At 33.8% G+C, this 72089-nt stretch overlaps 3 protein-coding genes across 4 annotated transcripts in view; 2 read left to right on the plus strand and 1 right to left on the minus strand.

Moving 5' to 3' along the window:
* Positions 1 to 2291: 2291 nt before the first annotated feature.
* Positions 2292 to 36892, plus strand: LOC144965894 (kinesin-like protein KIF28). Of its 2 annotated transcripts, XR_013644120.1 has the most exons (27): positions 2292 to 2400; positions 6226 to 6289; positions 6893 to 7087; positions 7367 to 7582; positions 7885 to 7999; positions 8366 to 8477; positions 10005 to 10112; positions 10331 to 10464; positions 14201 to 14271; positions 14708 to 14768; positions 15712 to 15882; positions 18255 to 18370; positions 19190 to 19304; positions 20175 to 20238; positions 20701 to 20829; positions 22059 to 22207; positions 22903 to 23051; positions 23977 to 24114; positions 24338 to 24473; positions 25001 to 25092; positions 26136 to 26204; positions 27924 to 28046; positions 29261 to 29416; positions 29846 to 29893; positions 30719 to 30775; positions 32128 to 32894; positions 33961 to 36892. XR_013644120.1 is itself a non-coding variant. In XM_078901721.1 (26 exons), exons 2-26 carry the CDS (start codon positions 6248 to 6250, stop codon positions 32236 to 32238), a joined length of 2877 nt encoding a protein of 958 aa, XP_078757847.1. In that variant the 5' UTR covers positions 2292 to 2400; positions 6226 to 6247; the 3' UTR covers positions 32239 to 33017. The 2 variants fall into 2 exon arrangements, 1 of the variants encoding a protein (XP_078757847.1); XM_078901721.1 differs by lacking the exon at positions 33961 to 36892 and having other exon boundaries at positions 32128 to 33017.
* Positions 36893 to 47210: 10318 nt separating this feature from the next.
* LOC144965895 (triacylglycerol hydrolase DDHD2-like) lies at positions 47211 to 67994 on the minus strand. The gene is made up of 20 exons (XM_078901722.1): positions 67741 to 67994; positions 64596 to 64886; positions 63106 to 63438; positions 61399 to 61595; positions 60853 to 60996; positions 60098 to 60161; positions 59685 to 59774; positions 58810 to 58951; positions 57523 to 57625; positions 55828 to 55933; positions 54335 to 54447; positions 53759 to 53920; positions 53224 to 53319; positions 52532 to 52665; positions 51626 to 51830; positions 51142 to 51153; positions 50506 to 50599; positions 49720 to 49923; positions 48740 to 48878; positions 47211 to 47821 (listed from the first exon to the last, which is right to left on the minus strand). The coding sequence occupies exons 1-20, from the start codon at positions 67880 to 67882 to the stop codon at positions 47365 to 47367; spliced, it is 3228 nt and encodes a 1075-aa protein (XP_078757848.1). The 5' UTR covers positions 67883 to 67994; the 3' UTR covers positions 47211 to 47364.
* A 256-nt stretch (positions 67995 to 68250) lies between these two features.
* Positions 68251 to 72089, plus strand: part of LOC144965896 (cytosolic iron-sulfur assembly component 2A-like) — a 7395-nt gene continuing 3556 nt past the window's right edge. The window contains exons 1-4 of the mRNA XM_078901723.1: positions 68251 to 68527; positions 70038 to 70174; positions 70866 to 71030; positions 71354 to 71403. Of these exons, the coding sequence (XP_078757849.1) occupies positions 70090 to 70174; positions 70866 to 71030; positions 71354 to 71403 (300 nt within the window). The 5' untranslated portion in view covers positions 68251 to 68527; positions 70038 to 70089. The remainder of the gene's footprint in view (positions 68528 to 70037; positions 70175 to 70865; positions 71031 to 71353; positions 71404 to 72089) is intronic.

Genomic DNA, 72089 nt, shown 5'->3' on the forward strand with positions numbered 1-72089 from the left:
CAACGCAATTTAAGTCCACAGATATAAGATTGATATAAGTAATCCGTATCCTCATTCACACAGTATTTTCAGCTAAATATGATTTCGAGTGTTAATCACCATAGCAAGCCTAGTTCTGAGTGATTAACTGAGAGAAAGAATGAGTTTTGGCTGAGCACTTGCTTTTATCTCAAATAGATGCTCGCCGACGACAGGTAATAATTATGCAGGCATGTGGCATCATTCTCGTCTCTTGGCTGGTCGGTAATTAATTCAATTTATAAACCGGCGTCCTTGTAATGTAGGCAGTGTTGTAAAATTATGTAGATGACGCTGGGTTATAAAATTATGTAGGCGACGCTGTGAGCAAAATATGTATGAGTGATTTGAAATCCCGAGAAAGTTAGGAGGGATTTGAAATAAATCACTACAGTTCTGACACTAAATTTTTGTGAGTTCAATTGTAAAATTATTTTCTATCAGATCTTGGGAGTTGACATCAGCACTGGGTATCAAACAGAGTCCATAGAACATGTTCAAGGGCTACCTCGAGATATAGTTTTCCTACAACTAAAAGGCAACCACCCCTTGTTCAAAACCACATTGCCTATTTTACAGACCGTACCAGTATGCTTTTGTTGCCTGATGTCCGATCTCAAGTAATTCCGGTCAGCTTTCCCAGAAAGACTGTTGTTGCGTTTCTCAATCTTCCGGACAACAAACTCGAGATGGATGCGGACTTCTAAGCCCACTATCGCCACGACGCGGTTTCATAGGTGAGGCTGCAGTCAAGCGTTGTCTTCATGCAATGCTATGCATTTACAGTATTTTTCAGACTATATAATAGGCTGAGAATTTTTCCTCCTGATCTCGATCCTGTGGCTTATAGTCCGAGCGGCAAATACTAGTATTTTTCTTTGTCCGTGTCACCCAGGTGTTTTGGCTTCAGAGTTATTATTTTGGTATTATAACGTATAAACATAGATAATGTCACTATTTGACTTATTCCACGTTTGTCAAGTGTAGTCTTCATGGCTGTTGTTATGATGTTATGAGAGAGAGCAAATTACGACTAAAATCACACTTAGCTAATGCTCGTATTTTCCCCTGTCCGTGTCTGCTAAGTGTGTAGGTTTCATGCCATTGTTACGAACAAATAATGATTGAATTTCACATCGGTTCCTATCGGCCTATCGAACTGCCATAAAGATGACAGAAATCATACTAGGTTCATATCGGCCAATCGAACTACCGTATTGTATTTAGGCACTGGGTGCGGCTTATATACACCCTGGAGCGGCTTGTGGTAGGATTCATCTTATTTTATTATTATATAAAAATAAAAAAAACAACTTTGGGTGGCGAGGCTTATAGTCCGGAAAATACAGTAGGCTCATGATTTGGGCCATACAATGCTCGCTCTCATTATGTGAAGTAGATGCAACCGTTTTTCATATAATAATGTTAATCTTTAAATGCCATTGTCAAAGGATTTTGTCAACTACCTGAGCTGAGCTCTTGTCCATGATGTGGGCTGCGCCGCCTCAGTATGGTATTATCTCGAGATGAACCAAAGTACGAAAATTTAAATTAAAGTGAAGACTTTGATTTTCATACAATTTGAGATTTAGGCTTCAGAGACCACATCATTTATCAGTCTCAATGAGGCATATCAATTTAAATAAAATGTAATTTAGACGTGTAAGTCAATTTTCCTTGTCTCTTGGGCTTTTGAGCTTCTATTAAAAAAAAAAAAAATACAGCGCAACAGCCACTAAAGTGCCCGAAGCACTTTACAAACGGTCCCTAGCCCACAGCAACACTGTGGATGAGACATGACGCCTGCTAGGCGATACTATTACAATTTTTCATCGGACAGAGACAACGCTGTTTTGCACCTGGGTACGATGAGAGAATGTGAGTAAAGAGATTTTTCCAAGGACTTAACTATGCGCGGCTCGGGACGCGAACCCAGGGTCCTCCGATCCTAAGGTGAATGTCATCTGATACAACTAGACCACATAGCCGCATCCAATGCATTCAAATGCCAAATGTAATCCCAGACCGAGACGGTGGGTTACATACTAGGTGCACGTCGGTCACATAATATAATCAAAGTGTGTTGTTTTACCTACGATCTCTTTGGTATTTATGATTTGTGTTCCGAGTCCTTATCTGCTGATGGGATCGGTCTCTCTCTCTCTCTCTCTCTCTCTCTCTCTCTCTCTCTCTCTCTCTCTCTCTCTCTCTCTCTCTCTCCCCCCCCCCCCCCCCCCCCCCGCACCCTCCGTTCTTCTGTCCCCAATCATTTACCGGAAATGATTGTTGCTGTCAATTATCTCCCATTTGTTTATAAAATTGTCAAGGGTTGGTCCCGTTAATTTTTGATTAGGAATTTCCTCCAATTTTACAAGTGACAAGGTAAATCAAATGAATAATTAAATATTGATAACGGCAACAAACAGAGACGTTGAATAATTGAAAGTTTAACAAATATTTTGTATTCGGAGGGAAGAACTGACAACGATGCGCACGATGACGATCATGATGATGAACTGCGTGCTGCTGCGTGGCGTGTAGAATTCACTTCACTTGTCATTTGTTGATAAACAACAGTAACATTCTTATCATCGTTCTCTCAATTAGGATTTAAAGCTATTTTGCCGCCGATATGTAATACCGATAATTAATTCTGAAAGCAAAAATTAAACCTGACTCCAGTTTCCCATAAATTGTCGATTTTAATTTTGTTGTTGGATTAGTCCTGTGCCTGTGTTTTTGGATGTTGTGTAATCATCCACTGTCGTCAACCGTGGTTCATAGTGAGTGTCGATGACAACATACCTTTAATCACCATAATTCATATTACAATATATTTATTTATTTAAAAATTATGTTTTGTTTTTTGTTTTGATTTGATTCTATCAAAATGCAGAAATCAAAACCATGGTATTTTTCGGATTTTTAAAAACCCTAAATTCTGATGCCCGCGCCGCATCTCACTTTTATTCTTGGATGTTGAACACGTACTGAATGAATGAGTTTATTTTCAAATGATTATGATGATAACGCTGCCGAAGAGAGACTTGCAGCGAAGAATAACTTAAGTGTCAACATTTTAACCTGACCTACTGAGTCATTATTACTTCATTCCATTCCATTTAGCTTATTAATAAAGTTTTGGTTTTCATTTTCATAAAGTCATTCAGAGTCAGATGGTCTATGGACCCTTGTAAAATCTAGTTTCTGTCACGTTGAACGGACAATTATAATTTGTTTAAGTTTAATTCAAAGTAGGTTCTGATCCAACCCATCAGACCCAGACACCTGATCACTGATCTTTGGACCGAGGACCGAAGAAAAGAAAAGATTTGAAAGTGGTCAATTTGCTCATACAAGTTGAATGTTCTAACAATTTCTATATTCGAAAATCAAGTCTAGGCTAAAGACTTTTATAAAATAACAGAGTGATTTTGTCAATAAAAAATCAGACACATATTCTAGTAACTTTTATAGTACGACTCATGTAGTGTAGAAAGCTAGCCACAAACTAAAACAATAGATTTAATGTCACAAATCGATGGGATTAAGATGACCATTTGACAGATGAAACAACAGGAGTTATGAGTTATAGGGCAGTGTGGTTCATAATAGAGCGATTTTTGTTTAATTTTTTTTATTAAGGGTAGTTGATACATGCAAAACTTTTTTTCTGATAGGGGTATTATGTATTATGCTTTTTAAAAAAACAACCTTTTAATCGCAATTTTCGCTTAATCCCAACATTTCCCAAGGAAATGGAATTAATTTGATTTAAAAGTCACTGGTTAATTGCAACAAACTTTGGTTAATCGCAACAAATTTTTGCCCTCAATAGGCAAATTCAAGAAATCAATCAAACAAAATATCATGATTAAATTTCATCATGGATGAAATCGTGACAGGTTGAAGAACGAGAGTGAGTGGGATTTAATGCTACAGTAGTGTGTCACCACTCTATTAGAGACAAGAGAGGGCAAGGCTTTGCAGTATGGGTTTGTGATGTTATCTGTGGCCACTAAATAGGTTGCGAGGTAGCTGGGTACAGTCTTGACAACAGGTAGACAATGACAGGTAAAGAGAGACTGAGCGATTGACAACTTACATTGTGACAGAGTTTGGTGAGAGCTTAATGCCTCTTATCACAACTAATCTCGTTGACTCTTAAAACTGTTGAGAACAAGAGAGTAAAAGTTAATCCAATCTGAATAAGATGTCGGCTTGCATCAAAGCTGCTTTTGCTTGACAAAAGATATACAGGGCTGCCATATGTTTTTTTCCCCCATCAAATTGCTCAGTCTGCGGTGGACTAAGAACAATGTTTACAACAACTGATTTGAGTTTACCATATATGTGTAAAATGTTGCAATAGTGGACAGGAAACTCAACTTCGGTTAATTGCAGCTTTGGTTAATCGCAACATTTTCGCTGGTCCCAAGGTATCTATCTATCTATCTATCTATCTATCTATCTATCTATCTATATATATATATATATATATATATATATATATATATATATATATATATATATATATATATATATATATATATATACTAGTAAAAAGCCCGCAATTTCGGGGGGAAAGAACTATTTTCATTTGATACTGTACTCACCATTATTTAATGAGGGCAGATTGGTAAACAACGTTATCTGTGTAATTTGGTATATCTTCGGTTGATTTTTCTGTGTGGCCCAATAATATATTCCCTCAACAAACCCCAAGAAAAAATTAAACCTAGTACCTTTAATTAACCCCAATAGGAAAAACAAACACCCTTGCACTTTAATAATACTTATGACTAACCCTAATAGGAAAAAAAAATCGTCCGATCTCGAGCTAACCCTAATAGAAAAAATCATGACAAATTTAATAAATAAACGCCTGACAAAAGATCAAAGGTGAAAATACTAATTTAAAGAATACTGGCGATGTAGGAGCTTTCGGAATGTCTCCCCTTTACTTAACTTATGGAAAAACAAACTTCCTAGCACCTTTAATAAGACTTATGACTAACCTCTCGAGCTAACCCTAATAGAAAAAAAAACAACTCTCGGACTGCTTTGCACTACCTTTCAATATTTAACAAATCAAAATGGCGGCTGAAATTCAAAACAATGGTCAAATTAAGAAATTTTAAACTTTCACAAATCTATCAAGGTTTGTTCTAGAGTTTTTAAAATACTTCTAGATATAATGACAAATTGAATAAATAAATGCCTGACAAAATATCAACGGTGAAAATACAAATTTAAAGAATACTGGGGATGTAGAAGCTTTCGGAATGTCTCCCCTTGACTTAACTTATGGAAAAACAAACATCCTAGCACCTTTACTAAGACTTATGACTAACCTTAATAGAAAAAGAAATATCCTCGATCTCGAGCTAACCCTAATAGTAAAAAAAGAATCAAAATGGCCACTGAAATACCTTCATGTGATCAAGTGAATAATATCACTATGAATGCCACGATTTGCTGAAAAATGCCAACACCCACACACACATGTATACACCACACACACACATACATAACAACACTGATCACCGCTAAATCAACAACACAACGGAAATAATAATAATACTTGATGTCATAAATAGATGACGCAAATTGACAACTTTTTACAGTGTCAAAATTAGTTGATTTTGGGAGTCAAGTGTCGTCGTTGGTACATATTTTATGATATCTGTTTGACTCAACGAACTTTCAAACTGACTTTAAATTATAAAAGGAAATCAAGTTATCTGTTTATCTATCTGTAAAAAATACATTTCTAATTTTCAAATCTTTCAGTAGAGTTGTGCGCCGTATCAATTTTTTTATTGACTCAAATAAGCACAATGTTCTCCACAATGCTATATTTTTTTAAAGAAAGGATATATATATATATATATAGTCCATCCGGATAATCGATATATATATATATATATATTTCTTTATTATCTCACCATTAAAAAAAAGAGATTATCGTCAACAAATCTCTCTGTGTGTGTGTGTGTGTGTGTGTGTGTGTGTGTGTGTGTGTGTGTGTGTGTGTGTGAATGTGTGTGTGTATTCATAGTTAATCTTAATAGATTTATTGTTTTATTGGCAACTAGTAACATTTAGCATTTGTGCATGCTAATGCCAACTTTTTAGAAAGTTCATTACTCACTTAAATGAATCAAATCATATTTGAAACCCATGCATAAATTAATTTTGTTTCAGATTATTATCAAGAGAATTCACCATGACTGAGAATGTAAGAGTTGCTGTTCGTGTCCGGCCTTTTGTATCCTTGAAAATATTTGTTGGTTTTTGTTGTTTTATCTCTAAATGTTGCACAATAATAGTAAAATATCTGATTGTTATTTTATATTGAAATTCAATGAGTGATTTGTTTTCTTGAACAATGTAGAATAAGCAATAGAAAAAATACAAAGACATTTTTGACTGGGCATAAATAAGGGTAAAAAGTATATATCAGCCAATCTATAAAGTCAAAAATAACTATACATATTTTTCTTACTGAAATACCCTCTGACTTTTAAACACATTGACTGGCATTTATGGCATCAAAGAAGGCATATTACAAAAGCGCAGATATAAAACAAACTAATAGTCATTGATCCTTAAGAGAGGAGAGCAGGAGAGATAGATAGATAGATAGATAGATAGATAGATAGATAGATAGATAGATAGATAGAGAGAGAGAGAGAGAGAGAGAGGGGGGGGGGGGGGAAACATAGTGGGTATTCTGTTTATCCCACCCAATTTTGATAATTGTTCTATGGGCGTTTTCTTCATACATAATACTGGTAATAACCTTTGTTTTTCCATCTAGTATTTTTTTTTTTTAATAACACAATGTTCAAAGAACCTTAACACATAAAAGAATTCCAGAGAACAATTTCGGAATGCAACTGTCATCATTAAAATGTCTGGAAAACAGACAGAAATCAAAGATCCAGAAAATATGAGTGCGGAAGGAAAGAAATTTGCATTTGATTATTCTTATTGGTCACATGATGGATATGTGGAAAATAGTGATGGGTACCTGGCACCCAAGGATTCAAAGTATGCCGACCAGGTTAGTATGTATCTTGTTTTTGAATTCAGTAGAATGGATTCCAGTAATTTATGATATAAAGCCCAACAATTTCTTTTATTTATTAAAAAAAAATACCAGCCATTTATTTCCATGTTGAATTATTTGTTTCGATTTAGGGGAAACTTGAAATGTCAACAAATGCCTGTCTCATGTAATTTGTTAAAGATTTACATTTCTTTACATCATTTTTCACAAAACAGGAATAACTTTTCATTCTCCCCCCCCCCCCCTCCCCATTGCAACTTCCAATCTCCACAGAAAAAAGTTTTTGACGACCTTGGCAAGGATGTGTTGACAAATGCATGGGAAGGCTACAATTGCTCTCTGTTTGCCTACGGCCAAACTGGCAGTGGTAAATCATACAGTATGGTTGGTTATGGAAACAACAAAGGAATTGTTCCCCTGGTTTGTGAGGATCTTTTCAAAGGAATTGAAGAGAAAAGGAAAACTTTACAAAAAGATGAGGATTATCAGGTATTAAATACTTTATTTGATCATGCTTTAGTAACATTTTATCAATTCTATAATGAAACATGTACCATTTTATCCATATGTAAAAACATTAAGAAAGAGGTGCACATGGACACAAATGCCTACTGTCAAGAGTGTGAATAGTACATGTTTGTTATTCACCTTAGTAACACGATCCTCTTGTCTTTAGTGTTTCATTCATCTTGTTTTGTTGACAAAGGAGAAACCCAAGATGTCTATACCATTTATCTTCATTTATTAAATCGAAGCTTCCATTCCATTTGACTATTATTATTATTTTTAAGGTTACACTAAGTATGCTGGAGATATACAATGAACAAGTGAGAGATCTGCTGAGTTCAAAAACACCTGGCAAGGGTGGTCTGAAAGTAAGACAGCATCCATCTAAAGGCTTTTACGGTAACAATTTTTTTGCCAATTCTAAAATTGTCATTTTTATTCTTGCTTGCAGTGCACTTTTGTCATTATCATCACCATCATCATCATCATCATCATCATCATCATCATCATCATCATCATCATCATCATCATCATTATCATCATCGTCATCAACGTCGTCGTGGTCGCCATTATCATCATCATCATCATCATCATCATCATCATCATCATCATCATCATCATCATCATCATCATCATCATCATCATCAGCACCGTCATCATCACTATTACCATTACCACCATCATCATCATAATCATCAATGCCACTAACATGTGTAATGTTTTACTTTGAGCATGATATCCATATTTATTGGAAATATTCCACAGTGGAAACCTTAACATCAGCACCAGTGAGCAGCTACCAACAGATTGAGAACAAAGTCAATGAAGGAACTCGTAATCGTACTGTAGCATCAACCAACATGAATGCCACAAGCAGGTAATTTATCAGATTGAAGCCTCATTTTCACATAAGTAACCCATCTTCTCCAACTGGTATTATTTCAGGGCAAACCAGATACCAAAAATGAATTTAAAGTTAAAACAATTTAAAATGTGTGACCCGTCATCTCAAAACGGTGTTATGTTGGGATGCATCAGACCTCAAAAATTGAATTTTGGAATATAATGATAAGAAATGCAAACTTGGAGTTTTGTACAATGCCTGCCGTAGTATTTATTACACACTGTACAAAAGATGAATTAACCCCACAATTTTATATTTGTGGCTATAGATTAAATTTCTATTATTTATTTCATTTTTGGGGCAGCGGGACTCAGCAGTACGGTCTTTGCTTTGTACCAGAAAGGTACTGAGTTCTAACACCCGCTGCACTGTGGGGCCTTGAGCAAGTTACCTCACCCTAGCTCAATTTGCCGCGCTGCACTTCAGCTAATGCCCAGTTCATTCCAGTCTTCCCTTGAGACCCTAAAGACAAATTTCTTCAATGGGATGAATAAAGGGAATTTAAAAAAATATTTTATTTTTATTTTTATTTCATCCTGACATAATACTGCTTTTATATGTTGGGTCACATATAACGTTTTTGACATTTAAAGAAATAGAATCCATTGTACTCAGTAAATCATTTTTAAAAATTGACCCAAGTCTTATATAAATTCAATTTTCTGCTTTTTAATCACCCTGACATAATCACAATTTGGGGTCATGGTTCACATGATTTTTACTGTTATATTTTTTTACTACATCAAATGATATTTTTACACCCTTCTATTCTTCCTCTTAGTAAATAAACCTTAAAAAAAATGCATATTGACCGCTAACCTTCACCTCGTACCAAACTGAACTTGTATTGAGTTGGGTCACAATAACTTGTTACTTCACTTAAATAATAAAATCAAAAGTGTGATATTTTATTACTTAAAATTAAACTAAAATCTACTTCTTATTCTTACTTACTTAAAAATTGTATATACTCTTCTGATATTTTCATATTTACTGACTTTAACAATGATTTTATAGGATTCTATTTATAGGAAACTGGGGAGTTATAATACAGTTTGATCAATATAACCTCGGAGATAGCCCTCCCAATATTATAGTTCTCTATATTATGGTTTCAGACTTATTTGTATTTAAATGATTTGTGATTCCACTTGTGCAGCTTTGTGGTCTTGGAGTATGACACTTGCCCTCAGATGAGTATGTCTCTGGTTCAAGTCCCACTCTGGGCGGTACACAGTTGAGTCCTTGGAAAATGCTCTTTTCTCACTTTCTTTCACAACAATCAGGTGTAAAATCAGTATCCTGGGTAATAACAGCATTACCTCTGTTGAAAATATTGGAATAGCACAGCACAGAATTAACGTTATGTATTGCCTTACACGAAAAGTGTTACTGTTTACCTGGGGTTCCTTTTAAAGTGATTTGAAAACTTTTAATAAATGTTGGGCTACTCAAACGCTCAATGTTTTTTCTTTTTGATTTTTCAATTTTTACTTTCAGTCGTGCTCATACTATCATAGCCATCAGTTTTGCTCAAAAACAAAAAAATGATGCTGGACAAAACATGACGAAAACCTCCGTCATCAACCTGGTTGACTTGGCAGGGAGGTATGTGATTGATCTCTCTCTCTCTCTCCCCCCCCCCCTCTCTCTCTCTCTCTCTCTCTCTCTCTCTCTCTCTCTCTGTGATATATTTACAGAATTAATAAAATCTTTTTCTTATTTGATTGTGTTTTATGTCATAAAAGCTATCTGATTAAACTTCATATTAATGGTTAATACTGTGACTAATCTTGAATTATACTTTGTTATTTGAAACCTTTCAGTGAGCGTGCTGAGAGCACAGGAGCCACTGGAGACAGGTTGAAGGAAGGTTCAGCCATTAACCAATCGTTGAGCACATTGGGAAACTGTATTAAGGCCCTTGCCGATCAGTCCTCTGGAAAGAAAAAAGTCATGGGTAAATAAATGGAGTTTATTTGCTTTTCAGCCATTTTAATGACTGCAATTACCATAATTTATTGCAATTTAACATACTTTATTACCTTACAACTTTCATTTTTTTTATTTTACTATAATATAGTAGTAAAAATATTATGAGGTGTCCTAATTATTCTTTGCAATAAAACAAACAATCCCTGTAGCAGTTCAAAAATTCTTTTCTCTGGCATTCATCCAGTTTTACAACAACAAAAAAAAAGATTTTGTTGCGTAATGATATCCTGACCACAATGATAATGATTAATGTCAAATTGTTGAATTTGAGAACACATCATCGTAGAAAAAAATACATTTTATTAAGAAATATTATAGAAGAGGTCATTGGAGGATTATGATAATACGATTCTTGAACCTATGCATTTGAAATTTAGTGTTCATTCCCAATACGTACTTTCAAGGTTGTGCAGCAGCATTGGGAACTTGTTTGAAATTCCCTTTTATTTGTGCAATATCCACTCTATGTGCTGAAAATGCTTTACAAGGGGTCTCAATTAGCATACAGGCGAGACATGATACCTGTTAACAGGCTATTCCAATTATTTTTTTTTCCCGGCAAAGACAAGGCTTTTACCAGCCAGTTATTCTTTTTGCATCTGAGTGTGATGAGAGAATGTGAGTAAAGAACCTCTTTGTAGGAAACTTTGCGCCTTTACCATGAACGCAGGACTCAAACCAGGGACCTATCTGCCCGGAGGCAAATGTCATACTATAAAACAACAAAGCCACAGTTTAATTTCTTTCAAAAACTGACGTCTTTGATATTGATGAAGATCAGGAATAATTACATCGAACAACAATGTCTTTGACATATTAATAATAATAATAATAATACACATTTATATAGCGCTCATTCTGGTGTAAAACACAAGCTCTGGGCACTTTACAATATAAATATCAATTTTAAGTGAAAAAAAATAAAAATAATAATAATTCATAGCCAAATCAAAGATTCATAGAGTCAATAAAAACAAATACAGTAAAAATGTGTCTTGAGATTCTTTTTAAAGGTAGGTAAAGACTTGCACTCCCTCAGACCACGTGGTAGTTCATTCCAAATCTTGGGTCCGAAACAAGCAAACGATCTATCACCAAATTTTGTTCTTGATCTTTTTTCCGAAATTTTCGTTTGGTCATTACATGATCTTAAAGTGTAATTTTAAAATTTACACATGACCACGTGATCTGTGAGATATGCCGGTGCTATACCAGTCAAACACTTATAAACAAGACACGCTGCTTTATAATATGTGCGCTTTTCAATGGGCAACCAGTGGAGAGAGGCCAACAAAGGGGTTGCATGATCAAATTTTTTTTTTGCCAAAAACTAATCTTGCTGCACTGTTTTGCAGTAGTTGTAATTGTTTAATAGAAGCCTGAGGCAAGTTGACAAGCAGGGAGTTACAATAATCTAGTTTCGAAAAAATGAGGGAAACAACCAATGTTTTACATGTTCCAATTGCAATATACTGACGGATCGAACTGATTTTCTTCAATTGAAAGTATAAAGATTTACAGAGAGCAGAAATGTGAGCTGACATTGTCATTTCTGAATCAAAATAGACACCCAAATTTTTCACAGACTTTGAAACTTTGATCTTTTCACCCCAATCAACACCTCAAGACCATCATTCACCTTCAACTGCCCTCTATTTCCCACAGTCATCACTTCTGTTTTTGACTCATTCATTTTCAACTTGTTTGCATCCATCCACTCTTTCACATCCGTCACACATTCTTCCACACGTTTCACAATATTTTCGAGATTTTTAGTTTTATCAGTAGCATAAAGTTGCGTATCATCTGCATAGAGATGATAGCGCAGCCCATGACCAGTGATGACATTAGATAATGGAGAAGTATACAAAACAAAAAGAATTGGACCCAAAACAGAGCCTTGAGGAACACCAAAAGACAATGTATGTTGACGAGAAAGTTTATCTAAAATCATAACCTGTTGCTTTCTGCCATCTAAATAAGATTCAAACCACTGCAAGACAGTCCCAGACAAGCCAAAAGTTATATTCAGTCGTTTAATGAGAATACCGTGATCAATAGCATCAAACGCCGCCGAAAGGTCTAACAATGTCAGAAGAGAAACAGAACCTTTATCCGGCTGCTTTTCTACCGGGATATTAGTGGGTAGACACATGTCCTTTTCTTCCCCTAAAAGTTCCTTTGAAACAGAGAAAAATTTCTTAATGTCCCTCACTGATGATAGTTTCGTATTATACTAGTTTCTTTTTGCTCTTTTGCAGGTGGTTTTATACTTATGCTTTTTTTGCTATATATATCAGCCGGTCAATCTCAAGGCCCGATTTTCTCCACGATGCCTCTGCATTCCTTTTTTCCTTTTTGGCAATTTTTTCACTCTGGTTAAACCACGGAGACGGTTTCCTGGAATTTATTATTCTAGTTGTCTTTGGCGCATGCCTGTCGATGACGTTGCGCAGTACCTCGTCCATTTTCTGTGCTGATGGTATATCCATTCTTCTTCTTCCTAGTTCCTCTGACAGATTGTTTTTGAAGGAATTAATGTCTATTCTTTTAGTATCCCTAGACACTATCTTGACTTTCTTTGCTTTCTCTTTGATGCATTTGAGAGTTGCCAGAATCAGATTGTGGTCTGAAATTTCTTTTTTGATATTTTTAATTGATTCAACAAGCGAGGGTGTATCAGTGATGAACCAGTCCAAGATGTGCCCCAATCTTTGAGTTGGAGAGGTGACTAACTGAGTCAGGCCATGTTCATTCAGCATATTTTTTATGATTTTAACGAGACTATTCTTATCAACATCAAACTGAATATTAAAATCGCAGATAAATTTTTTTCGCTTATTTGATGTGTCTTTTGACACAAAATCAGAAAATTCGTCAGCAAAATCATTCTGTCTCAGTTTGTTCTTTTTGCTTGGGGGTGGTCTGTAGATACAAGTGATTAATAATGAAATTTGAGGGTAGGTCAATGTGGTTTGGACACACTCAAAACTTTTGAACAAAATTGGCCTGTTTTGTATTTTAGACGAAAGAGCGTATTTGAATATGATGGCGATCCCCCCTCCTGATCGTCCATTTCTTAGGAACGATTCCATCTTGTAGCCGGGAGGTGTCATTTCTTTCATTATAGGTTCATCACCGAACTGACGCAACCATGATTCAGTTATATATAGAATATCGATATCGTGTTGATCTATGACATCGATTATATCGAATGTCTTGTTTCTCGATGACTGTGTGTTAATATGGCCAATTCAAATGTTATGATTTCCATGACTTGGTTTTGTGTCAGTTGTCAATATTTTATTATAATAAAAAAATAATTTAATCTATAAAACATTTTGCTTCCTCAAGTCTTCATATTTTCTTTTTTTTCAACTTTGCCCGACTGACCATTCTAACTACTCTCACTACTCTGACCAACAATACTTATTGTCACACACCAGACACACCTTTGACCTCTCTATCGAATAGGAAGAGGGTGACTATGAATAATTAATAGTTTTACAACACATATCAATGTTGATAATCATCTCCATATAAGTCACGTTGTTTTTTCTCTCATTTTTAGCTTATTCTGCCTTTTTTTTCTACAGAGATTGTAATTGTAATTTTGATATTGTTGCTGATAGTTATGTTGATAATGATGGTTGTTTTGACAATTTTTGTATTAAAGTCTATGTAACATGTCTGTATTTCAGTTCCATTCCGAGATTCTGTGTTGACAAAACTACTTCAAAATGCTCTTGGTGGAAATAGCAAAACTGTTATGGTAAAGATATTATTTTATTAGTTTAGTTTAACGCAATTATTTTCATATAATATATGTATTGAAATAGAGAAATAATTTTTAGACGTTATGTTGTTTTTATTAAAATGGGAAATCTCAATAGCTTATTTTGTAGAGCATGCATCCGTTTCAATTCTGAGTTGAGTTGATGCATTTTTCTTCTCTCTGTCCATCCAGCAGTCATTGGGTAGTTGAATCGATTCTTGGTGTCCGATTCAAATGATATAAGACAATTGTTAATATCCATTTGATGCTACTTAACTCCGGGTCTACGATTCTTGTGACGGAGCTTTTATACCAACAAACCTCATCGGCATGCCTTATTTTTTTCCTTTTGCTTATCTATTTTAATAGGCTCAGGAACCAATTTGACTTCCATTAATCCATAATCTTGATTTTGATTTCCTTTTTACCTCAGATTGCTGCACTCAGTCCTGCTGATATCAACTATGAGGAAACTTTGTCGACTTTGAGATTCGGTAAGTAAGCAAACTGTGAATCGAACCCTCTCTCATTTCCTAAATCTTGAGATTCGAACGTTTCATAGATTCTTTTATTTCTTTTTTGGGATGCAATAAAGTATTCTTCTTCTTCTTCTTCTTCTTCTTCTTCTTCTTCTTCTTCTTCTTCTTCTTCTTCTTCTTCTTCTTCTTCTTCTTCTTCTTCTTCTTCTTCTTCTTCTTCTTCTTCTTCTTCTTCTTCATCTTCTTCTTCTTCTTCTTCTTCTTCTTCTTCTTCATCATCATCTTCTTCTTCTTCTTCTTCTTCTTCTTCTTCTTCTTCTTCTTCTTCTTCTTCTTCTTCTTCTTCTTCTTCTTCTTCTTCTTCTTCTTCTTCTTCTCCTTCTTCTTCTTTACCATCATCATTGTCATCATCATCATCATCATCATCATCATCATCATCATCATCATCATCATCATCATCATCATCATCATCATCATCATCATCATTATTTATTGTTATTATTATTATTATTATTATTATTATTATTATTATTATTATTATTATTATTATTATTATTATTATTATTATTATTATTATTATTATTATTATTATATCATTTACTTGATACCAGCAGGTTAGCTCTGAAATTAGAAATAAATTGTATAAATGTAAAATTTACCTAAGATTAAAATTTCAATCTTGATTAATTGAGCTATGGTGCTTTGATATTAATCGTGACATTAAATGTAACACTTACACCTTGTCAGTTGGGAATGAACATTTAATCTTTTAGGGTCATCAGGCCTTTAGTTCAATTTATTGGTATCATCTAAAAGACAGGAATCTCGCTCATACTTGTCCAACAAGAAAAGCTTCATGTCTCTTTCAATTATTCTTTTTTTCTCAACTGCATTCCAATATGTCATTTTTGCATACATATATGAAAATATATGGCATCTTTTCTCTTTTAATGAATAGCTGACAGGGCCAAAGCCATCAAGACATCTGCTGTAATCAATGAGAGCCCCACAGATAAACTGATTCGTGAGCTGAGAGAGGAAAATCAGAGATTGATGGATTTATTAAAAACAGGAGGAATTCCAGCCGGTGCTGCTATGGCGGCTGCTGGTGGTGGTGGTTCTGATCAAGGTACTTTGTGAAAACATTTCCATCCAAAGCATGGTGTTCTGTTGGTGAGACAAACCCTGAGACGAAAAGCTAGATTAGCTGGCTTTTTTCAGAAAGAAAATTGAGCTTTATATAGCGCAATATCCACTAAATGTGCTCAAAATGCTTTACAAGGGGTCCCTGGTCAACAGCAACATTTAACGTGTAGGACGGACATGACGCCTGTTTAGCGATATTACAATTTTTCGGACAATGACAATGCTGTTAACGGCCAGCTACTCATTTTACACCTGAGTACGGTGAGAGAATGTGAGTAAAGAGCCTTTTCCAAGGACTCAACTATGCGCCGAGTGCGAGGCTTGAACCCAGGACCTTCCGATCCGAAAGCGAGTGTCATACCACTAAATCACATAGCCGAACAAAAACAAAGAAACAAAACAAAACAAAACAAAAAAAAAACAAAAAACAACCAACTCCCCCTAAAATAAACAACCCATCCCACCCCCTCCCCCGCCTAAAAAAAAAACTAAAACAAAACCCAAACAAAACAAACAATAAAAGTACTTAAAGCAAAAAATAAAATAAATTTAAAAAAATAAATAAATAAATCTGAAAATAAAAAAGATGAAACATTGGTTTTAATCCATTTCATACACACATTTTAAAATGCTTTCCCACGCATGCAGACTTAATAATTATAAAAGAGATAGAATTGAACCAGTGGAATTGCAAACAGATGGTTTTGATTGCTTTAATAATATCCTGGACAAAAGCTGTTGCCAAGGTGTAGCTTTATGAATACGATTTTTGTTAAATGCACAATCAATGGAACTAAATGAAAGTCTGTCAATATCAAAAGAATGAATCTGGTGTGAAATATCACAAAAAGGAAATGATAAGTTGATAGTGAGCTCTGCTTACCGCGCTCCAAATAGCACCCATGATAATAATACAAATATTAATGAACTTATACTAAAAGTGGCAGAAAGCAGATCACACGCTCTTATTACATGAGATTTAAATTTCCCAAAACTAGGTTGGATTGAAGAGACATCTCATAAAGACCCAGATCACCCTGCTTCAAAGTTTATGGAGCAGTCAGTGATTCCCTTTTAACACAGCATGTCAAGCAGCCAACACACCTCTACTCATGTCAAACTCTAGACTTAGTTTTTACAAGTGAACAGTCAATGGTGGACTCTATCAGGCTAGGTTTTGAGTTTTGACTTTAAATGTTACACAAGGGGAACCACCCCCAGTGAACCTCTGTACTGTTTGATAAAGGCAACTATTCTAAACTTGCTGAATTAGTTACAGCTGCAAATTTAATGGATAAGATAAAAAAACTTCAGGTATCAGAGGCTTGGTGTATTTTCAAAAAAGAGGTTATGGCAGCAGTCGAGGTATACATTCCAACGGTCAAAAAAAGTCAAAGTAACTGTAAACCAAAATAGATTAATCTTGAAGTCAAAGCAAAGCTCAAGGAAAAGAAGCTAGCATAAAAGAAATATTTAGAAACAAGAGAAGACGAATATTTACACTACATAAAGGCAAGAAATTGAGCAAAGAGTACATGTAGAGCAGCAGTTAAGGATTATGAGGAATCAATCGCGATGAGAAATCCTATAAAGTTTTTTGCATATTGCAGGGCAAAGACACAACATAAGATGGAATATCTGATTTAAAAGACGGTGATTCAAGGGTTTTTTCAAATATTGAAAAAGCTAATGTGTTTATCATCAAAACGACTTGACTGCAAATAATTATTCATACCTTAGATCAGCAAAGGCACTGAAAGCCTAATTCGCCGGACAGACTATACTATACTATACTTACTATACTATACTATACTATACTATACTATACTATACTATACTATACTATACTATACTATACTATACTATACTATACTATACTATACTACTGTACTATATTATACTATACTATACTATACTATACTACTATACTATACTATACTATACTATCTATACTATACTATACTATACTATACTATACTATACTATACTATACTATACTATACTATACTATACTACTATACTATATTATATATACTATACTATACTATACTATACTATACTATACTATACTATACTATACTATACTATACTATACTACTATACTATACTATACTATACTATACTATACTATACTATACTATACTATACTTTACTATACTATACTATACTATACTATACTATACTATACTATTGCATTTTAGGTCTGTTCAATGGTTTTACTTTTGTTTTGTGATCAAGTAGTCAAGTCGCATTAACTTGAAAAAATAATCTGCAATGATTTAGATTTCAATATTATTTCATGTTCTGAATCATTTGGTTATTTATAATTTTTTAATTGTTATTTTACCATCTTAGAACTTGAAGATAAGAAAAGGGAACTTGAAGAACAAATGGCTGCAAATCAAAGGGAACTGGAAGAAATGAAGAAAAGTTGGGAGGAGAGAATGAAGGAAAACCAAAAAGACTCTAACGTAAGTAGAAGCATACAGTACTTTCGAGGATGTTTTTTATGCTTCAATTTTGACATTGACTATGATATTGAAATTTGATTATTTGAAAATGAAAAATGGTCTGCTTGTGAAAAGTTACAGAATTATAGAGAAAGAAAATGAATGTCCAGGATTATGGTATATGAATATATAACTAATTGGACATTAATGAATATTGTTTGCTACATTAGAGTCTGTAGTGACTTTAATCGAAAAGCATTTCTATAATAAATCAATATTTAAAAGACATTAGGGAATAAAAAGATGTGATTTTTTTGTAACCTTACATTTTTGTGTTTTGTTGTTTATCTCCTGATGAAGGCCAAGGGCCGAAACATTGTTTGTTTTGTGTTGTTCCCTTATATATGAATCACAGTTACTCACTTTATTTTTCTCTCCATACAATCAAATTAACGAAGACAGAGGATGTGAATGTTTTGGGGTTCCGCTTTGTTAACAAAACATGATGAATGAAACATTGAAGACGAATTTGTCTTAAGTATGAGAGGATGAAGTGTTAAGGAGAACTCAGCAACAACACAATCTCCTCATCTCTCATTCGTCTTTAGTGTCTTCTCCATCATGTTTTGTTGACAAAGGGGGAAACCCAAAACGTTCGCATCATCTATCTTCATGAATTAAAATGTAGCTTCTGTTCCCTCTCATTACTGTTATCATAGAATATGAATTTCTTAGTTCCACATTCAAATTACAATTGGAAAGAATGAATGCAGAAATGTGATTGTCCAGAAGGAGGTATTCTATTTACATTTTCCATTCATGCTTAATTTTTTTTTCTAGATTGTGATGGAAGCTGAAAAGAAATCCGAACAGGAGAAGAAGACTATACCTCATCTATGGAATTTGAATGAGGATCCAGCCTTGACTGGCATGATCGTCCACTTCTGTCGAGAAGGTTAGAGGAGATTAAAAAAAAAAAAAAAGAAATTGAGCTTTTATATAGCGCAATATCAATATCCACTAAACTTGCTCAAAGTGCCTTACAAGGGGTCCCTGACCAACAACAACAGGTAACATGTAGAACGAAGCATGAAGCCTGTTAGGCAATATTACAATTTTTTTTCGGACAGAGACTACGCTGTTAATGGCCAGGTACTCATTTTACACCTGAGTACGGTGAGAGAATTTAAGTAAAGAGCCTTCTCCAAGGACTTAACTATGCGCCAGCAAGGCTCGAACCCAGGACCTTCCTATCTGAAAGCGAGTGTCATACCACAAGACCACATAGCCGCACATTTGTTTCTGAAATGTTTTGGAATTGTTAAGTGTGTTATATTGCACTTGAATTTAAATGTTGTTTGTCGAAGTATGTCACATTTTAGTTAATGCACTTACCTTCCAATATAAAGGACTAATCTGGTACTTGTCTATCTAATCTGTGTATCCAGCTGCAAATGGGTAGTTGGATCACTTTAGATCTGGCAAAAGGATTACATCTTTGAATTGGTCACTCAACATGATAATATTCTTTCATTGACCTAGGACTTGGCTTGACTTACATCATTTATTGTTCATACATGGATGCTCACATCACATGATTCATCATTATTTTTACTTTATAAGTACATACTGCTGACTTTCAAAGATTTTGCAACGGTGGAGGCATCAAAAACACTTCTAACTAAAAAGTTAATGATCATTATTTCATTTGTGAAATGCTTTGATTTGTTTTATTTACATCTCAGACATTGTTCATCTTATACAAACTTCTGATTTCCTTTTTACAGGAATAAATTTATCCCCTTTTATATTCTTCTTTATTCAGGTGCAAATAAGATTGGCAACAAAAACGCAAGCCCAGCTCCACAGATACTAATGAGTGGATTGAGGTAAAATATAAGTAAAAGAACGTCAGAATCATAATGTCTTTACTGATTATTTTAATTGTTATGACTTTAGGATATTTACATGGAAGGAAATATGAAATTCTGATATTCTTTGTTAACTGAAAAAAAAATCCAACCCCCCCCCCCCCCAAAAAAAACAAACCCAAAAAACAAAGCTTTTAAAAACTTGTGATTCTGATATAATGGTTATTTATAAGTTAGTTCAGGGATATGACGAAAACTAAGACATGACTGGTTGGAAAATGAGATTTTTGGCCCAAAAAAAAAGGAAAAAATAATTTCAGCAATACTTAGTCATCAATATCAGCGCAGCATAGGTCAAGTAAAAATCATTTTTTTCAGTTATTAAGGAACTGTTCAATTTATACATTTTGCCACTTCAAAGGTAATTTTATAAATGATTCTTTAATTTTTTCGTTTAATTTTTGGCTTATAATCTTTTAGCATCCAAAAAGACCATGCCACAATCAATAACAAGAAAGGAGCAGTTACCCTAAAGCCTTCGGTTGGAGCAAAAATTGTGATTAATGGGAAACAAGTCCAAGGAGAAGTGGCACTTCATCATTACGATAGGTGAGTTTATATAACTAAACAATGTTTCAAGACGTGTTTTATAATAAACTTTGTTTTATCAATATACCTGGTGACTAAAGTTATTAACAATATTCTATTCTGAAGATTTGTATAAATTAAAAAAAAAAACGATAAATAATAATACAATTTCCATTATTCATAAAAAGGGGATATTTTGTTTAAGGTGGGTGTATCTCAAGAATTAAAAAAAATCTAAAATAACATTTTTCTTGCACAAATAAAAAAAATGAGACGTTGACCACAGGGCTCAAACCTGGGTCACCCCTGGGTGTCAGTGCATTGCATTACCATCCACTTGACTATCTCAACTCCTTAACAAGATTTCACTTTGTTTTTATCAAAGTATCTTGTATACTCACAAAACTTTTTTTTAAAGCAATATATATATATATATATATATATATAGCCTTTATATTTGTATGCAATAGTGATAGAAATTTTTTACTTTGATTGTCCTTTATTTTTTCCTCTCAGAATTTTGTTTGGATCCTACCATCTCTATTATCAAATTATCTTATATGCTCACAAACCTTTTTTTTTTTTTAGCAATATTGTAGCCTTTATATTTGTATGCAATAGTGATAGAACTTTTTTACCTTGATTTTACATATTTTTTTCCTCTCAGAATTTTGTTTGGATCCAACCATCTCTATTATCAAATTATTTTATATGCTCACAAACTTTTTTTTTAGCAATATTGTAGCCTTTATATTTGTATGCAATAGTGATAGCACTTTCTTTCTTTGATTTTACTTTTTTTTCCTCTCAGAATTTTGTTTGGATCCTACCATCTCTATTATCAAATTATCTTATATGCGCACAAACCTTTTTTTTTTTAGCAATATTGTAGCCTTTATATTTGTATGCAATAGTGATAGAACTTTTTTACTTTGATTTTACATATTTTTTTCCTCTCAGAATTTTGTTTGGATCCTACCATCTCTATTATCAAATTATCTTATATGCTCACAAACTTTTTTTTAGCAATATTGTAGCCTTTATATTTGTATGCAATAGTGATAGAACTTTCTTTCTTTGATTTTACTTTTTTTTCTTCTCAGAATTTTGTTTGGATCCAACCATCTCTATTATCAAATTATCTTATATACTCACAAACCTTTATTTTAAAGCAATATTGTAGCCTTTATATTTGTATGCAATAGTGATAGAACTTTCTTACTTTGATTTTACTTTTTTTTTCCTCTCAGAATTTTGCTTGGATCCAACCATCTCTATGTTTTCCATAACCCACAAGAAGAGAAGAAATCAAATGTAAAGACGCCCACTTATGACAGTGCTCAAGAGGAGATTGCCAAGGAATCTGGCATCATGCAAGCAACCGATGGAAAATCTAAAGGTGATTAAGACTCTATTTATATATGTAACTCATCGCATCAAAATGGTATTCTTATATCACGGTGGTTTAAATGCTAAAAATAGAATTTATACAAGAAAACATGCGGCTTGGGTTAAGTTTTTGTGTTTTATTGAGGTGAATGAATGAGTATACTTTTTTAAACAGGTAAATACTGAAATATCACGTTTTACCCCAACGAAATAATGTTTTGAGGCCATGGGTCACATGTGTGACTTCCATCACGAAATGGTATATCATGCCAGAATGAATCTGACACTTGAAAGTGAATTTTAAGCTTAATGTGTTGAAGTTGGGTCAAAACAAATGACGTCATTGAGGACGAGTTTTGGTTTCTTTTTGGATTCTCATTTTGAATTTAAACTCAGTGGTCTTCATTTTAATAATTCCAAAATAATACTGCATTGACGCAGTGGGTCGCATAATATGTTTGGCAAAGAAGTAAGGATTTTTCACTTTATCATGGTTGATGAATCAAAAGTGGAAGTACACTTGTTGAATGAAGGATTTAAAAGGCAATATTGATATTTCTGAGCTTTAAAAAAAGGACAAAATCTAACCAAAAGCAAATAAGGAAAGAAAACATACCCTCCCCCCCCCCTCCCCCCGAAAATAAGACGATCTCAAAAACAAAAAAAATTGTATAATTTAATGTTTATGAATTTCTGCAATTTCAGAGGATCAGATACTTCAAGAAGAGCTGATTTCTCTTCTCCCAATGGTGGGTGAGGCCAATGCTATGTCTGAGGAACTGGACAAAAAAGTCAAGTTTGAAATTTGTTTGATATCGCCAATTGCAAGAGGACTAAAGGAAGGTCCCGTTGAAGTAAGAAATTTTATGTATTTTATTTTTGCCGATTTTGTTGTTGTTTTTGCAACTGTTGATCTTTCATTTAAAAACGATGTGATACGCCGTTGATTCATGATAGTCCTATATATCCTCAGTAACTATTAAATCATTTTTGCTCCCATTTATCTTCAATTTTATACCTTTTAAAATAGATTGGTTGAAAGAATGCATTATAAACTCGTGCTGACAAAGGGACTTTTGATGTATTAGACCCATTTTATTTAACATAACATATCATAGTTATGGTCGCTTAGGTCAAAGGCCTTTAAAATACCCTATGAGAAAAAAAGAAAGGTTCATATTTTTTTTCGAGCATCTACCAGCAACATTTGCATTATAAATTCAGTTATAAGAATATATAAAATTAATATTTACTGGTTGATGGTTTTTTTGTAAGTCGTGGAGCTTTAGAATTTGTGGAACCGTCTTTTATTTCTGTTTAATTCTATGTCAAAAATTAATGGATAAAAACCACTTTTTACTCTATTTTTTACAAATAATGAAATTATTTCTTAGACTTGGAAAGAAATGCAGGTGGTTATTTCAATAGATTTTTTTTAAATTTCAAAATTTTAACTTTTATACAGCATAATTTCCACTTAATGTAGTCAAAGTTTTACAAGGGTTTTCAAGCCAGACCCACACTTAACATATAGGACGAGATATGATGCCTGTGAGGTGATATTACCAAATTTCTTTTTTGATAGGGGCAACTCTGTTAACAACCAGGTTCTCATTTTACACCAGAGCACTATTAGAGACTATGGGTGGAGAACTTTTTCAAGGACGGCCCACAGTTTGACTAAAACCAAGGACCTCCTGGTTCTAAGGTGTGTGTCATACCAAAAGACCATAAACCCGTATATTTAAACCTTTAAAATTACAAACTGATTGTCTGCAGGTGATGGTCAAAATGAGGAACTTGGACAATGGGAATTCATGGTTGTTTGACAAGAACAATTTCATCAACCGTAAATACATGATGCAAGACATGTATCAGAATTACATGGATGGGGATAAGGACTGGGATGTTGTTAAGGTAATTGGTTGAAGTCTTCATCATCATCATCATCATCATCATCATCATCATCATCATCATCATCAACAGCAAAACAACTTCGAAAGCAAATATATTTTATTTTTTCCATTTTTAACAGAAATCTTTTGAAAATATTTAATAATCAGTGTCTTAATAGATTTGCATTCATTGATTTTCTAAAATCAAACCATAGAAATCATATATAACTTTATTCATTCCACAGGAAAAAGATCCTTTCTGGGAACCTCACACGACTCCTGTCATGATTGGTACCGTGTCCGTGTTCCTACAACCCTTGCCTTACTTGATTGAATTGGAGGAGAAAATGAGTATCATGGACATCAAGGGAGTGGAAGTTGGTGAGTTCTAAACAATGTTGATTGGCTGGTCTATATGTAATCAGTAGTAGTAGTAGTAGTAGTAGTAGTAGTAGTAGTAGTAGTAGTAGTAGTAGTAGAAGTAGTAGTAGTAGTAGTAGTAGTAGTAGTAGTAGTAGCAGCAGCAGCAGCAGTAGTAGTAGTAGTAGTAGTAGTAGTAGTAGTAGTAGTAGTAGTAGTAGTAGTAGTAGTAGTAGTAGTAGTCGTCGTAGTCGTAGTCGTGGTAGTAGTAGTAGTAGTAGTAGTAGAGAAAAAGGAAGAGGAACAGTTTATGATGATGATGATGATGATGATGATGATGATGATGATGATGATGATGATGATGATGATGACAATGACGATGATGAAGCTGGTAATGGCAATGGTAATGATGATGATAATAATGATAAAGATGATGATTCGGAAAAGGAGAAGAATTGGGATGGATAGAAACAATTTGATATAAATACTTATTGAAATGCTCCATCATATCTTAAATGATAATTTTATTTTACTTGATTGGATCTTAGGTAAGCTTGGAGTAAAGGCACTTCCATGTGACGACAAAGGAAGTAATTTACCTGAAGATGAGTACGTGGAGGATCCTAAAGAATGGCTGAAGGTAAATTTGTGGCTCACCAACTCAAATCAGTATTGAGTTGAGATGAATCAGACTGTAGCCTTTGTTAACTTATTGTTATGGCCTATGACTGACTCTAGAAATGGTATTATCACAATACAAGGAGACGATCACCAAAAGAAAGAGAAAAAAAAAAGAACTATAGGAAACAAGTGATCCTATTGGTTGTACAATTGATTTAATTTCTTATGGTAGTCTTTACATTGTATCGGGAGGTAATATAAATAAATTGAAAGTTAAAATACTACGATATTTGAACATTTTAGTTGGTTGCCGCTACATCCATTCACCTCATTAAAACATAAATTTGATCACATTTTTCTATATATTTTTTTACTATAAATGGAATTTTCAGCTCTTATACTAACTAAGGTGTGAATGAGTACCTGACTAAAGGCAGTGACGGAAAGAACGTATAACAGGGGACTGATACTGCATGCAATGGAAGTATGGTTTCATATGGCCTGCTCGAGAAAAAAAATGATACATTGTGAAGCATATTGAGCATGGTGGATCCGTTGAAATGCGCTATATCAATGTTCTTATATATTTTATGTTTATGTATATCACCCCAACATAATACTGATTTGATACAATTGGTCACGTTTATGTAGTTGGTGAAGTTTCGTGGTGATTTTTTGTTTTAAAAAATCGTCATGATTAGCTGTACTATAAACTTCAATACACATGATATTTCTTGTGATACTAAGCTGATAGAAGCTGTGGACTATAACAAGTAATAAATAAAAATAAATATATGACAGCTTCAAAAAAGAATAAAATACCCAACATGTAACGTTTCTGGCTCAAAACCCTTCTTCAGCTAACAACAAAACACAAAACATAAATTTATTACTTAAAAACCCAGTTACCTGGGCGTCCATCCAGGTCTTCTTAAACTCATTTTCCGTTTATATTCCCATCACTCATAAGAATCAGATTGATATTGTTCTTGTAACCATACTTTTATATCGTTAATGCAATTATTTTTTTGTTTGGTTTGTTTTCTGTTTATTTCTTAACAGAACAAGAAAGCTATCCACTTCAGACTTTGCTTGCTAGAAATCCAAGGAATGCCCACTAATTTTGACACAGTAAGGAATATAATAAATCTAGCACTTTTTGTTTTGTGATGTGTATGCCTGTAAAGGAAAAGTACGGGTAAGACACAAACTGTTGAAAATCTTCATCAATCTTTATTGTCATTTCTCTGGGTTTGCCATCTTCAGACATGAAATCTGTAAAAAAAAGTGTCATAAAGAGCATAAACATCAGATTAAAAAACAATCAATTACCCTGGAAAGTGCATTTTTCTTCATATCCTTGCTTTTCCCCAGTAGGTATTTATGCGTAACAACACCTCTATTTCTTATTGATTTTAAAAAATAGTACCAGCACATGGACTTGAACCTGGTACCCCATGATCAATATTTTCGCATTATTATTATTATTATTATTATTATTATTATTATTATTATTATTATTATTATTATTATTATTATTATTATTATTATTATTATTATTATTATTATTATTATTATTATTATTATCACGGAGTGTTATTCAACACCCGAAACTCGGGTGTATCTTGTCACCAGATTATTCGAATCCCCCGAGTAGTGCATGCGCATGTTTAGAATTAGCTACCTTCAGCAATGTACTTTGTATGAATTTATCAGCATGGTGGTAGGGCTAAATGGTTGTCTGAAGGCAGGGATAAATCAAAATGCTTAGGGATGAAACAATGCAAGTAATGAACAATTCGAATGTAAACCCTTCGTCCGCATAACAAAACAAAGAAACTGTCTAATAAACAGAATGTAGTGTTCGCTCCTTGTTGAATGGAGTCTGAACGAAACGAAAGCCATAGACTTACAATAGTTGAGCATACGACATGCATGGTGTGTTGAGAGGAAGGTGTGATACTACATACTTATTTGTAGGTCTGATGTTATGAGCTCATTGTTGTAATGGAAATATTTTCAGTCCAAAGCAAAATATTGCCACTGTAACGTACAACAATGTTTTAAAAAATCCCATAATTATGTAAGGTTATCAGACCTGCTAATAAGACGTTCTCGCAGGGGAATGTTTGGGGTAGGTCAATGTGCAGAGAAATGAAAACTTTCAAGAAATGAAGATTATATTATATTAATTCTTTGCATGTATGTTGATCTACAAGCATGATTGATTTGTATATGTTTTTATGAGTGAGAGAGAAAGAGGGGGGGGGGGAGGAGTTTAGGTTTATGTTTGAGAAGTTGATGGCGAGAGAGAGAGAGATAGAGAGAGAGAGAGAGAGAGAGAGAGAGAGAGAGAGAGAGAGAGAGAGAGAGAGAGAGAGAGAGAGAGAGAGAGAGAGTTGTTCATGTGGACTGTTGATGGTTTGTGTGAGTGTGGGAGACAAACCAAGAGTGATAGAAATTGCGAATTTGTGTTTTTGAATAGACAGGGTACTGAATTATCTAGTGACAATATAAATACGAGTTTCAGGTGTCGATTTATCTGGTGACAAAATACACCTGAGTTTCGTGTGTCAAATTACGCTTCCTTATTATTATTATTATTATTATTATTATTATTATTATTATTATTATTATTATTATTATTATTATTATTATTATTATTATTAATATTATTATTATTATTATTATTATTATTATTATTATTATTATTATTATTATTATTATTATTATTATTTTTATTATTATTATTATTATTATTATTATTATTATTATTATTATTATTATTATTATTATTATTATTATTATTATTATTATTATTTAAAAAAACAAACTTTTTCTGTGTTCCAGTTGTACTGCCAGTACACATTTTTCAATGAGAACAAACCCACCACGACAAAAGAAGTCAAACAAAAAGCACACGCTGACCTTGAATATGAACGTAAGATAGACATCAAATCAGTCACAGAGAAGGTAAATTAGTTTGTTTTAAAAAAAAATAATTTCAGTTTTTCATATTTTCCTTTTATCGTTGTTGATGTTGAAAACTGTAAATTCAATATCTATCCAACTGGTGCATAATTGTTTGCATTTTGAAAATTAATAAAAATGTTATCATAGAAAAATATTTTTATTCTTGCAAATTGAACGATGGCAGAAAATGAGGAAGAAGAAAGTAAGGTGGAAAACCTTACTTGTATTGCTTTGTGGTCTTGTGGTATGACATTTGCCCTTAGATGGTAGGTCCCTGGTTCGATTCCCTCTGTGAGAAAATGTGAAAAAGAGTCTTTTTCCAAGGACACAACTTTGCGCTGCCATAGTGATACTCAAATCAGGACCTTTCAGTCCAGAGGCAAGTGTCATACCACAAACCCACAAAGCTGCAGACTTATTAAATGCTTTCCTTTCTTACTTCATCCTTGCTTGATACATTTAATTGCTTCCTGATAAACCATGTTTTAACTGTCCCAATTCTTTTTTATTTTTTTATTTATTTTTTCATTCCTTTCTAATATCCACTATTCACAGCAATACAAGAGAAAAGACCACGCAGTTTTTTTTTAATGGAAATTTGTAACCTGTTATCGAGATTATAGATAAAATTTAGTAATGTAATGAGCTATAAATTTCTGTGCAAAAATAAATGCTATTGTTAATGTAAAACAGGGTTTGATGAAACATATTTTTCAATAAATTAATAAATATTATTCATTTTTTTTTCATGCGCATTACAATAAAATATGTGAACTTTTACTTTTAATATCCATCTATTGTGGTCAAAGTGCTTTACAAGGGATCCTGAGCCCGCAGCAACAATTATCATGTAATACGAGACATGATTCATGTCAAGCACTTTTGCAGTTTTGCTAGAAACAATGCTGTTTCTGACAATGTTCTCATTTTACACCTGACAGAATATAAGTAGACAGTTTTTCACAGAGAGCGTTGTTTTGAAAAAATTGCAATATCACCTAACAGGCATCATGTTTCGTCCTACATGTTAAGTGTTGCTGTTGGTTAGGGACACCTTGTAAAGCACTTTAAGCAAGTCTAGTGGATATTGTGCTCGCTGTAATAAATGCTCAAATGTCAAGACCACAAAACTGTAGATAAACCCGTTTATTACACATTAAAAAAATATCACCTGTATAAGAGTATAACTCACACTATTGTTAATTATTATCCAGTTCCTAAATTACTGTGAAAACGAGATGCTCGTTATTGAAGTTTGGGGGAAACAGAAAGAGGAGGGTTTGAAATCTGGTGGCAAAGCACAATTGAACACTAAAGATTTGGTCCAGAGAGAAAGATCAAACTTGGGACCCTCTCCTGCTCAATCCAAGGTATGTTTTCATTCTCTTTGTCTTCTCATGTCATTTTTACTATAAGTAGTGTACAAAAAAAATGAAAATAGAATTTTTATAAAAGACAACAAAATACCAAAGACGAGATGTTTGGGCTCAAAAACTTTTAATAACAAAAATATTAAAAACGTTAATACATCACTTAAAATCCAGACAAACGGACAGAGTATTTGGCATTTTTATTGGCTAATACGAAGTCGGAATAATTTCAACTTGAGCAAAAATAACCAAAAGAATGAAGGCAGAAGATACATTTTGTAAAAAGATGTCACATTACTTAATATTTTATGAGTAAAATATGAAGGTGGTATACGAGTTAAATGATTGTCTTCGAATTTTAATGTATTTCACAAATTATTTTTTGGCTTGACAAATAACAGAACATTTTTGTTCCTATTTTTGACACAGGACAACAAGAGTAAAGCAGCCACCAGTGCAAATGACAGCGAATTAGTTGTAAGTTATGAATTGTAATTCGTTATACTTATAGTTTTTCAGCCAAGAAAGATAACTATGATTTCCTCTTGAATACGAGTTGTTTAGCAGCAGCCTAAATTTTGGTTGAAAGGGATTAGAAAGTTATAATTTACTCTGGAATAAGAGTCTAATGACCAATTACAGTGATAAAAACCTTTGTCAATAAAAATATTCTAAAATCTTTAATTTTATTTCATTAGTGCAAAATATGTCCACAAACACCTTTTAAATTATATATAACTATTTCAAACTTAATTCAAACTTTTGAATGTCCTGTTAAATATCCTTTAAGCATTCCTTGTTTTAGGGTCACTTGATCTTAGTATAATATTATTCTCATGCCAACGTCATTTTAAAGTCATTTAATCAGTAACCCACTATACGGAACACATGGAACAACTACAAAAGTCATCGTACATTTACATCCTGTTACAAGACTGCAAGGGTAGAGCTCAGCTGGTCATTGGTTGGGATACGTAAGTTAGGAAGTAAGAAAGTCGTTGTAAACAATCTCGACAAGAGCCAATTTTTGAGAGGAAAAAAAAACCCCTCTCACTTTCCCTTTGTTATGAAATATTTATTCACAAAAGGTTTTTGTTGTGATTCACGGTGAAATTATTTCTCTTTCGCTAAAATCCACTGCAATATAAGACATTTTTGATTAAAAAGAGCACTTGGACCATCATCCACTATATCATTAAATCATACCAGACTTAATCATAAAACGTTTTAGATTTTTTAACATTTATCTGTAAATGAGTTCATTTTTACTGTATTTCTCATTTTTTTTCCCGTACTGTACAGAACCAGATCCAAGATCAAGTAAAGAAAGCAAAAGCCAAAGGAATGAAAGCTGTGCCTGTAAGATTTTATATTCTCTATCTCATGTGTCTATAGAATTTTAAAATTCTACCTTTTTTTTAATCTACAAATGTGTTTAGTGCTATTGAAATGGTCGTGAGTAAATAATAGAATATAACAATTATAGTAACATTTAATTTGTAGTGAATACAAACTGCTAAACTTTGTGTACTGTTGAAGTGTGAAACAAATATGAAAATAATAGCTTTGAAAAATTGCACATACTTTTTTGAAACTATAAATTTCACTTTTATTGAATATTTTTGAAGATTTAAATTAATAGTTTCTAGGTAGGGGTATCTTGACCTCTCATGGTGGACAGGTTAGGTCATTTTTGCTTTGTCTTCGTTCCTCCTATATTTGATCTCGTTTTCTAGGTTGCTCCCAATCTTTGTCTTGGAATGGGATTACTTGGTTTTGTCTTGGCCAAGGCCGGAGTGCTTGGCTAAGAGGAAAACAGTAGGATGTTTAGAATTAGTTGTGTTATATATATATTTCCCTTGTCTCTGTTATGTACGTTTGTAGTTTTTGTTTTAAATATATTATTGTATATATCAAAGTATATTCCTCTCTTAGTGGGATCCTGCTCTTTTACTTGGGTTGGACTTTTGTGTGATCTCAACTAATTACATCGATAATTTGCATGGACTCAGCATCTATTCCCTATTTGAACCAGTCCCTTTATATTCATTATAATTTTTTTGGTGATCCCATTTTCTAATTTTCCTTGCGCTGAAATAATATAAACCCTTAAAAACATTACAACAAAAATAATGAAACGTTTTAATCATTCTAAGATTTTACCGTGATATACTTAAACAGAATGGCTGTTAAATTCTCAGTCAGCAAAAAGCAACAACCCCCCCCCCCCCCTCAAAAAAAAAAAAAGAACCTTGTCATAATATTACCCTTTTAAAAATTAGACCTTCAGAGCCATTAATCATAAGAAGCTGTAGTTTATCCCGGTTTCCATAGTGTCAATTGGACAATAGCAATTTCTTGCACCCTTTCGATGGGATTATTGACATTTCGACTTCATTTTTGTCGGCACGAAGTGCCTTGTACTCCTCTGCCTCTGTTCATCTTTAAAGTGATGTATTAATGTTTTTGCTGTTTTTGATCTGGCTGAAAAAGGATTTTAAGTCGGATTGTTCTGTTTTTGGTATTTTGTTCTTTTTTGAAGCTGTTGTATACTCAGTTTTGTACATTCCTTTTTATCAGCTCAGCTATATCAGGGACCCGTACTAACTTAAATTGGATAATTGGGCCTGAAGGATAATAGTTTTCAAAAAATCAGAAGACAAATTTTAAAAATATCATTATGACATTTGAATATTTTCATTTTTCAACAGATTGATGACATTGAGGCAACTTTAGCAAGACTCACTGGCAAACCGCCTGCTGCAGCTAATGGCTCCAACACTAAAGGCTCCAAAACGTCGAAAGCCTGTGTTGTGCAATAGATTGATTATGATTTGACGACAAAATTGCTCATTATGGTTGTACTTGAAATCTCTTCCTTTAACTCCTTCCTGTTCCTCTCGATTTCCTGTCTTTCAACCCTATTTGGTAATACTGATAAATTATTATCTGTGATTCTGGTTATCAAAATGACAAGTATAATGATGATAAAAGCATTGATAAAATAAAAATCCTTATGATTTTAATAAAAGCAACAATAACAATGATGATGATGATTATAGTGATAGCCATAATTATGAAATTTTTGAATGTTATTAATATCGACGTCACTTCTAGCCTTTCAGTAATAATATGCATAACATTTATGTTTACTTGTATATTTATTATTGTCACAATTGCATTTAAACTTCATTTATTTGGTATCCTGGAAGTTTAAAAGACTTATATACTCATCAAGGATAGTTGCATGTTTATTTGAGGAATTCGATATTTATTCCAAAGACTTTTAAAAAGTATGAAAAATATTTCTTCAAGGAAAAGTTTTCTTTTTAAAATATGTAAAAATTACCAAGATGAAACGACATTGTTTCCCCTTTTGATTTTGCGTCTCTGATTCATCTCCTGTGCTGCATCTTCCTATATTTCCTGTAATAGCATGCTGTTATTTTTAACAATCAATCAATTAACATGTCTCTGGGTGGGGATCCTGACCTCTCATAGCGGGCAGGGAGGTACATACTATGTCTTCTATCCCCTTATATCTGTTTTCCAACATGCTTTCTGTCTTTGTCTTGGAATGAGATTACTTGGTTTTGTTCTGGCTCTGGCCGGAGTCCTAGCTGGGAGGGAAACAGTCAAATGCATAGTTATTGTTTTGGGAGATGATATTTTTTTCCTTGTAAATCATCTCTCTGTTATGTATTATTATTTTTATTTTGAATGTATAATGTAAGCATTTGAGTGTATTCCTCTTTGTTGGATTTTGTGCTTGTGTCTGGATGAGACTTGTAGGTGATTTCAAACTAAGTACATTGGTGGTATGCTCTTGGAATCTACATCTGATCCCTATTTGTTCTCAGTTCCCCTTTGTCTTACTTTTTCTTGGGTGCTTTAATTGTAATTCTAGAACTTTTTGCTATCCCATTTTCTTCCTTTTTACTGGCGCTGATATAACCTAAATGTGTTGCAAGCGCCGTAAAACCCTTAAAAACAAAACAAACAATTAACATGTCTTGATTTAAAATCTTTGTTTTGTTTGTTTTTAAGGGTTTTATGGCGCCTGCAACACATTTAGGTTATATCAGCGCCAGTAAAAAGGAAGAAAATGGGATAGTAAAAAGTTCTAGAATTACAATTAAAGCACCCAAAAAAAAAAAGTAAGACATAGGGGAACTGGGAACAAATAGGGATCAGATGTAGATTCCAAGAGCACACCACCAATGTACTGAGTTTGAGATCACCTATAAGTCTCATCCAGACACAAGCACAAAATCCAACAAAGAGGAATACACTCAAATGCTTACATTATACATTCAAAATAACAAATATAATAATACATAGCAGAGAGGTGATTTACAAGGAAAAAAATATCATCTCCCAAAACAATAATTATGCATTTGACTGCTTCCCTCCCAGCTAGGACTCCGGCCAGGGCCAGGACAAAACCAAGTAATCTCATTCCAAGACAAAGACAGAAAGCATGTTGGAAAACAGATATAAGGGGATAGAAGACACAGTATGTACCCCCTTGCCCACTATGGGAGGTCAGGAATCCCACCCAGGATTTAAAATCTACTAAGCTAGAAATGCGATTGGGATGTATAAACTTGACATAAGTGAGTCCTGCTTGGGATGATCATTTTCTAACACTAATTAAGAGAACTATATGATTCAGTTTCTTTCTCTGAAATAAGATGAAATTAACTGGCATTTATGACATTCAACTCAATCGAATAGTGTTCAAAATATTCGAATGGTGCAAGGAAAAAACAAACCCAAAAGCAAATAAACCCCAACTTAAAAAGTAATGATAACATGAATTCTGAATTGAAGAAGATGGTAATATGGTAAAAAGGTAAACAATGAGTTATGTGATAATGGCTGATAGTAGCCTACAGAAAAGTCAAATATAAAAAGATGCTTCAAAGGTTTAATTTTACAGTATGAAAAATTGTATCAGGGCATAGTCGCATCTTTCCTTATGATACTTCAATTCTCTGGTTGTTTTGATGTCAGAGCTCTTTATTTGACTTGTTTGGACTATCGTTTATCCGATAATTTTTTTTTGTACAAGTTTTGGAGATGATTTGCCATCATTCCTCTGTATGTCATTTATCAATTAAGTGAGTGTTCACAATATTCGACAAACTCGATTTCAACAATTTTTTTTGCAGTATAGAAGGATTCACACACAAATTCACCAATAATTTCTCAAGAAATTAGTAAATCTTAAACCTCATTGTAATTTTGTTGAGACCATTGTTTTTGAACATTTTTTGCAGTGTTTTGATTTTGGCTATATCTTGATTGGAGTACAATTCAATGAAAATGTGATGATTATAATTATTCCATTTACTTTTGGGCCTTATTTTTTAGATATAATTTCGTGTACCTATATACCGTTTCTCACACATCTTCTTGATTGTGAGGTCTACTTACTTCTGTTCCCTTTCAAGCCACCAAGTGATTCCCTGAACAATATTTTGTATTTTTTCTACATTTTGATTTTATAATTTTGATTTGATTGTCTTTTATATGTATGCCTCATGTGTTGACTTAAATGCCATCATCTGTGTGTGTGACTTATTAATAACCAACCGGCATAATATTTTTATACAGTGTTGTAATTGTATCATTAATATTTTACATTTTCTTAATTTATCATAATTCTTTTATTTATTTTAGCACAAAAATCTCCGAGCAGGACTCGAAACAGGTACAGCAAATTTACATGAAAGATTGATTTTTTTGTCATTATTATTATATTCTTTTCATATGATTTTATTTCCTTCCAAGCTGACATGATTGTGATATAGAAATATTTAATGAAAGTCTCAAGTGACAAGTGCTAGAAGACAAACGTTGCCATTTTACCAACTTTTTTCCACACTGCTGAAGGAGAAAACAAGATCATAATCTTATGAAACTTATCAATATATTTATATATAAAATGCCAAGTGTCATTGTTATAACAAATTATAACAATGGAATAAGTGACCCATCTCATCAATCTGGTATCATTCTATATCTGATTGAATTTGAGGAGAATATCTAAGTTTTGTCGGAAATGATAAGAAATGGAATGTTTTGTCGGAAATGATAAGAAATGGAATTTAAGTTTTAAAAAATTGAAATTTAAAAAAAATCAAGAAAAAATTTCCTTAATAAAGGACTTCAAATGTTATAATTTCAACTTAAAATTTAATTTTAAGCACCAAGTTCAGCCCGTCTTTGAGACCATTGATCACATATCATGACATAATTATAATGAAGTCTGTAATCCAATCAGTAGCACACTCAATCTTAGATAGTTTCACACATTTTATTTTTGTTTTTTGCTCATTTGTTCAGTTCTCTGTAACTGCATCTTTTAAAATTATTGACTCTTACATTCCAAGTTTTGGCATTGCCTAGTATTAATAAAAAAGGCAAAATAAAAAGGCATTTTACAGCTAAAAGAAAACAAAATTGTTGATTTTTGCTGTCACATTTAGCACGAGCTTGACTCATTTTCATAATTTATTATCATTCACCAGCAACAACAAACATCTGAAAAGATGCGAGTGAAACAGTGCCAATTGTAACAGAAAGAATAACACAAGAATATCTAAATAAATCTCTGCAGTCGAGGCAAGCTGATTTTTTGGGTTGATTTATTCTTGTATTTTTTAGTAAATAGTAAATAGTAATAGTAAATAATGAATTTATATAGCGCCTAAACATCCACGTTAATCGTGCTCTGCGGCGCTTTACATAATGAAAATAAAAATGTTTAAAAACAACAAAATTAAAAATCATGACACTACATGATACATAATATGCATGCATACAAAAACATAATCTAAGCAACATCTATTTCATGAAAAATAAGCCTCACGGAACAACTCAGTCTTCAGACATTTCCTGAAAGATGATAAATTTTCACAGGACTTTGTCCGAGGACTAAGTGCGTTCCATAGGCGTGGAGCTATGAATGAAAAGGCTTTTTCCACCGAAAGTGGATTTTGAGGTGGTAACTTTTAGAAGTTGGGACTGAGATGATCTTTTTCTATCTGCTTTTTTGGCACTGCTTTATTCACATCTTTTCATATTTCTATCTTACATCAGTGCCTGCTTTCTAATTTGGCACATGGATACCAACAATACAGTTTGAAAAATGATTTGGGATCTGCATGAAATGTATTTCAATGGCAATGTGCAATTACCAAATGTTTCCTTTATAATCAAAATGTGTTGCTTTTTGAATACTATTTCATATTTATTTATAATTTTACTAGATTGATATTTTAAAATTCTCTTTTACTCGAGATCTTTTATATTGCAGTTATATTGTAAGCTGTATTGTATTTGTATAGACTTGTTTTCTGCTTGCCAAATTCATGTTTACCTTTAATCAGTTCAAAACCAATAGTTATATTACAAAAAGTAATAAACAAAAATGAATATAACAGCTTCAAAAAAGAACAAAATACCAAACATGGGACGTTTCGGGCTCAAACCCCTTCTTCGGCCAACAAAAAAAACAATAAAGATTTTTGTTTATTACTTTTTACAGTCCACATCTTCTAGTAGCTTAGTATCACTTTGAGTTATATTACACAGATTGAATTGGGAATTTGACTTCTCAACATATATAAAAGCAACATAATTCATTAAGATGAGATTGTTTTATCATAAAGAATTTAGATTGAATCTTGCTTAAAGTAAGAAAAATTCCATCTGAACAATCAGTTTTGTAATTATGAAAATTTAAAAAAACGCCCAAAAAACATTATATCAATTGTCATCACAGTTTGAATGACTATTACTTTTGCAGTTTGGTTATTTATATGCTGTGTTAGAATGGAATCATTCCATCTTTAATTGAATATTTCTTTGGTTCGTGTTACATTATATATTTTGTACAAAAGTAACGGATAAGTAAATAAGTTTAAACCCATCAATAAAACGTCAAGTAAAGGGTTTTGTTCCTCTTTGTCAAATAAAATAATCATCTATGTTTTGACTTCATTACCTGATAAGAAAAACGAGAAAATGTCATGTTAAAAAATCCTCTTAGTTGGAAATCTGAGACAGATGGGAAATTTAAAAGCTGTGCAATTTATTACTGAAAAACGAAACAACTCAAATGTCTGCTATCATTTATTGAACCAAAATTCATAGCAAGGTTATATTTGTTACATAATGTAACTTTCTTAACACCATGTACCTCAATAATGGTTTCTCATATGTGACTCCCCGTCTCACAGCATTATTATCTCGGGATTAAAAAGGTCCTGGAAATTGAATTTCTATCCACAAATATGAAACTTGAGGTTGGTTTCTATTTGTAATGGTGGAGAATGAATACAATTTCTTGGAATTCAAAAAGCTTTTAAGTTTTTAAATCTTATCATTTTAATTCTAAATCAGACCTGCCTAGTACTATGAAAAATTCGTAGAAATCTTTTTGAAAAGGAAAATTTAGTTCCTAAGATCCTATATTCAGGACTTTGGTGCATTTGTAGATAATGGTGATGACAAATCATTGATTTGTAAATCTATTTATAGTGACTTTTCATTTTTTTCCTTTGGAAACCACGAATTAAAAAAAATTTAAGTGGGCAGCTCTGTTCTAAATTCACTTTTCGCGATCTGATTCATCCTGACACATTATCGATTTGAGATGTTGGGTCACATATACTGAAAAAAAAATAACATTGAGATGTCTCTTTTTTGGATCTGCAAACTGCAACATCTACAGCAATTCTGAGTCTTACTGAAACCGATGTTTTTATATGAAGAAAAAGATTTATTTTCTATTTAAATTCTTTATCTGGCACGATGGCAAATTGATACCTTGTATTGTTTTTTTTTTGTTTGAATTTTTTTTTTCGTGTGATCTCATTCAATAATTTTTATAAAATTTATTATATGTATTGATTTTGGTGATTAATACAACTCATATTAACATTCCTTTTTTATATGCACAATGTCCCACAACTATCCATCAAGCAAATGTTCATCATCAAAATATTACTGCAATCAGTAGAATGGAGAATTATTAATTTCTTTCACTTCATGTATGACAAATTAGCATTGCTCTTTGGATATTTACCAGTGAATGACAACTGGCGATTACATCAAAATATATACAAACGATAATTATAAATGAGTCTTGATTAAGCTGGAGTAATGAAAAGGATCATTACACTTCAATGTGATACTTTTCTTTGTGGTCTATTCCAAGGGAAGACTAGAATAATGCAGGAGTCATTCCACACTGTAGTGTTGCAAAGTGAGCTATAGCGAACTGCGACAACTTGAGGTCACACAGTGCAATGGGGGGATTGAGCTTAGTACCGTCTGGGAATGAAGTAAAAACCATACTACTGCCCCAGCCATGATAACTTCTTAGTGCTCAATGGATTTTAGCAAGTAAGAAACAAAAATGAATGTAACATCTTCAAAAAAAGAACAGAATACTGAACAAGGCATGCTTCGGGCTAAAACCTTCTTCAGCCTACAACAAAACACAATGAAAACGTAAATACATAACTAAAAAAACATTTTGACGTTTTTTTTAGCAATATATTTATGTTCTAATTATTTTTTGTTGTAGGTTGAAGAAGGTTTTTGAGCCCAAATCGTTTCGTGTTTGGTATTTTGTTCTTTTTTGAAGCTGTAACATTCATTTTTGTTTATTACCTTTTACTGTCCACACCTTCTCGCAACTTCGTATCTCTTCAAATGGATTTTAGCCTATCTTATCTGATTACAAAGAGCACAAGTCTCTGGGATTACAAACGACAATTCTATTCTGATTGAATTTGGGTTATTATTAATAAATTGATAGCTCTTTACCCTTTTACAAACGTGGTTATTTGTGGGACATTAATATTGCCTTGATTTAATCTGTGATTTATTGTAATCTTTTATTTACAATATAAACATGTTTTTTAAAAAAAAACCTTTTTTATATACCTACTTTTTGTTTAAACCTGGGCGGGACAATTATATTACTTTGTAAAAAAAAAAAAAAAGAATTAAAACTTATTTAACTTGCACATGTTTGTTCATGATTTCTTTTGTTATTTTGTACTTTTATTTCTTTTGATTCTTTGAACACATAATCCAATCCAATCCATACTGCTGCAGCTTCAGTGCTGTAGATAGACACAACATTTGTGTGGTGTGGGATGGTGCTAGGTTATGGCAATGTATCACAATAGTTACGAAAGGTTTTTGTGAAAAACATGCGTCATATAATTCACGGAAATTTTAAAAAGTTATTTCATAACAGCTTTATAGGACTGAAGATTATGCTGTTTTCATTGCACATCGTCTCTCGTCCCAATAAAGTTTTGTTTAAAAAATCCTCCCAAATAAACGGTGTCTGGGTGGGGTTCCCTACCTCCACAGTGGGCAGGGAGGTACTTACCGTGTCTTCTATCCCCTTATATCTGTTTTCCAACCTGCTTTCTGTCTTTGTCTTGGTATGAGATTGCTTGGTTTTGTCCTGACCCTGGCCGGAGTCTTTGGCTGGGAGGGAAACAGTCAAATGCATAGTTATTGTTATGGGAGATGATATCTTATTCCTTGTAAATCATCTCTCTGTTGTGTATTATTATATTTGTTATTTTTAATGTATAATGAAATGTAAGCATTTGAGTGTATTTCTCTTTATTGGATCTTGTGCTTGGGTCTGGGTGAGACTTATAGGTGATATCAGACTAAGTACATTGATGGTATGCTCTTGGAATCTATATCTGATCCCTATATGTTCCCAATTCCCCTTTGTCTTACTCTCTCTTGGGTGCTTAAATTGTAATTCTAGAACTTTTGACTATCCCATTATCTTCCTTTTTACTGGTGCTGATATAACCTAAATGTGTTGCAAGCGCCGTAAAACCCTTAAAAACAAAAACAAGAAACAAACGGTGTTGGTGTGAAAAAAACAAAACACCCCAGAATGTGAATTTGACCTGTCAGACCAAAGGGCCAAATTTCTGACTTTATTTAACTTATCCCACCCCACCCTTGTAAGTCCTTCAGAGTTTTTACACCCATGAATGCAGAGTTTGTTTTGTTTGTTTTTAAGCGTGTTATGGCGCTTGCAACACATTAAGGTCGTATCAGCGCCAGTAAAAAGGAAGAAAATGGGATAGAAAAAAAGTTCTAGAATTACCCAAGAAAAGGTAAGACAAAGGGGAATTTGTTCAAACAGGAAACAGATGTAGATTCCAAGAGCACACTATCAAAGTACTCAGTTTGAGACCACCTAAAAGTCTCATCCAGACACAAGCATAAGTCCCAACGAAGAGGGATACACTCAAATGTTTACAAATCACATATAACATGTAAACAAAACAATACAATGCATAACAGAGAGATAATTCACAAGACAAAAAATTTCACCTCCCAAAACTCCAACTATACAATCCAATTCCCTCCCAGATAGGGTATCCGGCCAGGGCCTGGACAAAACCAAGTAATCTCATTTCACTACAGAAAACATGTTGGAAAACAGATAAAGGGGGATAGAAGATACAGTAAGTGCCTCCCTGCCCACTTTTGGAGGTAAGGAACCCCACCAGGAGGCAGAGTTTATCCCAGATTCTGTAGTGCAAACGGGCAATAATGATTGCTTGCTACCCTTTGGATAGGATGTTAGTCTATCGCAAAGTAACTTCTAACATATTAAACAGACTCAGCTACCCAATTACTCTTGAGTAGATGGGGGTCAGAAAATGCCAGGACCAGGGAAAAAACTGAGCAATGCCAATCCAGAACAAAGACAAGATCAACGTGGAAAGGCTGGGTGGGGATCCTGACCTCCCATAGTGGGCAGGGAGGTACATACTGTGTCTTCTATCCCCCTATGTCTGTTTTCCAACAAACGCTATCTGTCTTTGTCTTGGAATGAGATAACTTGGTTTTTTCCTGGCCCTCGTCGGAGTCCTGGCTGGGAGGGAAACAGACAAATGCATAGTTATTGTTTTGGGAGATGATATTTTTTTCCTTGTAAATCTTCTCTCTGTTATGTATTATTATATTTGTTATTTATAATATATAATGTAAGCATTTGAGTGTATTCCTCTTTGTTGGATTTTGTGCTTGTGTCCGGATGAGACTTGTAGGTGATCTCAAACTAAGTACATTGGTGGTATGCTCTTATCTTGGAATCTACATCTGATCTCTATTTGTTCCCATTCTCCTTTTGTCTTACTTTCTCTTGGGTGCTTTAATTGTAATTCTAGAACTTTTTACTATCCCATTTTCTTCCTTTTTTACTGGCGCTGATATAACCTAAATGTGTTGCAAGCGCGATAAAACTCTTAAAAACAAAAACAAACAAACGTGGAAAGGTAAAACAGATAAAGGGGGTAGAAGACAGCAATAATGACATTTCTGCCAACCGTGAAGGTGTCTAGGGACTACTTGTAATACACTTTGCGCACATCGGTGGATATTAAACAAGATAAAATCTCTTGTCTTTTTACAATCACTAGCCCATGGGTAAGAACCCTCCCCTGTATTAAGGATACTGTTGTTTTTAAAGGTTTTACAGTGGTTGCAACACATTTAGGTCATATCAGCGCCTTTTAAAGGAAGAAAATGGGATCGTGAAAAAATTATAGAATTACAATTAGAGTACTCAAGAAACAGTAAGACAAAGGGGAATTAATTTGAATGGGGAACAGATGTAGATTCCAAGAGCATTTCATCAATGTACTTTGTTTGAGGTCACCTAAAAGTCTCATCTTGATACCACTAAAAGGAATACACTCAAATGTTTACAGAATATATCCAAATACAAAACTTAACAAAACAAAACAGAGATGATTTACAGGACAAAAAAATCATCTTTTAAAACTGTTTCCCTCTCAACTAAGGACCCTAGCAAGGGCCAGGACTGTTTGTTTTTGTTTTGTTTTTGAGGGTTTTACGGCGCTTGCAACACATTAAGATCATATCAGCACCAGTTAAAAGGTAGAAAATGGGATAGTAAAAAGTTCTAGAATTACAATTAAAGCACCCAAGAAAAGGTAAGACAAAGAGGAATTTGTTAAAATAGGAAACAGATGTGGATTCCAAGAGCACGCTATAAAAGTACTTAGCTTGAGTACCGAAAAGTCTCATCCAGACATAAGCACAGGCCCCAACTAAGAGTGATACACTCATTGTTTTGTTTTGTTTTTAAAGGTTTTACGGCGCTTGCAACACATTAAGGTCATATCAGCGCCAGTAAAAAGGAAGAAAATGGGTTAGTTTTGTTTTTTGTTTTTAAGGGTTTTACGGCGCTTGCAACACATTTAGGTTATATCAGCGCCAGTAAAAAGGAAGAAAATGGGATAGTAAAAAGTTATAGAATTACAATAAAAGCACCCAAGAAAAAGTAAGACATAGGGGAACTGGGAACAAATAGGGATCAGATGTAGATTCCAAGAGCAGACCACCAATGCACTTAGTTTGAGATCACCTAAAAGTCTCATCCAGACACAAGCACAGGTCCCATCTAAGAGGAATACACTCAAATGTTTACCAATCATTTAATATAATATGTAAACTCAACATAATACAATGCATAATAGAGAGATGATTTACAAGGAAAAAAATATCATCTCCCAAAACTATAACTATACATTCGACTGTTTCCCTCCCAGCCAAGGAGCTCCGGCAAGGATCAGGACAAAACTAAGTAATCTCATTCCAAGACAATGACAGGAAACAATTGGGAAACGGGTATGGGGGGATAGAAGACACAGCATGTTCTTCCCTGCCCACTATGGGAGGTCAGGATCCCCACCCAGGAAGATGCACTCAAATGCTTACAAATCATATATAACATGTAAACAAAACAATACAGTGCATAACAGAGAGATGATTTACAAGGAAAAAAATATCTCCCAAACTCTAACAAAACATTTGACTGTTTCCCTCTCAGCCATGGTATCCGGCCAGGACAAAACCAAGTAATCTCATTCCAAGATAAAGACAGAAATCACGTTGGAAAACAGATAGAGGGGGATAGAAGACACAGTAAGTGTCTCCCTGCCCACTATGGGAGGTAAGGAACCCCACCCAAAGGGGCCAGGACTAAACCTAGAAATCCCATATCAAGACAAAGACAGAAAGCAACTCGGAAAACAGATATGAGGGAATAGAAGGCACAGCAAGTGACCTGCATGATTTAACAATGCAATTGGTTCAACCACTATTTGTGAAACAAACCAGGATACATGAGCAAGAGACAACAATAATCATTCAATGAGCTTTATTTTATTTCATTTTTGTATGTGATGCACTTTCAGTTCAAAACATTACTCACCATGAGAGCAATGAATCTTATTCTTATGTATGAGATAACTACAATTCCTTATACGAGATTTTCAATTGAAATATATAATGTGACAATAATACCGTCTCACAAAGAAAGAGAAATATTATCGATTGCAAAGCAGATTATATAAAAATATAACAGATAAAGATTGATACTAACCAAGGTTACTTCCTATCTTGAAAAATAGAATAAAAATCCAGCACCATTTACAAATATTAACAAAATGACAGAGAAGAAAAAAATGATCTAAGTAGAAATCACAGTTCATTTGACAAACAATATGGAAATTCACCAAAATTGTTTGCCCGTTTAAAACCAATATTTAGTAATAAATTCAACATCACTCCCCCTCCCCGACAAAAACAAAAAAGTATCGAATTGACAATAGTAAAGAAGTAAATGCTATAAAGCCATTATTATTGCCACTAACATTTACCACATGGCTGTGATCATTAAGGAAAATTATCAAGATGATGTAATGTAATGCTGCCAGATTTAATTTAGTTGAATTTGTCTAATTTCATTTTTGACAACAGATAATTCAAATTAAAAGTGAGAACACATTTGGAAATGTGTGGACTCCACAGCGCCATGTTGAGAACCTAAAAAAAAAAAATTATTCAAGCGATGATTTCTATAAATGAAGAATTTAACAAGTTTTTGTTTTAAATTTTAATTCAAATCAAAGAAAGTTCAGCTGCACATTTACACAAATTGGTATCATATTCTTGTATCATCACTTTACAACCATGTCTAATTTAAAATATAACAATAATAATAATAAAAAAAAAAGCATGACATTTAATGACACGAGGCAAAATGTTATAATAATCTCGTATAACGGTGGAGAAAACATTGAGAAGACTGACTAGCAAAATTTCTGGAAATGTACCATATTCTTTCGCGCAATTTCAATTTCTACAAAACGTAAATGTCATGAACCAGGGAATAAAAACTAAATATAAAAATATGATTAATAATAATAATATTTCAAAAAATATTAAATAATAACAATGATAATAATTTACAACTCATTTTATGATAAGCTCACAGCCGTTTCACAGACATTCCTCCCCCCTCTCTCTATCTCTATTCGCCCGCCCCATATCATATTTCATTTCATAGAACATTAAAAATATCAATTAAATTTACAGATGTCCTTAGTAAAACTTACAAGATTGTAAAATAAAATTCTGAATAATGAATGCCAATCAAGAAACTGGAAGAAATGAATGACATGATTTCCTTCTCGTGGGTGATTAGTAAATTACGAGTCACTTGTAAATATATAATCTACAGACTGAAGTCATGTTTTCAGCTCTTGTTTATGACTTAACTCTCTCGAAATTTGTTCATCTTTCAATCATGGTGACTTGAGAGAGTTAAAACTATAGATTGCCAATAGATAATGAACATTCTTTTCATCAAAACATGGAAGGTTCCCTCAATTATTCAAATGGAAGTAGATGGTGTGATGCTTAAATGAATTTGTTTTAATGGAGAACAGCAATTTGGACCTGAATCAGTCATTATTTATTTCTATCCATCAGCCTTAGAGCGGAGTCTATTTTTTATCCTGTGTACACACGGCAGAGTTAAGGTAGTAGATTTACATTGGATCATAAAGAGTTTAATGATGTCGTTGAAGATTGTTGCTTTTGTTTTGCAACATCATGGATTACACTTTTAATGACTTTCAAAAATTGTTAAATCAAAACAACCAAGATGACTGTAAAAGATAGGTATCAAAATAATGAATTACAGAATTATTAATCTTTAAAGAAAATTGATTTGCCTTTTAAATTGGAGCACATATGCTGCTATTCAAAACTTACCTGTATAAAATTTTTCAGATTTTCAGGAAAAAAGTCATTAATGCTGACACTTCACCACTTTTATCCTTCTTTATGATTCTATTTGTTTTGTTTTTTCATAGTTTTATATTCTAATAGAAAAAATGAGATCCATGCGCATGCAACGCCTATCTGCTCACTTCATACTTTGTTCAGAAATTTTATAATGAATGTAAATTCTTATCTTTGATACAGGTTTTAATAGAACAAATATGAGTTCATTTTAGCTGAACACAAATGATGTCCAACAAGAAATGGTTCCATCATTTGGCAGTCTCAAAAGAAGAGAAAATAAAAACCGTGCAAATAAGAGAACCCCCCCCCCCCCCAAAAAAAAAAAAAAAAACAAGAAAAAAAAAAAAAAAAAACCCAACACCATACCATGTGTAAAAAGAACAATGTGTTCAGCAAAATACGTACCCGCTTGTACCTTACTTGACAGCATCAACGTTATTTACATCTTGAACACCATACATGACATAAGGTGATCTACATTTAATTACACAAGGTGAAAGCAAAACAAAACTGCTATATGGCGTTTAATAAATACATTCAAATAAATAAATAAATTTATATGTTTGACTCGACACTCCAAAACAGTATTGAGTCAATTGATTTTCTTACAATAACAAAGTAGTTACTTAAAGATCATGAAGCAGACATTTAAATTTCACCCTTTTCTCACTGTAATCTTGCATGATTTCATCCCAAACAGAAGCCAACTGGTACAAGATGCATCTGGGCTTCAATATAAGTGACCCAATCAAACTTAAATAGAAAAGACCAGGTCACAATTTCAAGACTACGATTGGGACACAATTGCCTGACACACGACATACACAAGATTTTCAACAAGCATGTATGATTGTGGTGAAGGACAAGAAGACACCCCCATATACTCCAGATCTGTCTAGAGTATGTAACAGCAAGAGACAATTTTTGACCTGGAACCAAGCCTCTGCAGACAAAAATGTATGGGCCCCTGACAGAGCGAAGAAGGCAATGGCATTCCTTCACTCAACAAGACAAGACTAAGTCTTAACTAAATACCATTTTGAGCAGTCGTGTCACAAGTTTGTAACAAACAAAAAAATAATCATAGGATTAAACATGAAACATAAAAATCATTGAAATGCAGTTATTTTATGTCAAATTAAGAAATTAAGGAGCAGGCAGGTGTAAGATAAAGATCTGAACATGTGTATATGAAAGGTGCCAAACAAAGCAAGAAAGAAAAATACAACAAACATGTATTTTTATTTCTTGCTTTGTCTGGCACCTTTCATACACACTTGTTCAGATCTTTAAATAGATATCTTATGTAACCTGAACCCAATGTTTCTGATAGTGACAGGACGACAGTCAATATTAAATGTGATCTGTTATGAAAAAAACAAACAAATCCAATCTCAACAGCTCTTAAATGGAAGAGATTTGATGTATCAAAACCAAAATATGTGGTCTATTGTCTCAAGCATGTATTAAGTCCAGGCGAAACAGATGCTTAAAATAGATTCTAAAGCTACAATGATCAGAAAAGTGAGATTTTAAATTGTTGTTTTACGAGACTATATCGATCACCCTTGATAAAACATATAACTTAATCAACGTTTCATTATTTTTATCCTAGATTCAATTTTCGATGTTTCAACCAACCTGACATAATACCATTTTGAGACGATGGGTCACGTACATATCACTTGATATATTGAAAAAATTTACTTCTTTTAACTGAAGTAAAAGAGGAAAAGAAGAGTTGATTGGAGTAGAATTTACATAGGTCCAGTTCTGCGATATCCACTTGGAGCTGCAGGACCCATTGGTGGAGGACCAGGGTTTTGTCCGGGGAGGCTTGCTGGGCCCTGTGGCAAGTTGTTGAAGTCGGGAGGGACGTAATGTGATTTTCGTGCCCCAAGACCTTGTGAAAATGGCGATTGTGAGGACTGAGGGTTGAACATGGGTGGAGGTGGTCCTGCTGCTGCTGTTCCTGCTACCGTGCTCTGGAAGGGGGTGGGGGCAAACGTGGTCTGGCTTTTTGCTGAATAAACGGTTGCTGCTGATTGAGGGGGTGGGTAGGAGCTGGGAGGAGGTGGAGTGGGTCGATTGGGTGACATGGCTGACATGGGTGGAGGTGGTACATGTTTGCCATCTTTGCCAGGCATGATTGGGCGAACACCGAGGGGAGAGTAGATCTCCTTTAACACCAATAAGGCTGTATCCTCAGATTCCCTGCAATTGAAAAAGATAATAGAGATGAGAAATTGAATCACAAAAAACCCCCCAAAGAAACCTTTTTGCATATATATTCTTCGCAGTATTAAGCAATTCTTTTATTTTGCTTTATAAAAACAATAAGCATTTGATATTCTTCAGTAAACGATTACTTCATGTTATTACAAAATGATAATGCAACTATTTTTATTAGGGGGGCAACATTAAGACTTTGGATTATTTTACATACTGCATTTTATGCAATTCTTTTCCATTTACACTGTATAAAAATTATTGATGCTCTTAGCTCAGTCAACAGTAATAACTTTACACTAAAACAAGAAATTAATGCAACTATTTTTTATAAAACGACTTCATTTAGATAAAAAATTTGAAAATAACCTCAAACAAACACGGCACAACTTGAATATGGTCAGCATTCGAATTAACATGTAAGCTTGGAAAAGGACTTTTACTCATATTGCTTTCACCGTAGTACTTGGTATAATATGAGAACCTGACTGGTAAATAAATTGTAATAGCGGTTACAGGCTTCATACCTCACCTTTTATTTTAAGTATTACTGATTGCTTGGGATCCCTTTAAGAACATTTAGCAGATATTGCCAAATATAAAATCTCATATTATTTAAAAAAATCTTTTATCATATTTTGACAATTAGGGGCAGCAGGTAAGGTTTTTGCTTCGTACACAGAAAGTAAAGAGTTTGACCTCCCTCCCCACGAAGATGCTTGATCTTGAGTGAGTCATCTTGCTCAAGCTCACATTGCAGCACTGCACTGCGACTAATGCCTACATTATTCCAGTTTTCCTTTGGAATAGACCCCAAAGGCAAAATAAAGGGAATTTATTTATTTAGAATACAAAGTTAAAATCATGCAATAATGGCGTCTAAAATCCAAGACGCAAACTCACCAGTAACAAGAGTGGGAAGTCAATGCAAAAAGATAATCATTGAAGGATTCCAGAGGTCCTTCCTGTAGTTGGTAATCGACTCTCTGACCTTCGTTTAATTGTCCAATCTGAATCTCCTCTTCTGCCATAGATGACACAGCTGGATAACAAAAGAAGAAAAAATATAACTAATTGACTGCTCGTACTATTGAATTGTCTTGCAAAAGTTATGTCTATCTCATTATTCTAAATTTAATGGTTTAGATTCTAAATTTAATGGTTTTGTGTTTAGCAGTGGCTAGTCACTGCCAAACACAAAACCATTAAATTTAGAATCTAAACCATTAAATTTAGAATTTAAGTTTTAACTTATATCAAAGACAAATAGTAAGTTTTATTTTTAAAAAAACAAGAAAAAACCCACGGCCTAATCAGATGCACAACGGTGCAAATATGTTTCTATATTTTATATGGATTTATTCCCCTTTCAGCACACAAATATTGGGGTTGTCATCTGAGGGTTAATTGACATATAAATCTTCATAAGTGATTAAAATAAAAAAATGTCATAAATCGAAAATATTTCTAAGTGGTGAAGAAAACAATAACATCAGTATCAATCAATGAAGGTGATGAATTTGGTTATGCAAAAAAGAACAATTTTGTAGTCCTTGAGAACTGTAAGGTCCAAGGGACTAGAATTTATCACCTTTTTAGTAGCATGACAGAAATAGAAGTAAGTTCTTGCTAACCTTTGAATAGGACACTGCTCTATCACAAACTACTCTCTGCCAAATCAATTAATTACTGTTGCATGGACAGGTAGGTCAGAAAAAAACTTAACTGCACTCCGAATAAAAACTGATCTTTTTGCTTGTGAGGTAAGTGATCTATCAACTGAGTTATCTTGATCATCAAATAACACATGTTGAGTGAAATTTTTTTTTTAAAAAACCCCACAAAAAAACAAAAAACAAAAAAAAAGATAATAAATAACTCACATGCGACATCATCATCGGCATGTTGCTGTGATATTTGTTTCATCATTTGGTCCATCTCGGACTGTACTTGATTCTCCATGTTTGGCTTAGCATCTGATCGGTGTGCCTTCGCAAACTCGTTGATGCTGTTCCATGTGCTCTTTAGAGATTCCATAATCTTGTGCTTTATGTCGGTGCCGTACCTGCTCACTGCTTCCTTGAATTCTACAACATGGTTTAATTAACTCACAATTAAATAAATAAATAAATTTTATTTATCCATAACGAAATTGGCTCTACAAACATAAAATTCACAAATGAATTGGAATGTGTTATAAAATATATCAATTTTACATAAATTTGTAAAATTATGTTTTAAAAGTTTTATAAATTTAAGTAAAAATGAACAATAAAAAAAAGTGTAATTACTTTACTTCTCTAAAATTATTAGGTCCATTGTCGTGAGACAGAGAGTACAAGCAACCAACAAATTAGAAAAAAAATAGATAATTATAAAATCACTTAAAGGAAAAAATCCCCACTGAATTTTTTTTTTTTAAATGTTTTATAAGATAATCTCCATATTGCAACAAAACTTTAATGAGTTTTAAATGCTATATCACTGAATTCGGTTGTAAACAATCATCTTCATGGTTTTCACCTTCAATACTGTAGAAAGTGATTGACTAAAGATTAAACTTTGAATGGAGAAGGGACTTGTATTTATATTCATGAGTAATCAATTTAACCTCAGAATGTTGAAAGCGCTGTGAAACTCTTTCTTTGGCTTAAACGTCTAAACCATACCTAAATGCAATCTTTTCCTTCCCTTATAATGAGGTACTTGGACTGGTTTCACTTGTGACATCGCTGATCTGATCAAGGGTTCCAATCTGAAGGCCTGAAAACAAAAGAGGTTATTTCCAATTGGGAAACCGTAAAAAGGAAATCAAAATGTTTGCTGTCTCATTGTATCATCCATTAATTAATAAATTTCAGTTGCCACTGGAGGTAAATAGATAAACAACCCCCCCCCCACCTCCCCCCACAGTATGTCACTTAATTTAACAGTGATGATAAAGGCAATTTGTCAAAAAGAAGGAAACTTTATCAGTCCTTTGGTCTAACAAAAACCAAATCAAAAACAATACGGTTACGTAATATTATGTAATATATTATTACTACTAATGGACACTCATTCTTATCATTCGAGATATAACTTACTTTTTGTAAATATCAAATGAATTGACCTTTCCTGAAAACTATTTTAAAGGCCTACAATATTATTTTATACGTCCATATCGAGAGATTATGATTAACTTTTGGTCAACAGGCCAGAATTGACTTCATTATAGTTTAAAAAACAGGCTACAAAATCTTTGTTTTTGCACCCTGTGTCACTCCCCCCTCCAAATCAACACTCTAAAAAATAGTAATACTCACCATTGGATCAAACTGCATGGTACATGTGGGAAAAAAATGATAAAGGCATAATTAAAATGTAAAACAAACAAATCTCAAAATATCAACCGAGATAGAATCAACACCCCCCCCCCCCCCCCCAAAACAAAACAAACCAACAAAACAAATAAAAAACAAACCCCCCTCCCCCCAAAAAAAAATAAACAAACAAACAACAAATAATTGACTTCATTGAATATTTTGAGAGTGAATTGTTTATTGTTTGATATTTGACTAAAACTCAATTCACAAATCAATCTGATAATTAATGAAAAGTATTATTCAAAAGTTTTACCCACAAATGAACAGAAACATTTATAAAATACAATCTTTATTTTCAAACATAATATGCTAAAATATTATTGTGAAGTAAAATGGAGTAAAATTATTTTGCTTAAAAACATATTTAAAAACAAGTTACAAACTATGAGGAGGTCCATTGGAACTTCAAGAACAAATCACTTACAGGATGAAATATGTTGAAGACGCGAGGACATGTGGGAAGCTGAAAAAATTCTCCGATTTCATCAATCCCTCGCAGAGAGAGGTAGAGGGCGATGGGTGAGCCCATGGCAAACAAGGCACTTGGTGTAAAGTCCAACTGTGGGTAAGACACTTTCAATTGTCCAACTCCTATACAACCCTTTAAGTAGTCGACAGTGATCTCACCCCTAATAGTGAAATATAGAGACAAAAATGCAAAGAATATCAAGACTTTAATACAAAAAGTATTTTGATATTAAAACTTTATACATAAAATTAAGTTTAAATTCATTATAATCAACATTGGAAAATTTACTTTTTCGAAATAGAGTTGGCATTTATTGTAGCTCACATTTTATACATTAAGCTTAAAATTCAACTTTAATCATACAGTCCATTCCAATTTAACGGTATTTTGGGATGACTGGTCACATAAATTAACTTTGAATGAAGGACATTAAAGTCTATTACCATTTAATTATCATATTATCATCATTGTTTTATTTTATACTATTTGTTTGACAACAACAACAACAACAACAAAAAAAAGTAAAATTAAAGATGCCTGATTATCAAGTAATCATTCGTTTGAAGACACCCCCCCCCCCCCCCCCCCCCCACAACTGATAAGCCTATAATTTTCATATCCTCCAAGATACATAATTTAAGCCATATAGTCTTACTGTACAGAATTTAAAAAAAAAAAAAAAAGGAAATAAAGCTCGATTGCAATACTAGAAGGCAATTCATCAGATACTGTACTTTATAAATTTATTTTCCTCAGACTAGGACTCTGTTTACAGATCTTCACTATTTGAAAAACGACTGACTAATTCTAATAATTGCTATTTGAAAAAGGCCAAGTTTGGAATCTGTTTAAAAAACCTACCCTTCAGAGTAAGATGGATTCACATTATTGGACGAGGTGTTTAGCACAGCAGCTGCAGACTGACTTGCTTCTAGTTTCATTCTCTCCATTTCTTCCCTCATTTTCTTCATCATTTCATTTTTGGCACGTTCATCCTGTGATAAATAAAAAAATAAATGCATGAATATCACCTTTTGACAACGATATCAACTTTTAAATGATTTTAATGAATGATACAAAGCTCTAAAAATACACCCACATACACAAACAAACAAAAAATGTTTTAAATTAAGAACATATCAGGCCTTTTGTCTCAAAACGGTGTCATGTTGAGGTGAAGCAGAAATTGAAAGAACCAGTTAACCTGATATGTGACACTTCAGTTTTTATCACTTTTATATCATTCTATCCAATAAAACATAAAAACTTAGCATGCGCCTGGAGTTGTTTTGTTCGATGGGATTATAAAAATAATCTTATTATTATCTCATATTTATAAAAGTAGAATTCAATTTTCATCATTCAAATCACCCCAGTACAATACCCTTTAGATGCAGTAGCTCACATATATTGATGTGTGATCAACTGTACCCCTCCACACATATTCAATATTTATAAAGATAAATAAGCTTTCACAACATTCTATGAGTACCATTTTATAAAACATAGCTGACAATCACAGTGTAGAATAATCTCTACCTGTGACATTTTACCTTGTTCTCCTTTTCTTCCTTGAGTAATCCCAACAGTTTTTTTCTTGGTCCCATGGGCAACCCGATGTCTTTTAAGTCTTGCTCACTGCACATGATCTGAAAAACAAAATAAAACACAGTTGATAGGCTTGAAGTGTTATTTTGTTTAAATTATTTGCAATGGTATCTTTATGACAAAATATTCTTTGATTAATAAAATAAATACCAAGAGTATTAAAAAGTATCCATACAAAACATTGGTGTTGGGAGGAAACAGGAGACAGGAAACTCAAATTTAAAATTTTTTTAAAGCAGTCAGAGATAAATTATTAAAAAGAAATAAAGAAAAAAAAAAAAGGAAAAGGAGTTCAAGATAAAAGAGGAACACTAAAAATTGTTTGAATAAAATAAATACTGCAAGCCAGGAAATGTAACAGGAACCAGAAATGGATTGCAATATTAAATTGAAGAGGAGGAGGTGGTGGAGGAGGAAGAAGAGGAACATTTATCCATTTAGAAAATCTTCCCTACCACTTATAAAAGTGTGAAATTTTACCAATGATTCCATGTCTATCTGCTCCTCCTGGAAGAGACTGACTTTGTCACTCAGTCCGACTTTAGCTAAAATGGACTCCAAAGTTAAGACTTCTTTCTCTTCACTATTCCTGGACTCATCTTCCTTAAAACTAGAATTAATGGCTGATTCCTGGGTTGCAGACTGAAAAAAAAATAAAAAAAATAAAATAAAAATAAAATCATTATACCGTCATGAAATATAGCAATATTGAAATGAAAAATTATTTTTAAGACAATGATAAATTTTATAATCATGATGATTATATGTGTGATAAGCAAAGAATGAATATGTCACAATTGATTCTGGTGAAGCCGCTTAATTCATACTGAGCCCATTTCCACACTTAAAAACTTTTGGTTGTTTTTTATCTTAAAGCTTAAAAACAAAAAATCACAGGAAAACAAATTTGACAATAATTTTACTATAAAAATTTATAATGCCTATCAAAATAATGATGCCACAACTATTTCTGTCATAATTATAAGTAAAAAATTTGAATATGACAAAAGTTTAAAACTCATGCATAATCCATATAAGCTTGTGGGACAGACATACCTGCTCAAATGTTGTTGGAGCTTTGACCTCAGTGTTTGGCAGGGGTTGAGGAGGAGGTACAACCTCCCCTGGCATCCGCTGGTGTAGCAACAAATCAAACAAGATTGTGGCGCCTGTCATGAGGAAATGTAAACAATAATTTAATGGCAAGAAAATAAACTAGTGTGAAAATATAAAACGGAAATGATCATGTCATAATTCAATGCCCCTTTTGTTGAGTGCTAAAAAAATATCAGTGATCAAGACGAGCCAAAAAAATGAACTGTGTATCACACATGAAATCCTAATACAAAAACATATAATGTATAAGCAAACTGGAAGTCCTGATAGCTCAGTTGGTAGAGCACTCACTTCACAAGCAAAGAAACTGAGATTGATTCCCAAGATTTTTTTTCTGACCTCCCACCCCCTGTCCATCAAATAGTGATTGGGTAGCTGGGCCTGTTAGATCAGATGGAAAGTACTTTGCAATAGACTAATGTCTCATCTAAAGGGTAGAAAGCAATCGTTATTGTCCATTTAACGTTATAAAAACTGAGATAAGAGTCTGGCTCCAAGGGCCTTGTGGCTCTGAAGGATTACAACAAGCAAATACTTCACATGCATAAAAGTGTAATGTGATGAATATTTAAAAAAATAAAAATTAAATGAATATTACCTTTTTAAAAATTACCACAGTAACTAAAGAAAATATAAACTTTAAGAGCTAAATGTGACTCGTCTCCTCAAATCAGTATTATGTTGGGGTGAACCGGATGCGAAAAACTGATTTTAAAGCCAAAATAAACATAAATTTGAGATTTTAGCTATTTTATTTTTTTGCTGGTCACTTTCAGAAACTATAACTGTTGCTCTCAATACAACACATTACCTTTCCTTTTTATCTTAATTTTTCATAAAGATTTAAACATTTAAAAGATTTTCAATAATGTTTTAACTAAATTCTATGTATATACATTTATACAAACATACTTACAATCACATAGAGTAGATATATTCTTTACATTTTATGCATACACACACACACACACATATTATGATATAAAGTAGTCCTTCAGAGCCATTCGGCTCATGGAGCTGGAGTTCATCCCAGTTTCTATAGCATGAAACGGACGATAGCAATTGGGTAGGATGCTAGTCTAACACAAAGTACTTTCCACCAGATCTAACAGCCTCAGCTGCCCAATCACTGCCAGGTGGACAGGTGGACAGGGGGTCAGAAAAATTCTCGACTGCACCCGGGATTGATCTCAGTCCCTTTGTGTGTGAAGCGAGTGTTCTACCAACTGAGCTATCGGGACCCCCATCATTATGATATAGCATATATAAATAAACATGTAAACTTAACCCAAGTTTCTTATTTTTCACTATAAATTCAATCTTGAGCATCTAAGCCACCCTGAAATAAAATAATTTTGACGTGGCAGGTCACAAATTGTAAGAGAAAAAAAGGTCTAAAGGAGCCAGGCTAAATTTACTATGCTTTAACTTACCTAAACTGTGGCCAGCCAAGGACACATCACCACTGAAGGACTGGTGTTTCTCCAAGAAAATGTGGAACATTCTGTTCATTTCATTTCCCACAGTCTCACAAATTTTCTAGTTGATAAAGAGAAAAAAAATTGTGAAAAAAAAATATTGTTGGATATGCATTAATAATCATTTTAAAAAACCCAACAAAATAGCAAAAACCAAGCAGTGATGAGAGCTTTCGTTTTACGTAATATCTATAAATTGTAATCAAAATGCTTTACAAAGGTCCCAAGCTAACAGCTATGTTATTCTAATTTTCTTTTTCTGGTCTGACAACTTTTTCTGCCAAATACTCATTTATATACCTGAGTAAGGTGTGATAATGTGAGAAAAAAGCGATTCTTGAAGACTAAACTTTAATTTGTACCAGTTACAGCAGGACTTAAACCTTCGGCATACAGATTGCAAATAGTATGTGATTCTACAAAAAATAAAAAAAATAAATAAATAAATAAATAAGTAAAAGTCCCTCTATACATATGATGGAAGAATTTATCTAAGGGGAATAGGGAGCTGCAAGGTCTGGGCCGGATGTCCTGCTTGCCGAAAGGAAATAGATGTGCATTTCGAACCCAACACCTCTCATTTCCAGGTGCATTGATCGCTGCGTAATCCTGTCTGACAGAGATTATTTCATATGGCCTCTCATACATTATTGTGTCCATGGTGTTCCCTGTTTTTAATGAGTTAGTTATGGGCGCGACTGAGTCCTCGGGGTGTAACCGGGTTAGGGATTAGGTGAGATCCCTTCCTCTTAAGGTGCAGAAGACAGAACCCACCAGTGAGTGGTAAACGCTTTGCTCCTCACTACCCACCTCACACTCATTCTGTGGTGTGGTGTCCTCTGTATGTCCTTACTTTACTTAATCTACCCCTATAGCTCATACTTATTCCTAGTGCTATAACTTCAAAACCTCTTTTCTCCCTCTCTGGTCGGCTTGTGGCCCATGTCTTCTGTATGACTATTTGTGATTGGATTGTAATCATGTATTTTTCTTAAAGATCAAGATCTTTAGGGGAAAGTCTGGTATCCCCTTTGTTAAGGCCTACTTGGCTGTACCCTATAAAAATCAATGATATGAGGAACATGCATCTGCAGCTCAACTCCTGATGTTATGTAGTCGACAGGGAATACAGGTTAGGGTGGGAAGACAGACCAGAGACTCCCCAGCATGCCATGACAAAGAAAATCTCAGGGGAATAATTTTAATTAAGACCAAGAAAGCCTATGTGCAAGTAAAAGAGCAACTACAAATTGAGCAATGAAGTTCAAGTCTTTTGTTGTAGGGGACAAAAATGAGTCATATAATCAGGACACAAATCCAGTCAGTATGTTAATAATATAATGACTTCAACTCAACGGCTTTACTTCATCATGTAATCCCTTCATTTTACAGCCTAAGAGTGAACATTATGTATACTTTTATCATTGATAGACTACAAAAACCCCCCCAAAACAACCCATAACAAATAAACAAAACCAATTGGACTCGAAAAACAAACACACGAATGCACATACACAAACAGCCTAACATGTATAAAATGGAGCCTGCATGATATCCTTAAGGGATGTCTAGTAATATAGATTTGTAATTTTTGAAAACTGTCTTTTTATTGTTGAAGAACCTTTAGAAAAAAAACAAAAACAAACTTACCTGACAGTAACTTGGGCTATTGTAGAACAGGGTATCCAACATGGTGCTATTGATGAAATGCCGTAATTTGGCTGTACTTGGCAAAGTTATGGCTGATACTAACCTGATGAAAGAATAAATATATGAAAAAAAAAGTAAGTATTTGTTGGTATAATTTTTATAGGAAAGATCATGTCGCCAATGTACATGTCAGTTGGCATGAGTGCATAAGGAACAAAGAAGTGATGACAAAGCCAATGGGAGTACATAAGACACATTTTGAGGAAGGAACCGGGTAGTGATTATGTGGCAGCAATGACGTGGGCCCCTGAGGGGAGGGCAAACAGGCGAAGGCCTGGAGATTAACTGTTGAGGATAGGAATGCTTTTGAATGGTTCAACTGGGGTCAGACAAGAACCATAACTAGAAAGAGGGAGGAGTGGAGATGGAAAATAGAGTATAAAGACTTTTGTGCCTCCTAGCATGGAGTGGATGGGTGACAGGTATCTTTACAGGGCAAAACAAAATAAAAATTTAAGAGAAAATTATCAATCAGATTAATATCATTTGGTATGATGAGTTAATTTTTCCCCCCATATTTTAAGTAAACGCTGCAACATGAAAACTGACTCAAAAAGGAATGAAGTAGAGCTGAAAATAATGACCAAACAAGGAAGCTCAGAAAACCATACAGAACTGTAACGTTGTTCAAAACAAGGTGTGACTAAATAGTAAGGAAATGCAAGATGAATCCAATTGAAGGATTTAACACATTGAACATCTAGTGACTTGATATTTTTTCTTTCTTCATATTTTCATGTTAAGAGAAATAACACAAACATTAATATATCAACAATTGGGGGATAAATCAGACAGCAGGGGACAAGATGCCTTATATATCCATTTGTAGTTTCAGACAATTTATCTAAGCCTGGCTTGTGAAGCTTTACGGTCTACTAGTATAACACTCACCTCCAGACTGGCAAGTTCTGCTCTGGACAGTGCAAAGTTGAGTACTAGGAAACAGATCTTTAATCAAAGTCTTTCACTATGCCCATATATACATGGAGCACCTGACTGGTAACAGTGTTGTCTCTTATAGGCATGAAGTCCCGTTCTATATGTAAAGTATTGCTCTTGGCTTGGGATTCTTTGTAAAGTACTTTGAGCACATTTAATGGGTATTGCACTATATAAAAACTCAAAGCTTAAGTTTATGACTCACATCAGCGTTACTCTTATCTAAGAGAAAACGCTTCGGAGTGTCTCCTTTCATTTCCTGAATACTTTACTCCTACCCTGACTTACTGTTTGATGTCTACAGTGTCCTCTTTAAGTGCTTTATTCCATAAGATTGGTAGAAATTCCACCCTGTTTACAGTCTTCGATTGAAATGCTGCGGTGAAATGGGATTGGATCAAAGTGTGACTGTTGCTTCGGAAATCATCAACTAAAGAAGATGAAAATTATGAGATAGGAAATGTAAAAATGAATAGGAAGAAAAACAAACAAATAAAACCCAACAAAACAGTATACAGCAAAAGTTGCCATAACAGAGCATCAACTAATCAAAAAAAGCATCTTCTTGACAAACAACTAATCCTTGTTTGTTTTTAATGGTGTTATAACGCTTGCAACAGACTTGAGGTCATATCAGCGCCAGTTAAAAGGAAGAAAATGGGATAGTAACAAGTTTGAGAATTACAATTAAAGCACTAAAAAAATGGTAAAACAAAGGGGAGTTAGTTCGAATGGAGAACAGATGTAGATTCCAAAAGCACACCATCACTGTACTTAGTTTGAGATCACCTAAATGTATCATCCTGACACAAACACAGGTCCCCACTAAGAAAAACACACTCAAATATTTACAAATCACATATATGTAAAACATAAAATACAGTGCAGAACAGAGAGATGATTTCCAAAAATATAAATATATTCTCCCAAAACTCTAACTGAACATTTGACTATTTCCTTCCCAGCCAGGGTATCTGACCAGGGCCAGGTCAAAACCAAGTAATCTCATTCCAAGACAAAGACAGAAAGGATGTTGGAAAGCATATATAAGAGTATATCAGAGACAGTAAGTGCCTCCCTGCCCACTATGGGATGTCAGGAACCCCACCCAGAACTAATCTTTAATCTTATAACAGGTCCATTGATTAAAACATAATACATACCGTATTCTTCTAAAGACTTTGGTTGTCCATCTGTCATCTCTTCAATACCGGGGACAAAGAAGACAAGATGATCAATCTCCTCTCTCTCACCTGGGAAAAGAGGTAAATACTAACACTATTGAATCCGAAGGAAGTGGATAGATCAAAGAAAGCACCCCCCCCCCCCCAAATAAAATGTATATATTAAATAAGTAAAAGAAAAAAGAAAAAAAGAAAATCCCCCCCCCCCCCTTTCAAGACAAAAAAATAAATAAAGAAAGGGGGGGGGGGGGAAGGGGGAGGGAACACTCCATACCTCTACATTTTACCAAAGAGGGGGGAAAAACCCCCAAAAACAGGGACTAATGTCCATATCTTTTTTTAATGATAAAACAAGTTAAAACCTCTCCTGAGGAAGTTTTGAATTAACTTACCATATTCAATAGTGGCAAAGTCATCCACACCTCTTTTAACGACCCTGGGTCTCATTTGATCTCCCTGAAATCACATACAATATTACTCAAACAAATTTCAAAAGAAAAAAAAACACTATGAAAATTAAAGTGATGATAAAGTAGTAATTTCAGGAGAATCATTCATCATGTAGTAAAAAATGACAAGTTTTAAAAATAAATTTGAAGACATTCACTTGGTTTTTCCCTGTGTCTTGGTACTATTATATGTAAAATGATATTAAATCAATATTTATTTATGTTCTGAAAATTAAATAGAAAATTCTAAGTACCTGAAGTCAAATGTAAGCTTATCTATCAAACTCTAAAATTGGCCATAAGAAGATAAAGAAATGAATAAAGATACAAATTTTTAAAAATTTAGGAAATTTTCCTGAGGGTCTATTCCAAGGGAAAACTGGAATAACCCAGGTTTCAGCCACAGTGCAGCAAATTGAGCTACGATAAGGTGACTTGTTCCACAGCACACAGTGAGGAATTGATGCTATACATTTAGAGAAAACACTCACAACATCTGTGTTTATAGCCTGACTGATGAAATTTAGAGAGAACTAATCATTAAAATGGCTTTCGAAAACTCTACCTTCTGGCTAAAAAGCAAAGACCACACTGCTTTATCAGGCTGTCCCCAAATGTTCACACCATTTTAAGCTTCAAATATAGACCAACAGAATATTTTGGGGGATTGTGAAAAAGAAATAAAATCAGCTACTGACCAATACATTGCCCCACTCATCGAGAGTGGAAGAAGATGGAAACTGTAGGATGACGTTTGCATTATGCATCACAATGATCTCTTTTCCCGGAAACTCAAGCCTTCTGTGCCAACCATTAGTCTCTAATGCTTTCTTATACTCATTCTGTGAGAGTGAGGAGATTACATAGAAAATTAATACATCAGGTTTTGAGGAAAAGAAGGATAACAAGAGGCTTTAAACCAATAAATGACTAAGAACATAGTCTTTAATGTGAGTAAACTCTGTATAAAAAATACAATTTATAATTTAGTTGTACTTTATAAAAGCTAAAGTATTCTAAAAATGTAACCCATGCCGTTGATAAGGATAATACAGACAATTCATTTCTACACCAACTATATCCATGAAAAAGTGATTTGTAACATTTTTAACCTTAGCAAAAATGACAACAAAAATTTTAAACAAAAAAATAATGCACTTAATAAAATTATATTATTTTTCTTAAATTTTGAAATGGCAATGCAAAATTAAGAATCTAAATATAAATTTATAAAGACATTTTACCTCAAGCTTTATACAAAGTTCTTCATCATATGGAATATATCGATTGTCTCCTTCTCTTTTGAAGAACCAGGAACAGCGCCTGATGGCTGTTGGATCTTGATCCCAGAAAACAGATTTCCGTACTCTGTTGCCTACATTCACCTCGTACCGACCTCCATTGGTTATAACTACAGTATCATGTGGAAACTCTTTCAAACCTGAGGAATTAAAAAATATATTATGAGACATTTTGTAAGGATAATAAATATTATATTACATAATACTAAATAATAGGGAGACATTGTCAAAGCATTGCAGATGAGAAGAAAAATATTCACTGGGCGACACACATGAATATCCTAATACAAAAATGTATAACATAGAAGTGTGGTCCCGGGTTTGAGCCCTTCATCAAGCACTTTCTTTTTTTTCCTTAGCCAAGATCATTAACCCTAGTTTGCTTCCTTTAGACAACAATAACTCCTGTTGACATCAGATATTTATTAGATAGATTATGTATGTCACTTCATGCTATTCCTAAGAGACATCATCTAAAGATTATGCACAGAACGACATACTACTAAATAAACAAAAATCAGATCTAAGTAACAAGGAAACAATCCTGTGGCTGATACCAAATTTCCATTGAAGTTCATTTTTCTTTTCAGAATTACAGTTTTACTCTCAATCACATGTTATCAAAGAAATGGCATCTGAAATAAAATCTTATAATTTAAAACTTCTAGAAAGTCATAAGTCAAAATTAAAAATTCACCACCACTGACCCAACAGTTAATGGGGAGCTGATCTTAAGATATGAAGGAAAATACTTTCCATCGTTTCACCCAAAAAGTAGCGATATAAACGTAAGTACTTGAGGACGAACTACATCATAAATTTGATAGTAAGAATGAATAGGCCTTGCCACAATGTAAATCAAAATCCTATTAAAGAATGCAGAATTTAATACATACACTAGACAGTATAAATATCCTGATAGCACCAGGGTTGCCAATACTGAACTTTTTACACACATTAACCAACAACCCCTTTCTGAGCTCTGAACTCCAGTAAAAAGACATCATGTACTTAATTTTCCATTTAGCAGGTGTTTGGAACATATACTGAGGTTTTATAACATACTGAATTCTATAAAATATACAATTGGCAACCTGAAGCTCATTGGGTGTCCTGATAGGGATCAAGATCAATTCTGGGTGGTCGAGATTTATTTCTGACCCCATTGTCTACCCCGCAATGATTGGGTAGCCGGGTCTGTTAGATCTGGCAGACATCCTATCCAAAGGTTAGCAAACAATTGCTATAGTTTCATGCAACAGAAACTGGGATACACTCCTTGACCTTGAGCCTATTGGCTTTGTAGGACTACTGTTTTATCCATTCATGGAGAATATCTTGAGAAAAAGACCAAAATAACAACCCAAGCAGCACAACAAAGTGAGTAATAGGGGCTAAACTTTTTGCTCAAAGTAAAAACAAAAGGGCTCAAACCTGGGTCTCATGACACCCCACCATCTCAATCCAAAAAAAAAAAAGGAAAAAAAAGGTTAACCTCGAAAGCCTGTGGCACAATCCTAACAAAGTTCTTATAATATATTTTCTTTACTCTTTTACTGGCACTGTATCTTGCTAATTATTTCACAAAGCAACAATTAAAAAAAAAAAGTCCTTTGTCAAAACCACCATTCTATGAACTCTTCAACTTACGCATATTAAATGCTAATTCCAGTTGTGTACTGTCGATGACAGAAAAAGGCCTCCAAATCTCAACGTCTCCCTGGTTCTCCTGATAACACCAATGGTGTCTGATAGGCTGGTAGTAAAGACCCCCTGTGTACTGTGTACCATTGTCCTGTCCGGCTTGAACAATTTCTTGTGCTACAGGTGCAGAGGTCAAAGGACTGTTGCTCCCACCCATCATCGTTGGAGGCATAGGAGAGGAGAACATAGGTTGCTGGGAAGGCTGACTGGCTGGTGAAGCACCAAGAGGAGAGGCATACTGGGGACGACCTCCTTGTTGACGATACATGTTGCGCCCACCTTTAACAAAGAATAAAAAGATATGGTAATAAAGATGTTTGAAAAGTTGAAATAAGATTATCTTATGTTTCATTTGATTAGTTTCACATCTTAAAATCCAGAGACATTTTGACAAAAATTTGGTATATGTTTAATGGTTGTCATTTTTGTTAAAGTGGCTAAAACTCTTGAGATTAAGATAATAATGACAGTATTTGCACAGAAGACCACATAATAACAAACCGATAGCAATAACAAAGATTTGCCCCTGAGCGACATTTTTTTCTTCTTTGTTTATAAATGACTCAGCTTACCAGTCTGTAAGAAAACCCCATCCAGTAAAGTAAGCACCACCCAGAAACTTGCAAAATACATAGATTTTGGCGAGATGCACTAAAGAAGTGACTATTATTGATTTTGAAGTTTGTGATGGTACAATTGACACACTTTCAGAAACATTTCAGTACAAATGCTTCATTCAACACTTTGTTGCTGCAGCTCAATTGTGTGATAAGAAAACATCACACAACGCCGTTTCTAGCGAATGACGGAGTAAAAAGAGTATGACTATTTTTTAGTGATTTTATTCGAATAAATACAATTCTAAATGATTTAACAACTTTGTTATTGAATTAGGATAGTAAAAAGTTTTAAGCTAGTGGAGCTTGGGCGGTCAAAAGAGATGTATTTGTGTGCATATTTATGCTGATACTTATTGGAGAGAAAGGGGAGATATTGGGCAGAGGGCAAAGTGGGGTAGCAGGGTGGACAGAAAAATATGTGTAAGAGATGTTGATTGAAATAAAGGACCTCCAATATAACAAACCTTTTCTGCCTAAGCTTGCGCATTACATCCATGCTCTACTGTAAAAAAAAATTTTAAATAGAGAACTTATATATCACAATATTCACTAAACATATTCGAAGCACTTTACAAAATTTTCCCCCAACAGAGACAATGCTGTTAACAGCCAGGTATTCATTTACACCTGAGAAAAGTAAGAGAATGTGAAAAAAGATCCTTTTCCAAGGACTCAACTATGAACGGTCAAAGCGGAATCTGAACCCTGGATCTTCCGAGTACCAGTATCATATCACAAGACCACATAGCCGCACTGTACTAGTAAAGATGGTAGTAAAATGGCACTAATTATAATTATATTTTGAAAAGCACAAACCTCCAGCTGCAGCAGCTGCTATTGAAGGTGGAAGTGGCTGTGGTGGGCCAAGTGATGATGGAGGACCAATGTTTGGTGCAGTCTGAGATACCATTGGAGGCGGCTGGGAAGGAAAGGAAGTAGGGGGTAGGCCGGTTGGAAATTGTGTTGATCCAACTTGTGCAAATGGATCAGATCCTCTTGCATTTTGTGAATGGAAATAGGTTGAAGGCAAGTCATTTGATGAACTCAATTGATGTTTCTGAGAGGGTGGGGTCTGACCAACAAAGCTGTCTGCTTCAGCCTCCATCTCTGGAAATAGAGGTAATGTATCAAGAATAATTATATTACAAAAACAAAATGTCACGAGTTTCATTATAAGACTCTGATGTGATATGCTGGTTTCGGTTAAAATTTTTACAACACATTTTTCATTCAACCACTGTGACGATGCTGTTTGCAGCATCTTAATCTTAACAGCTGAACCCTTCTGATATTATTTTGAAAAGAGTAAATCTGAGTCTGAATTGATAAGATGTAAAAGGCAATAGCAAGATGAAACAAAACAATGGGTGATTAGGAGGTCATCTAAAAAAACCCAATCCATCTAAAAAAGACCAATCATCTGATGCAGGCTGTTGATGATGTGACTTGGCAATGAATTCTACATTCTTATAACTTATAATTCTCGGGAAGAAACTGTTTTTATAAATTAAAGTCCTAATGTTGGGGTTTATGAATTTGGATCATGGAAGTTCCTTGCTGTAAATCTGTTTGATTTAAGTTTTTAAAAGTTTGGAAATCAGGCTTCTTTCCAAGAGTGTTTCATCAGGCACTATAATGTGATAAAATGAAAAAAAAATCCTCTCATTTTAAGCATCTTTTATTTAACAAGTTTAAAAAACATTTTGCAAGAAGCATTTAGATCAATCACAATCGTAACTAAAGGCTTAAAACTAAGGCAGATGTAATGTAAGTGTAAAATGAGGACTGAATGTGTCACGATTCCATTGCTTTAACTTAGTTTAAGTTACAAATTTCAAGTGGCTGTCAGCTTATAGATTTTCCTGTCACAAATTAAGTTGGAATCTTTTGCCATCATGAGTTTGGTGGGGAGTTATTCTCTGGATAATTGGTCCTAAATCCGAAGAAAACGTATCATGATAAAATATTTTTCCCATGCGAAGCCAATTTGCTATTGAAAAAAAAATCAAGACTATTCTGTTACTACAAGATAGCTAGATACTAATACTACACACTGCAGTTTCAGTTGATGAAAGTGAAAGTAATGTAATGAAGTTGTGCATCACTATCTATAATAATAATAATAATAATAATAATAATAATAATAATGCTGAAAACTTATATAGCGTTATCTATCACTTGTCATAATCATAATTCGGACCCAAGTCTGAATTGCTTCCCGTGGCAATTCGGACTCCTGCCACAATGCGTCTGCGCAATCACAGGAAGTGTCAGAAGTGGAAGCTGGGTCGAAAGTGCAGCGTGGTAGGGTGGGGGGGGGGGGAAGCTGCTCGTTTTGTCAGTCGGTAGGAGGATGAGTGAGCGAGCAACTCACGTTTTAGAACTCCCGAAGATGACTATACCTTCAAAAGCGGTGATCTATTATTCCCCTTTGTCTTCCTTTTTCTTGGGTACTTTTTAATTGTAATTCTAGAACTTTTTACTATCCAATTTCTCCCTTTTTACAGGCGCTGATAAAACCTAAATGTGTTGCAAGCGACTTTAAAAAAACCCCAAAAAAACATAGATCTAAATATTCATGGTCTTTGGGAGATTACAATTGTAGTCGCTATTGTTAACGTTAACAACCAATTTGCCCTCGCATAGATAAAAGAGTGTCTTTGTGTAATGATTGGAAGATTTATTTGATTTGCCATGAGCATGTTGCAAAGGATACATGCATGACATATCTACATTATATATTTTGCCATTTGCGGCCGCGAAAAAGTGCGGGGAAAGGAAAATAATATGACTTTGGGCATTGAGCGTTTTATTTAAAAGGCAGTATGGGTCGGACTTTGACAAAAGGCCGTATCTTAATTATTTTTTAATTTAAAAAAATAAGATGTTTTATTTCTAAATATAAAAATAAAGGCGATTCTTGGCAGCAAACCATGTTATAGAGCCCCGCCACTGGGGTAGGGGCAGAGTACCGTCTAATACTAATATTATTAGATAATACTGGACTAGGTGCCTATTAATAAAATAAGCACTCGTTAAATACAGAGAGAAAATTAATGATCAACTGGTAATGGGATTGGGGGGTAACCAGCATAGATAACATAGTAGTCTGTGGTAACCACAGACTACTAGGACCTGTGTTATCTATGACGGTAACCAGCGACTTCTCAAGTAGACGATGGGGTTAACTGTGTCCTTCGATGGGGTTAACTGTGTCCTTTGTTATGTTATACTTAATGAAGGATACAGGTTAACCCACAAACGACCGAGGTGCTGGACGCAGGGGAGAACATCGTAATACGAGATCAAAGAGAAAAAGCCGCCGGCTCTTGGGTTGTGGAAATGGTTGTTGGGGGGGGGGGGAGAGTGTGTGATTATTCTGTATGACCTAAGTTAGATATGAATTTTTTTTGGGTTCGTGGATAGCTCATACGGTCGAGTCACGCTCTCACCAGCCAGGCGGAGTTGGCGTACCAATAAGTCGCGGGTTCAAACCCCCATCACCGCCGCGAAAACTTTTTATTCTCTATTGTCTTCTGGCACTTTTCTACTCACTTCATCTCTTACTCTTATTCTGTTTTTAATGACTTAGAGATACTCATGAGTCTGTGTGTGTGTGTTTACAAAGACTGAATTGTCACGAGAAGCAATTCAGACTCAGTGTCCGAATTGCCATGGGCCATGGGAGGCAATTCAGACTCGGGGTCCGAATTGCCACGGGAAGCAATTCAGACTCGGGTCCGAATTGCCACAGGAAGCAATTCAGACTCAGTCCCAATAGCCTTTTCCTCATCATAATATTCATTTCATAGATTTAAATTTGGGTAACAAAGCAATGTTTGTTTTTGGTTTCCTTAAAAAAAGAACAGTTGGTGGAGAGAATAATATACTTTATTTTTTACTGGATATGTCAAGGAAGGAACGCTTTACTTTTACTTTTACCACTTCAAAACAATCCTACCTGGATCCAATAAAGATGGAGCCGACTGAACAACCGGCATCAATACATTCGGTTGTTCGGGAGGATTGAGGGTCAGTCCTCCTCCAGCAGGCATCAAAAGTAAAGGAGGAGGAGTGCTGTCTTTTTTAAACCTATCGGACATTGTAAACTAAGACAATTTCTCTTTTACTTATATATTTATTTCCAGAAATGAAGTAGCACAAACACGTATGTTACAAGGATCCCTCTTGTAGGTGTGTTGACGTTTGATGAATGATGTGTGTGTGTGTGTGTGTGTGAAGGTACTAGAGATATTTTTTTTGTATTCCACTAGGCTTTCAGTCTAAAAAACCGGATAAGCATACAATCCTTATGTTGATCAATGTATACCATACATTTCAATTCAAAACATTTTCTTTTAACAAAGATGATTTTTTAAAAAAACAATGTACAAATTCTGATTCAAACCAGTTCATTCATGATAGTTTGGTTGAGAAAATTTAACCCTGGAACAAATAAAATGAATAGAACGACTTGTAACAAGGGAAGCTACTCTGATCTGTTTCACAATGTAAACTACTGAAAAGAGCTTTGGACTCGAGAAACTTCAACCTCAAGCCAAGCACATCTTCTTATGCTATCTAGATAGTACTAGGCTACCGAGACTAGACCTTCAAATTAGAAAAGAAAAGAAAGATGTTTTCAACCCCTTGACTTGAATGATCACAACATGTTAGTCTTGTTGGACAGAGTGGAGTTGTAAAATATTAGTCTGGTCACAGTTGAAAAGTTGAAAGTGAAAGCTAAAGTAAGAATGAGTGCACACTTCGTTTTGTTAAAGTTAAAGGCTATCTAGATAGATATTTAAATTCTGTATCATCATCATCATCATCTTCTTCTTCGTCTTCCTCTCCGCCTCCTCCTCCTGTTTCTTCTTCTTCTTCTTCTTCTTCTTCTTCTTCTTCTTCTTCTTCTTCTTCTTCTTCTTCTTCTTCTTCTTCTTCTTCTTCTTCTTCTTCTTCTCCTCCTCCTCTTTTGGCGAAGTCCCCAAGTTGAATTTAACGTAGTGTTTTTATGCACCTCCGTCACGCATGCGCATTCCACCCAATTTCATCAGCGAAATTGTGTTTCTGTATTTGGACACGGCGAGAGTTATATTGTGACATCTGTAGGATGTTTTTGTTAATAAATATAAATATAATAAACAATACCGTGATTTTTCCTTCTTGCCGCGTACGGTCAGAGACTGGAACCAGCTTGACGCTAAAGTGACCGAAGCCAGTACAATTGATGCTTTTGTGGCAAGTTGCTATGCTTAGACCTTACACAAACCATCACTGACCAACGTTGACGACCCCTGAATGTCCCTGGAAATTGATTTTAGACTAACGATTATAAACAAGGAATACAGAGAGATTAGAAAGCAGTTTCATATTTGCCATAATAATCAACCAATTGATTGTGGGCAATCAAAGGAAGAAGAATTTAAAAAATCGAAATATAAAACCAGAAAATAGAAGTTGCATTGAATGAAGGAAAAATAATGTTTTAGAAAGACCTTATTAAATCTGATGAACAGTCAGGTGGCTCCGTAACCCAGTGGACAAGCTGTCAGACTCTAACCTTGAAAGTACTGGGTTCGATTCCCATTGTAGAAATATTTTTTTTTTAAAGTTTACTTTATTGAGAAAGACATCATTTTTTTTTTCTTTCTATTTTTGTTTGTTTGTTTGTTTTTTTTTTCAAAAACTTTTTATCATGTGTTTAAAAAACTTCGATTTTAATTTTCTAAAATTATTTATTTATTTGAGATCAGTATTTGTGTGCCATGTTTCGTTTTACTTTTGAATTTTTAAATTATTGTTATTATTCTTTCATTTATTATCATTGTATAAACGTACATCGGTAATCACTAAGCAGTGTGCTAAACTACAATCTAAAACTATTTAAACCTCATGGACGTATGCAGCAACATTTTCATTAATTTACCATCACCGCCAACGGAGGTGCATAAAAACAGTGCGTTTTTATACACCTCCAACGGAGGTGCATAAAAACGCCACCTTAAATCTTTTCTCGTCTGGCTGTAAGTAAGCTTTATTAAATTATAACTAGGCAGCTTGCCTAAGTAAAGTAGTAAAGTAATATTTTTGTAATATTTTCTTTTAGCTTCCCATGCTTTCATGAAGATATACGTAGTAACAATGATAATATTATGATTAAAAGTATCTTTTATTTGGTTAGTTAAATAATTACATTAATTTTGACTCTAATAACTCTATTTAGTTTCTTTCATTATTTTATTTTTATTATATCAGGTTTTTTAATGAACGCAACATGAGTATCTGCTGATTTTTCTAACTTGAAGTCATGTCTACCTTTGGCTCAAATAACAATGCTGATGAGGAAAAGACCTCAGATATAGATGACAAGATTCTTACTGAAACCATTTATGGTAAGTGAGGCAAGCAATCTTACAATAATAGCAAGTCAAGTCACCATTTACCATAATTTCTTGTATTCAGTATTTTGCAAAGTGAGGAAGAGGACTTTTATTGGCTGTTTGATACTGACTGCGATAAAAATTTCATTGTAGTATTTAGGGCAAGTGCATCTGCTTAATTTTTTACTCTGTTTATCATCATCGTCCTCATCCATCATCACATTACCATCCATCACCTTATCACCACCATTTAAAAAATTATTATCATCATCATCATCATTATTAAAAAAATTTTTTTTATGAGTGGTCCCTGGCTAAGTTCCTAGTCATTGGAATGCAAGAAAAATGGGCTTTATACATACATATATCTATACAGATGGTGATAGTACTTTTGATGCATTATATTCTTCCTTTTTCTTTTCATGTTTTATTATACAGTGGAATTCTGTTTCAACAAAGTCTTCGGGTCTGGGCCTCTGACCTCGTTGTGTCCCACTGTAAAAAAATGAATTTAATATTCTTTACTTAAATTTCACATTCACATAAAAATTCTTCAAGCTTCAAGCACCATTATTTACATTTTTATGTGAATGTTAAGGTAGAGTTAGGTAAGAATAGGTAGAAAATACATCACAGTGAAAACATAACGGCTTAGAAGCTTTAATGTAATTTTCAATTGATGATAATTATTATACATTCACAGACCTTATTGCTTGTATAAGGGATCCGGAGAAAACAGAAAACCTTGAAGAGCTGAATGTAGTTTCAGAATCTGGTGTGGTAGTTCAAAGACTCAAAGACGGTCAAATTATTGCCAATATAGAATTCGTTCCAACTGTGCCTCATTGCAGCCTTGCATCCATTATAGGTAATTGCCTTTTACTTTGTTACCATTGGTAATATTTTCTTTCGAATGGTGCTAAACAATTCTATCAAACAATTTTCCTATTACGTACAAAACTGTGAACGGTAAAATGTTTTAAATCGTTAAAAAAAATGAACAGCAGCTTACCCTACATTTTCATGATTTAGAAAATTTCTGTTCCATGTCAGTCAGCACCTGTCAACTTTCTGATTTTGTAAGCAGCTGAGGCAGGGTTGGAAATGTAACCCTGTATTACCCCAAGTCAACTTTTTAAAAGAATTAATGATTCAATTTTATATAATTTAATAATTTGTTCCATCTTTCAGGTCTGTCCATAAGAACCAAATTGGAAACTTGTTTGGCTGAAAAATGTAAGGTAAGTATTGGGTCATGTGCGATTTTCATGTTTGTAGAAGACAATTATAATAATATAGATTGGCTATTTTCAATGGGGAATTCTAATATCAAATTAAAATTAAAGTTAAAATAAATTACCTAAATATTCATGTATTTTTTTTTGGTACCTTTTTATAACTCATGGATTAGAGGTGTAATTACCTTTGGCTGGACTATATGGTTTGGAAGATGTGGTCTTACAGATTAGTCAAAGATTTCAAAATTCATCAAAGAGGCAATAAAGATCATAAACCATCCTCTTGATGGCATATAAAGAATTCATGAAAAGCTGATTGATAAAAAAAATGCATTTGCAACCATCAAAATAAAAAATAGGCATATATTATACCATGAATTCAGTCTCATATGGAAGCAGGTTTTGTCAGATTAAATGCAGGACCAATAAGTACAAATCAACATTCGTTCCATCAGCAATAAAAGTGTTGAATAATTCATTAAATACATCTAATCCAAAGAATGACTGGTTGATTTATTTATTGATTAAACTGTTAAGATGATAATAATAATATTTAATGTCAGACCACCACAGGTGTGTAACAAATTGAAAACAATTTGAATCCATGTTGTGTGTGTGTATTTGTGGGTGCCTGCATTTGCATGAGATAGAGAGAGAGGATAGGAAGAAGAGAAATGTTTGTTATTTCA

Source organism: Berghia stephanieae, chromosome 2, assembly GCF_034508935.2.
Source record: "Berghia stephanieae isolate SIO BIC M18660-M18661 chromosome 2, UCSD_Bste_1.3, whole genome shotgun sequence".
In the NCBI taxonomy this organism is placed as follows: Eukaryota; Metazoa; Mollusca; class Gastropoda; order Nudibranchia; family Aeolidiidae; genus Berghia; species Berghia stephanieae.

Bases quoted from the DNA above. Each gene is read 5' to 3' on its own strand.
- LOC144965894 (XM_078901721.1), top strand. From the start codon at position 6,248: ATGACTGAGAATGTAAGAGTTGCTGTTCGTGTCCGGCCTTTT. The intron at 7,088-7,366 runs GTTAGTATGTAT...CAATCTCCACAG, and splicing joins ATTCAAAGTATGCCGACCAG to AAAAAAGTTTTTGACGACCT. The intron at 22,208-22,902 runs GTGATTAAGACT...CTGCAATTTCAG, and splicing joins AACCGATGGAAAATCTAAAG to AGGATCAGATACTTCAAGAA.
- LOC144965895 (XM_078901722.1), bottom strand. From the start codon at position 67,882: ATGTCCGATAGGTTTAAAAAAGACAGCACTCCTCCTCCTTTACTTTTG. The intron at 60,997-61,398 runs GTAAAATGTCTT...TCACTCTCACAG, and splicing joins AACTTTGTATAAAGCTTGAG to AATGAGTATAAGAAAGCATT. The intron at 51,831-52,531 runs GTAGGTTTTTTA...TTTCACTATTAG, and splicing joins AATCCATCTTACTCTGAAGG to GGGTGAGATCACTGTCGACT.